This window comes from Triticum urartu, chromosome 5 (genome assembly GCF_003073215.2).
Source record: "Triticum urartu cultivar G1812 chromosome 5, Tu2.1, whole genome shotgun sequence".
NCBI classification, from domain to species: domain Eukaryota; kingdom Viridiplantae; phylum Streptophyta; class Magnoliopsida; order Poales; family Poaceae; genus Triticum; species Triticum urartu.
Window position 1 is genome coordinate 615,967,939 of NC_053026.1, and position 72,089 is coordinate 616,040,027.

Sequence of the window (72,089 nt, forward strand, 5' to 3'; positions counted from 1 at the left end):
GTTGCATGGCAATCCCTACTCACTCACATTGATATCTATTGATGGGCATCTCCATAGCCCGTTGATACGCCTAGTTGATGTGAGACTATCTTCTCCTTTTTGTCTTCTCCACCATCATATTCTATTCCACCTATAGTGCTATGTCCATGGCTCACGCTCATGTATTGCGTGAAAGTTGAAAAGGTTTGAGAACGTCAAAAGTATGAAACAATTGCTTTGCTTGTCATCGGGGTTGTGCATGATGTGAATATTTTGTGTGGTGAAGATGGAGCATAGCCAGACTATATGATTTTGTAGGGATAACTTTCTTTGGCCATGTTATTTTGAAAAGACATGATTGCTTTATTAGTAGGCTTGAAGTATTATTGTTTTTATGTCGAAAGATAGATTATTGCTTTGAATCACTCGTATCTTAATATTCATGCCATGATTAGACATGTGATCAAGATTATGCTAGGTAGCATTCCACATCAAAAATTATCTTTTTTATCATTTAGCTACTCGAGGACGAGCAGGAATTAAGCTTGGTGAGGGAGTCCTGGATTAGGGGGTGTTCGGGTAGCTGGACTATACCTTCGGCCGGACTCCTGGACTATGAAGATACAAGATTGAAGACTTCGTCCCGTGTCCGGATGGGACTTTCCTTGGCGTGGAAGACAAGCTTGGCGATGCGGATATTCAAGATCTCCTACCATTGTAACCGACTCTATGTAACCCTAACCCTATCCGGTGTCTATATAAACCGGAGGGTTGTAGTCCGTAGGCAATCAACTCCATATACAACAATCATACCATAGGCTAGCTTCTAGGGTTTAGCCTCCTTGATCTCGTGGTAGATCTAATCTTGTACTACCCATATCATCAATATTAATCAAGCAGGACGTAGGGTTTTACCTCCATCAAGAGGGCCCGAACCTGGGTAAAACATCGTGTTCCCTGCCTCCTGTTACCATCCGGCCTAGACGCACAGTTCGGGACCCACTACCCGAGATCCGCCGGTTTTGAAACCGACATTGGTGCTTTCATTGAGAGTTCCTCTGTGTCGTCGCCTTTAGGCCCGATGGCTCCTTTGATCATCAACAACGATACGGTCCAGGCTGAGACTTTTCTCCCCAGACAGATCTTCGTCTTCGGCGGCTTTGCTCTACGGGCCAATTCGCTCGGCCACTTGGAGCAGATCGAAAGCTACGCCCCTGGCCATCAAGTCAGGTTTGGAAGCTTAAACTACACGGCTGACATCCGCGGAGACTTGATCTTCGACGGGCTCGAGCCACGGCCAAGCGCGCCGCACTATCTCGAGGGGCATGATCTAGCTCTGCCCCCGGACAGTGTCCTGGAGGTCCGCACACGCATCGGCTCCGACCCCTAACTCGGAGCCTATTGCACCAATTGAGGATGAACGGTTGGACGTCACCTCGGGGGCTGTGATCCCGAAAGCGATCGAGCCGAACGCTAGCCCCGCACTCTGCACGACCCGTGACTCCGAGGATCCGGACTCCGAACCCCCCGCGCCCCTGCCAATCGAATCCGATTGGGCGCCGATAATGGAGTTCACCGCCGCAGACATCTTTCAGCACTCGCCTTGTGGCGATATCCTGAACTCTCTCAAGACTCTCTCCTTATTAGGAGAGCCTTGGCCGAACTACGGTCAGTGAGGATGGGATATGGATGATGAAGAAATTCAAAGCCCACCCACCACCCACTTGGTAGCCACTGTCGACAATTTAGACGATGTGCTCAACTTCGACTCCGGAGACATCGAGAGCATGGATGATGATGCAGGAGATACCAACGAACCAACGCCCATAGGGCATTGGACAACCACCTCATCTCACGATGTGTACATGGTGGATACCCCTAAAGGAAGCGACAATGAGGAAAAAGGGGATGGGATGGGAGATCGACCCCCCGAAAAGCAATCAAAGCGTCGGCATAAACGCCGACCCAAGCCCCGCCTCAACAAAAACCCAGCCATAGAGCAGGACGAGCTGGTAGACGACAAGCAGGCCTTAGAGCAACCGTCCGAACAAGGCAACACGGATAGAGAAACCGAACATCCCTCCTCCGGCGAAAACGGCATTCCGGACGACCTCACACCGAATAAACCTATGGAGCAGAAGAACCTCCACGAGAGGCTCGTTGCAACTGCACGCAGCCTAAAGAAGCAGAAGTGGAAGCTAAAAACAGCGGAAGATGCACTCCGGATTAGATGGAGCAAAATAATCAATACCACAGATAAGTACGGCGACAGTCGCCGCATAAAAGCTATCCGAAAAGAAAGCTACTGCCTGAATTCGACGAAGAGGCCCTAGAGCCCTCGCATTCAAAAAATGAAAAAGCCACACGGTCGGATAGACAACCCCATAAAGCGGCAAGCGGCGCCGCACCTAAATCGGCATGCGACCCACTTAAGGATTCGCATCATGGCCCAGTCAGGTCCATTTATGGGCCAAGAAAGCAAGCTCTCGTAAGCAACGCTATGAAGCCATCATCAGAATCCGGCACACCCAAATACAGGGGCGCCGCACACCCCCTATGTTTCACCGATGAGGTCCTGGACTATGAATTCCCAGAGGGATTCAAACTCGTAAACATAGAGGCATATGATGGAACAAAAGACCCTGGAGTCTGGATCGAGGATTATATCATCCACATACACATGGCTAGAGGAGACGATCTCCACGCTATAAAATATGTACCCGTTAAGCTTAAAGGGCCAGCCCGGCATTGGCTTAAAAGCCTTCCCGAAAACACAATTGGAAGCTGGGAAGAGCTCGAGGATGCTTTCCGAGCAAACTTTCAAGGGACCTATGTCCGCCCTCCGGATGCAGACGATCTTAGTCACATAACTCAACAACCCGGAGAATCAGCTCGGCAGTTCTGGAATAGATTCCTCACTAAAAAGAATCAGATAGTCGACTGTCCGGACGCCGAAGCGTTAGCAGCTTTCAGGCATAACATCCGAGACGAATGGCTCGCTAGACACCTCGGCCAAGAAAAGCCAAGAACAATGGCCGCACTAACAAGCCTCATGACCCGCTTTTGTGCAGGGGAGGACAGCTGGTTGGCAAGGTGCAGCCCCAGCGACCCAAGTACATCCGAAACTAGGGATGGAAACGGAAAACCGCGACGCAACAAGGACCATCGCTAGACTAAGGACAAAAGTCCGAAGAGCACGGTAGTCAATGCCGGATTCAAAGGCTCACGACAAAATCAGGAAAAATCGCCCCCCCAAGATAACAGGGATGATCCATCCAACCTAAGTAAAATCCTGGATAGGATATGTCAGATACACAGTACTCCCGGGAAGCCTGCTAACCATACCCACAGAGACTGTTGGGTTTTCAAACAATCCGGCAGACTCAATGCCGAACACAAGGGGCTCGACACACCAAGCGAAGACGAGGACGAACCCCAAAAGCAGAGCACCAGGAAACAAAAGAACTTCCCACAAGAAGTAAAAACAGTGAACTCACTTCACATAACAAAACGTGCGGCGCCCGTAAAGGTACGCACCACACAGCCCAAAGGGTCCTGCCACTGGTTGTCAAAACCGATCATCTTCGATCAGCTAGATTATTCTAGGAATATCAAGAATGTAGGCTGGACTGCCTTGATACTCGATCCAATAATTGGCGGACTCCAGTTTTCAAATGTCCTTATGGACGGCGGCAGTGGACTAAACCTGATATATCAGGATACAATCCAGCACATGGGGATAAACCCAGCAAGAATCCGCCGCAGCAAAACATCCTTTCAAGGGGTAATACCTGGTCCGGACACCCATTGTATGGGTTTTCTCCTGCTCGAAGTCATATTCGGCTCTGCCGATAACCTCTGCCGCGAAAATCTTACCTTCCATATCGTCCCGTTCTCAAGTCGCTTTCAAGCACTACTGGGACGCGAAGCTTTCGCTCGCTTTAACGCAATACCGCATTATGCATCTCTTACGCTTAAGATGCCCGGTCCACGAGGCATCATCTATTTGAAGGGGAAGCACTAAAGTGCGCCTCCCCAAGCGGAGGACTGTGCGGCCGCTTTGACAGCCCCACAGCAAAATGGCCTCACCGGCCAAAAGAAACTTCGAAATAGGTCATTCAAGACCACGAACGCGGATAGACGAGTTCGGTGCAAAATCATCATTGATGCAGGCCTAGAAGCCATATACCCCTGCACTAGGGGCTCCACGCATATACAATAAGAGACAATAAAGCTCAATCTTATATATCTTACTTTATACTTTGCTTATTTTAAACCTTTTTGGCACGACCCGTTTTCAACTCAGTTCCTCTCTTTTACAGATGAATGTCGTGCGGCGCCCGTCTAGGATACGGCACAACGGAGACACAGGCGCAGACGTGCAGTAGGGACCCGTCCTAAAGGATTCTTTTTAGATTAAGACCCTGCGTAAACCTTTTTTTACTGTCTCTTGTTGCTACACATCCCCTGGTTTTTTCTTTCTGATATAACCAAGGAGGAGGCTGGCGTCTTGGCATGTGGCCACGTCAGAATTTTTGCACGTACCTGGACACTAGGGGCTTTTTTAATAAAGAGTGTTGTTTCGCCCGCACTCATAAAGACCGAACACCTTAGGGAGTGTTCGGCGTCGCGAGTTTTGGCATTATATGCATCAGCTCCGAATCATGTCTTTGGTCAAATGCTGGGTTGCCCGGCTCCTGAGTTCGGCTACCTTACGTTCCGCTCTATCGGCTAAGGTAGCACCAGGAGAACTACTGCGATTGTGCCCCCGGTTCGGCCGGGCGAGCACCTCAGTAGAGAAAGCCGAAACCTGACTGTCATGATGTAGCGTGAGACTGGTCAGCCACTTGATGACCTATCGGAATCTATCGGATTCCTCCGCTTTAACAAAGGGCCGCTTCCCGGTCAGGCACATACGCGCCTCGAATTCGGACGAGCGCAGTTGCCACCAAGGAGCTACCTAAAGAGTCTCATTGTCAAACTCCTATGGCTAAGTGAAAGTGTTAAAGCATTATAGTCCGGTTGCCTGGCCCGCTGCGCTATCACCTCCTTTGTAGGACCAAGACGTTGGGTTAAGTGTGAAAATGCGTCTTCTGCGAGCACCCTCGCACTATGTGCGTGGGGGCTGAAGCCAACGACTGCCATCTTTCAGATTCTATATATATATATATATATATATATCTTAAAACGGCCGCACAGGAGGTGTTCCCAATACTTGGAGGCACAAGTATAAAAAAGGCCACTACAGTTTATCAAAATATTACTTTATAATTACATATGCTATCATAATATAGCATCTTTCGGGCACTGCGTCTCTATTACACGAGCGCCTTCAAGAACTTCCTGAAAATAGTGCTCGGAGGGTACTCGGCTTTTGTCTAAATCTCGGGACGCAACAACGGTGGTCTCCATCTCTGCCCAGTATGTCTTAACACGGGCAAGAGCCATCCTAGCACCCTCTATGCATGCTGACCTCTTCATTGCATTTATACGCGGCACCGCGTCAAGGAATTGCTGCACCAAGCTGAAATAACTCTTCGGCTCCGATCTTCCCGGCCACAGGTGACCCATGACGTACTTCATGGCGAGCCCAGACAACCTATTCAGTTCAGCCCATTGAGCCAAACGATCATCCACTGCCAGTGGACGCTCTGGATTGTGAAACTGCGACCAGAAAAGCTTTTCCACTTCGCGATCTTTCTGATCTTGAAAGTGTTCGGTCGCATCAGCAGCACTCGCTGCCAAGTCTAGATAGGTATCCTCCACACTCCACATCCGGTCCAACGGAGCAAACTTCGGATCACAAAATTTCCTTCGCAGCATAAAGGGCTTTCCAGCCGCAATCTGTTCGGCCTGACACAGCTCCTCCTTCGCAGCTCTCATCGCAGAGCGCGCGTCCTTGGCATTGGCAACGGCCTTCTCTAAGTCCATCTGTTTCACCTGGTCTTCTTTTTCAAGAAGTCTGCAACGGTCGGTAGCGCTTTTTAACTTTTCGGCCATCTCGGCCATCTCCTCCTTGCTTCGGCAATGAGCAGCCTGTTCGGCTCTCAGCTCTTCAAGGGCCTTCTCGGCAGCCGCATCGGTTTTTCTGGCTTGCTCCTTAGCTCGGGCAAGTTCTGCCCTAAGATTCTCCACGGCGGCCGTACCATCTGCGTCGAGCACACACATTGTAAGACACTGGCATGAATCTCCTCTTACCTGATGCCGCCCGAAGAATTACATACCTTGAGCCTCATCAAGCCGCTTGTTGACAAGCGCGATGTCGGCATCTGCCACGTCTAGTTGCCGCTTTAGTTCGGCCACATCATCAGTTCGGCTTGATTCCGGACACCTCGCCACCTACATTCAAAGGCGACATCTTAGACCTGGGATTATGATCCTTTTCGTGCCGTCATTTCTTGACAACGCACAGAGTCTCAGGGGCTACTATCTACACAGGGCGCACCTTACTTATGCGCAACTGACAAAAGTGTACATTATCTAACGTACCTCAAAACCCGTCAGTAAACTTTTGACGGCCTCATGCAATCCGCTTTCTGCGGATGAAATCCTTTCAATCACCGTGCCCATCAATGCACGGTGCTCCTCTGAGATAGAAGCTCGCCCCAGCAGAATCTTTAGCTCCTCCGGCCGAGCACCAGATGGTGCCGGACTTGTCCTATGGCCTCTTTCGAACGCCGAATGCGGAGAGCCTTGGGGGGCCACATAGCTATCTTCCGCCCCTGCCGGATTCAGAGACACCTCAGGGTCGCCCGCCTCGCTAGGCGGTACGGCAGGGGGAGGCGTCCCGCTCTCCATCATCTCCGGAAGAAGATCCCCCGAAGATGAGCTCTGCTGAGAAGGGCTGAGGTCCGAGCTACAAGGTAAAATTTCGGTTAATCTTCTCAGATATAAATCAAGGATTTCTCTCATCCCTCAAAAGGAAAACCTCTCTCTACTTACGCCTCGCTGGAGGGCTGATCCCTTTGAGGGCGTAGTTCGGCCGAGGAACTCCCCGGCGTCGGACCCTCTGACGAGGATTTTCTCCCCCGCTTCGGGGCCATGGTCTCCGGGTCGTCAGAGGCGGCCCTCTTCTTCCCCTTGGGAGAGGAATTGTCGGTTCCTCCCTTCGGAGCAGCCTCCTTCGAGGAGGCCATAGTTCCCTTGTCCTTCCCCTTACTTCCCTCCAAAGGCATTATCTTCAACATCCTGACAAGCACGGGATCCGGCCTGGTTTCGGGAAGGGGAGCCGGACACCTGATCAGCTTTGCCTTCGCTATCCACTCCTGTTTAAAAGGACAGCTCCTTTAGGGGCAAGTTTATGACGATTATATGGATAGTAGGTCCGGGCACAAGGTTACTTACTTTGGTATCCGGGCAATTGCAGCTTAGGCCTGCGTCCTCGGTCAAATCCGGACACATCATTTGTGATCCGAAGAACAGTTTATACATCTCCACGGGCGTTGCACCCATAAAATGATGGAGAGCTCGTGGTCCCTCTGGATTAAACTCCCACAAACGAAGGGAGCGACGTTTGCCGGGCAGTGTTCGGCGAATCAGCATGACCTGCGTCACCTTGACCAGGTTGAGGTCTCTTTCTAAGAGATCCCTGATGCAGCCCTGCAACAAGGGCACGTCTTTCGATAACCCCCAATCTAATCCTTTGTTGACCCATGACGCTAGCCGTGATGGGGGACCCGAGCGAAAGGCAGGAGGCGCCGCCCACTTGGCGCTCCTGGGAGCGGTGATATAAAACCATTCTCATTGCCACAAGCCGAGCTCCTCTTGAAAGGAGCCCTCGGGCCATGGAGCATCAGCATTCTTACTTATGACAACGCCTCCGCACTCTGCGTGCCGTCCCTCAATCATCTTCGGCTCCACTCCAAAAGTCTTGAGCCATAATCCGAAGTGAGGAGTAACACGGAGGAACGCTTCGCACACAACGATGAATGAGGAAATGTGGAGGATGGACTCCGGAGCTAAGTCATGAAATTCCAGCCCGTAATAAAACAACAGCCCCCTCACGAAGGGATCCATCGGGAAGCCTAACCCCCGAAGGAAGTGAGACATGAACACTACGCTCTCACCGGGCTGGGGACTGGGAATAGCCTGCCTTTGAGCAGGCAACCTATGCTAAATTTCGGCGGTCAAGAACTTAGCCTCTCTCAACTTTAGCACGTCCTCCTCCGTGACAGAGGAGGGCATCCATCAGCCTTGAATGTCGGAACCGGACATTGTCGAAGGTCTGAAGCGCCCGGAATCTGAAGCCTAGGGTGTTGGAACTCGAGGCGACGGGCGAACTTGTTTTGGGACTGGAGAAAAGGAGTAAGGCCCTGGTCCCTTTATAAAAGGTTGAATACCAGGAGCCCTCCCCGTAACCGTTTGGGACTCGCCTTTAATCGAGAAAACATGCCGACAGGCACGATTGGGTTACCCACGTCCGTATTGATGAGAATCCCGTAAAAGGGGGGCACACGATCTCTGATTTGACAAGACGTGCCAAGGAAACCGCCTCGCAAAACACGCTGAGATGGAAGAGTGAAAACGATTCGAGTGAAGGACTTGGCTATAGTGTGAAGACGCACTGCGGAATACGTCAGCAGATTTGATTTGTGTTAATATTATTCTCTCTATGGCAATATGGTGGAGCTTATTTTGCAGAGCCGGACACTACTCTTGGTGTTACAATCTTCTATGAAGGACTTGGAGGAGGAACCCGCCTTGCAATGCCGAAGACAATTTGCGCGCCGGACTCGTCGTCATTGAAGCCTGATTCAGGGGCTACTGAGGGAGTCCTGGATTAGGGGGTGTTGCGTAGCCGGACTATACCTTCAGCCGGACTCCTGGACTATGAAGATACAAGATTGAAGACTTCGTCCCTTGTGTCCGGATGGGACTTTCCTTGGCGTGGAAGGCAAGCTTGGCGATGCGGATATTCAAGATCTCCTACCATTGTAACCGACTCTATGTAACCCTAACCCTATCCGGTGTCTATATAAACCGGAGGGTTGTAGTCCGTAGGCAATCAACTCCATACTACAACAATCATACCATAGGCTAGCTTCTAGGGTTTAGCCTCCTTGATCTCGTGGTAGATCTACTCTTGTACTACCCATATCATCAATATTAATCAAGCAGGAGTAGGGTTTACCTCCATCGAGAGGGCCCGAACCTGGGTAAAAACATCGTGTCCCTTGTCTCCTGTTACCATCCGCCTAGACGCACAGTTCGGGACCCCCTACCCGAGATCCGCCGGTTTTGACACCGACGTTGGACACAAACACAAAGTGTTCCTCCGGCAAACGGGAGTTGCATAATCTCATAGTCATAGGAACATGTATAAGTCATGAAGAAAGCAATAGCAACATACTAAACGATCGGGTGCTAAGCTAATGGAATGGGTCATGTCAATCAGATCATTCATCTAATGATGTGATCCTGTTAATCAAATAACAACTCTTTGTCCATGGTTAGGAAACATAACCATCTTTGATTAACGAGCTAGTCAAGTAGAGGCATACTAGTGACACTCTATTTGTCTATGTATTCACACATATATTATGTTTCCGGTTAATACAATTCTAGCATGAATAATAAACATTTATCATGATATAAGGAAATAAATAATAACTTTATTATTGCCTCTAGGGCATATTTCCTTCAGTCTCCCACTTGCACTAGAGTCAATAATCTAGATTACACAGTAATGATTCTAACACCCATGGAGCCTTGGTGCTGATCATGTTTTGCTCGTGGAAGAGGCTTAGTCAACGAGTCTGCTACATTCAGATCCGTATGTATCTTGCAAATCTCTATGTCTCCCACCTGGACTAGATCCTGGATGGAATTGAAGCGTCTCTTGATGTGCTTGGTTCTCTTGTGAAATCTGGATTCCTTTGCCAAGGCAATTGCACCAGTATTGTCACAAAAGATTTTCATTGGACCCGATGCACTAGGTATGACACCTAGATCGGATATGAACTCCTTCATCCAGACTCCTTCATTTGCTGCTTCCGAAGCAGCTATGTATTCCACTTCACACGTAGATCCCGCCACGACGCTTTGTTTAGAACTGCACCAACTGATAGCTCCACCGTTTAATGTAAACACGTATCCGGTTTGCGATTTAGAATCGTCCGGATCAGTGTCAAAGCTCGCATCAACGTAACCATTTACGATGAGCTCTTTGTCACCTCCATAAATGAGAAACATATCCTTAGTCCTTTTCAGGTATTTCAGGATGTTCTTGACCGCTATCCAGTGATCCACTCCTGGATTACTTTGGTACCTCCCTGCTAGACTTATAGCAAGGCACACATCAAGTCTGGTACACAGCATTGCATACATGATAGAGCCTATGGCTGAAGCATAGGGAACATCTTTCATTTTCTCTCTATCTTCTGTAGTGGTCGGGCATTGAGTCTTACTCAACTTCACACCTTGTAACACAGGCAACAACCCTTTCTTTGCTTGATCCATTTTGAACTTCTTCAAAACTTTGTCAAGGTATGTGCTTTGTGAAAGTCCAATTAAGCGTCTTGATCTATCTCTATAGATCTTAATGCCTAATATGTAAGCAGCTTCACCGAGGTCTTTCATTGAAAAACTCTTATTCAAGTATCCCTTTATGCTATCTAGAAATTCTATATCATTTCCAATTAGTAATATGTCATCCACATATAATATCAGAAATGCTACAGAGCTCCCACTCACTTTCTTGTAAATACAGGCTTCTCCAAAAGTCTGTATAAAACCAAATGCTTTGATCACACTATCAAAGCGTTTATTCCAACTCCAAGAGGCTTGCACCAGTCCATAAATGGATCGCTGGAGCTTGCACACTTTGTTAGCTCCCTTTGGATCGACAAAACCTTCTGGTTGCATCATATACAACTCTTCTTCCAGAAATCCATCCAGGAATGCAGTTTTGGCATCCATCTGCCAAATTTCATAATCATAAAATGCGGCAATTGCTAACATGATTCGGACAGACTTAAGCATCGCTACGGGTGAGAAGGTCTCATCGTAGTCAATCCCTTGAACTTGCCGAAAACCTTTTGCGACAAGTCGAGCTTTGTAGACAGTAATATTACCGTCAGCGCCAGTCTTCTTCTTGAAGATCCATTTATTCTCAATTACTTGTCGATCATTGGGAAAGTCAACCAAAGTCCATACTTTGTTCTCATACATGGATCCCATCTCGGATTTCATGGCTTTAAGCCATTTTGCGGAATCTGGGCTCACCATCGCTTCTTCATAGTTCGTAGGTTCATCATGATCTAGTAGCATGACTTCCAGAACAGGATTACCGTACCACTCTGGCGCGGATCTCACTCTGGTTGATCTACGAGGTTCAGTAGTATCTTGTTCTGAAGTTTCATGATCATTATCATTAGCTTCCTCACTAATTGGTGTAGGTGTCACAGAAACAGGTTTCTGTGATGTACTACTTTCCAATAAGGGAGTAGGTACAGTTACCTCATCAAGTTCTACCTTCCTCCCACTCACTTCTTTCGAGAGAAACTCCTTCTCCAGAAAGTTTCCGAATTTAGCAACAAAAGTCTTGCCTTCGGATCTGTGATAGAAGGTGTATCCAATAGTTTCCTTTGGATATCCTATGAAGACACATTTCTCCGATTTGGGTTCGAGCTTATCAGGTTGAAGCTTTTTCACATAAGCATCGCAGCCCCAAACTTTCAGAAACGACAACTTTGGTTTCTTGCCAAACCACAGTTCATAAGGCATCGTCTCAACGGATTTTGATGGTGCTCTATTTAACGTGAATGCGGCCGTCTCTAGAGCGTATCCCCAAAACGATAGCGGTAAATTAGTAAGAGACATCATAGATCGCATCATATCTAGTAAAGTACGATTACGACGTTCGGACACACCATTACGCTGTGGTGTTTCGGGTGGCGTGAGTTGCGAAACTATTCCACATTGTTTCAAATGTAGACCAAACTTGTAACTCAAATATTCTCCTCCACGATCAGATCGTAGGAATTTTATTTTCTTGTTACGATGATTTTCAACTTCACTCTGAAATTCTTTGAACTTTTCAAACGTTTTAGACTTGTGTTTCATTAAGTAGATATACCCATATCTGCTTAAGTCATCTGTGAAGGTGAGAAAATAACGATATCCGCCACGAGCCTCAACATTCATTGGACCACATACATCTGTATGTATGATTTCCAACAAATCTGTTGCTCTCTCCATAGTACCGGAGAACGGTGTTTTTTGTCATCTTACCCATAAGGCACGGTTCGCAAGTACCAAGTGATTCATAATCAAGTGGTTCCAAAAGCCCATCAGTATGGAGTTTCTTCATGCGCTTTATACCGATATGACTCAAACGGCAGTGCCACAAATAAGTTGCACTATCATTATCAACTCTGCATCTTTTGGCTTCAACACTATGAATATGTGTGTCACTACTATCGAGATTTAATAAGAATAGACCACTCCTTAAGGGTGCATGACCATAAAAGATATTACTCATGTAAATAGAACAACCATTATTCTCTGATTTAAATGAATAACCGTCTCGCATCAAACAAGATCCAGATATAATGTTCATGCTTAACGCTGGCACCAAATAACAATTATTTAGGTCTAATACTAATCCTGAAGGTAGATGTAGAGGTAGCGTGCCGACTGCGATCACATCGACTTTGGAACCATTTCCCACGCGCATCGTCACCTCGTCCTTAGCCAATCTTCGCTTAATCCGTAGTCCCTGTTTTGAGTTGCAGATATTAGCAACAGAAAAAGTATCAAATACCCAGGTGCTACTGCGAGCATTAGTAAGGTACACATCAATAACATGTATATCACATATACCTTTGTTCACCTTGCCATCCTTCTTATCCGCCAAATACTTGGGGTAGTTCCGCTTCCAGTGACCAGTCTGCTTGCAGTAGAAGCACTCAGTTTCAGGCTTAGGTCCAGGTTTGGGTTTCTTCTCTTGAGTAGCAACTTGCTTGCTGTTCTTTTTGAAGTTTCCCTTCTTCTTCCCTTTGCCCTTTTTCTTGAAACTAGTGGTCTTGTTGACCATCAACACTTGATGCTCCTTCTTGATTTCTACCTTCGCAGCTTTCAGCATTGCGAAGAGCTCGGGAATAGTCTTATTCATCCCTTGCATATTATAGTTCATCACGAAGCTCTTATAGCTTGGTGGCAGTGATTGAAGAATTCTGTCAATGACGCAATCATCTGGAAGATTAACTCCCAATTGCATCAAGTGATTATTATATCCAGACATTTTGAGTATATGCTCACTGACAGAACTGTTCTCCTCCATCTTGCAGCTATAGAACTTATTGGAGACTTCATATCTCTCAATCCGGGCATTTGCTTGAAATATTAACTTCAACTCCTAGAACATCTCATATGCTCCATGACGTTCAAAACATCGTTGAAGTCCCGATTCTAAGCCGTAAAGCATGGCACACTGAACTATCGAGTAGTCATCAGCTTTGCTCTGCCAGACATTCATATCATCTGGTGTTGCTCCAGCAGTAGGCCTGGCACCCAGCGGTGTTTCCAGGACGTAATTCTTCTGTGCAGCAATGAGGATAATCCTCAAGTTACGGACCCAGTCCGTGTAATTGCTACCATCATCTTTCAACTTTGCTTTCTCAAGGAACGCATTAAAATTCAACAGAACAACAGCATAGGCCATCTATCTACAATCAAACATAAATAAGCAAGATACTATCAGGTACTAAGTTCATGATAAATTTAGGTTCAATTAATCATATTACTTAAAGAACTCCCACTTAGATAGACATCCCTCTAATCCTCTAAGTGATTACGTGATCCAAATCAACTAAACCATGTCCGATCATCACGTGAGATGGAGTAGTTTCATTGGTGAACATCACTATGTTGATCATATCTACTATATGATTCACGCTCGACCTTTCGGTCTCCGTGTTCCGAGGCCATATCTGCATATGCTTGGCTCGTCAAGTATAACCTGAGTATTCTGCGTGTGCAACTGTTTTGCACCCGTTGTATTTGAACGTAGAGCCTATCACACCCGATCATCACGTGGTGTCTCAGCACGAAGAACTTTCGCAACGGTGCATACTCAGGGAGAACACTTCTTGATAATTAGTGAGAGATCATCTTATAATGCTACCGTTAATCAAAGCAAGATAAGATGCATAAAAGATAAACATCACATGCAATCAATATAAGTGATATGATATGGACATCATCATCTTGTGCTTGTGATCTCCATCTTCGAAGCACCGTCGTGATCACCATCGTCAATGGCGCGACACCTTGATCTCCATCGTAGCATCGTTGTCGTCTCGCCAATCTTATGCTTCCACGACTATCGCTACCGCTTAGTGATAAAGTAAAGCATTACAACGCGATTGCATTGCATACAATAAAGCGACAACCATATGGCTCCTGCCAGTTGCCGATAACTCGGTTACAAAAACATGATCATCTCATACAATAAAATTTAGCATCATGTCTTGACCATATCACATCACAACATGCCCTGCAAAAACAAGTTAGACGTCCTCTCCTTTGTTGTTGCAAGTTTTACGTGGCTGCTACGGGCTTAAGCAAGAACCAATCTTACCGACGCATCAAAACCACAACGATAGTTTGTCAAGTTGGTGCTGTTTTAACCTTCACAAGGACCGGGCGTAGCCACACTCGGTTCAACTAAAGTTGGAGAAACTGTCACCCGCTAGCCACCTTTGTGCAAAGCACGTCGGGAGAACCGGTCTCGCGTAAGCGTACGCGTAATGTCGGTCCAGGCCGCTTCGTCCAACAATACCGCAGAACCAAAGTATGACATGCTGGTAAGCAGTATGACTTATATTGCCCACAACTCACTTGTGTTCTACTCGTGCATATAACATCAACACATAAAACCTAGGCTCGGATGCCACTGTTGGGGAACGTAGTAATTTCAAAAAATTTCCTATGCACACGCAAGATCATGATGATGCATAGCAACGAGAGGGGAGAGTGTGATCTACGTACCCTTGTAGACCGACAGAGGAAGCGTTAGCACAACACGGTTGATGTAGTCGTACGTCTTCACGGCCCGACCGATCAAGCACCGAAACTACGACACCTTCGAGTTCTAGCACACGTTCAGCTCGATGACGATCCCTGGACTCCGATCCAGCAAAGTGTCGGGGAAGAGTTCCGTCAGCACGACGGCGTGGTGACGATCTTGATGTACTACCGTTGCAGGGCTTTGCCTAAGCACCGCTACAATATTATCGAGGACTATGGTGGAAGGGGGCACCACACACGGCTAAGAATATGATCACGTCAATCAACTTGTGTGTCTAGGGGTGCCCCCTGCCCCCGTATATAAAGGATCAAGGGGGGGGGTGCGGCCGGCCAGGAGAAGGGCGCGCCAGGAGGAGTCCTACTCCCACCGGGAGTAGGATTCCCCCCTTTCCTAGTTGGAATAGGATTCGGGAGGGGGAAAGAGGAGAGAGAGAAGGAAGGGGGGGGGCGCCGCCCCGCTCTCCTTGTCCTATTCGGACTAGGGGGGGAGGGGCACGCGGCCCAGCCCTGGCCACCTCTCCTCTCTTCCACTAAAGCCCACTAAGGCCCATATACCTCCCGGGGGGGTCCGATAACCTCCCGGTACTCCGGTAAAATCCTGATTTCACCCGGAACACTTCCGATATCCAAATATAGGCTTCCAATATATCAATCTTTATGTCTCGACCATTTCGAGACTCCTCGTCGTGTCCGTGATCACATCCGGGACTCCGAATAAACTTCGGTACATCAAAATGCATAAACTCATAATATAACTGTCATCGAAACCTTAAGCGTGCGGACCCTACGGGTTCGAGAACAATGTAGACATGACCGAGACACGTCTCCGGTCAATAACCAATAGCGGAACCTGGATTCTCATATTGGCTCCTACATATTCTACGAAGATCTTTTATCGGTCAGACCGCATAACAACATACGTTGTTCCCTTTGTCATCGGTATGTTACTTGCCCGAGATTCGATCGTCGGTATCTCAATACCTAGTTCAATCTCGTTACCGGCAGGTCTCTTTACTCGTTCCGTAATACATCATCTCACAACTAACTCATTAGTTGCAATGCTTGCAAGGCTTATGTGATGTGCATTACCGAGAGGGCCCAGAGATACCTCCCCGACAATCGGAGTGACAAACCTAATCTCGAAATACGCCAACCCAACATGTACCTTTGGAGACACCTGTAGAGCACCTTTATAATCACCCAGTTACGTTGTGACGTTTGGTAGCACACAAAGTGTTCCTCCGGCAAACGGGAGTTGCATAATCTCATAGTCATAGGAACATGTATAAGTCATGAAGAAAGCAATAGCAACATACTAAACGATCGGGTGCTAAGCTAATGGAATGGGTCATGTCAATCAGATCATTCATCTAATGATGTGATCCTGTTAATCAAATAACAACTCTTTGTCCATGGTTAGGAAACATAACCATCTTTGATTAACGAGCTAGTCAAGTAGAGGCATACTAGTGACACTCTATTTGTCTATGTATTCACACATATATTATGTTTCCGGTTAATACAATTCTAGCATGAATAATAAACATTTATCATGATATAAGGAAATAAATAATAACTTTATTATTGCCTCTAGGGCATATTTCCTTCACATTGGTCCTGGTTCGTGCCAAGAACCGGGACAAATGGGCCCAGACGAATCGGGACCAATGCCCACGAGGCCGCGGCCGGCCCCTGGGCTCATGAACCGGGACGAATGCATCCATTGGTCCCGGTTCGTGGCAGAACCGGGACTAATGGGCTGGCCGGGCCCGAACGAAAGCCCCTTTTTCTACTAGTGCCTTGCCCACGTATATAAAGGAGGGGGGAGAGGCCGGCGGCCAGGAGGGGCACGCCATGGGGGGAGTCCTACTTGGAATCCTAGTCCAAGTAGGATTCGCCCCCCCTTTTCCTTTCTCCACCGAAGGGAATAGGAAGGAGAGGGAGAGGGAAAGGGAAGAGGGGTGCCACCCCCTCCTCCTTGTCCTATTCGGACTCCCTAGGAGGGAGGCGCGCGACCACCCCCCGTGGGCTTCCCTCTCACTCCCTTAGGCCCATGTTGGCCCAACACTTTCCCGGGGGGTTCCGGTAACCCCTCGGTACTCCGGTAAAATACCCGAATCACTCGAAACCATTTCGATGTCCAAAAACAACCTTCCAATATATGAATATTTACCTATAGGCCATTTCGAGACTCCTCGTCATGTCTGTGATCTCATCTAGGACTCCGAACAAACTTCGGTCACCAAAACACATAACTCATAATACAAATCGTCATCGAACGTTAAGCGTGCGGACTCTTCGGGTTCGAGAACTATGTAGACATGACCGGGACACATCTCCGGTCAATAACCAACAACAAAACCTGGATGGTCATATTGGTTCCTACATATTCTATGAAGATCTTTATCGGTCAAACCGCATAACAACATACGTCATTCCCTTTGTCATCGGTATGTTACTTGTCCGAGATTCGATCGTCGGTATCCTCATACCTAGTTCAATCTCGTTACCGGCAAGTCTCTTTACTCGTTCCGTAATGCATCATCCCAAAACTAACTCATTAGTCACATTGCTTGCAAGGCTTATAGTGATGTGCATTACCGAGAGGGCCAGAGATACCTCTCCGATACTCGGAGTGACAAATCCTAATCTCGATCTATGCCAACCCAACAAACACCTTTGGAGACACATGTAGAGCATCTTTATAATCACTCAGTTACGTTGTGACGTTTAATAGCACACAAGGTGTTTCCTCTGGTATTCGGGAGTTGCATAATCCCATAGTCAAAGGAATATGTATAAGTCATGAAGAAAGCAATAGCAATAAAACTTAATGATCATTATGCTAAGCTAATGGATTGGTCTTGTCCATCACATCATTCTCCTAATGATGTGATCACGTTCATCAAATGACAACACATGTCTATGGTTAGGAAACTTTAACCATCTTTGATTAACGAGCTAGTCAAGTAGAGGCATACTAGGAACACTTTATTTTGTCTATTTATTCACACATGTATCAAGTTTCCGGTTAATACAATTCTAGCATGAATAATAAACATTTATCATGATATAAGGAAATATAAAATAACAACTTTATTATTGCCTCTAGGGCATATTTCCTTCACATATGTTGTGGATTTATTAGTATAGTTTTTTTGTGAATGAAAATTTGTATTACTCAACCACCAAGATTACAATCAGTAGAGGCTAGTTCAACTACTACAGAGGGGCCAGAACCAATCCAAGTCATAGTTATACCCTCAGTTCGAGCAAATTTTGTTAGGCTATCACTAACCTTATTTTATAAGCGGCTAACATGAGTAATACAATTTTCATGAAGGGACAAGTGATATCCAATATCTTTAACTAAAGAAGCATAAATGGATCTATCTTGGTCTCATCCTTGGATCATCTTAACTATAACTGAAGAGTCCATCTCAATCATAATCCAAGAGATCCCTCCGCTAGATTGCCAAGGACAATCCTTCCATATAGGCACTCAACTCTGCCTCCAACGCTTCACGGCACGAGAATAAATTCCTGCAAGCAGAAAATATGATACTACCATTGGAGTCCCGAAGTACCATACATGCTCCTGCCCTGTTATCAGCAAAAGATCCATCTGCGTTCAGTTTGACCCATCCAGCCGACGGAGCAACCCGGTGGACTCACGCTCTGAAGCGGTTCCTTGTAAAGCATATGGTCGTAATAAATGACAGATTTTCCTTCCAAGGGGTCAATATTGGATTCACCTTGATTACTATTAAGGACTCTAGATAGCTGACGGGAAATTTCTTGGACACTTCAAGCGGAGGTGGCTTTTTTAGATGAACTCACATTCCAAATGAACCAACAATACCATAAAGTCATGAGCAGCCTGCTTCTTTCAATCTCATGTAGGGGATCCAACACTTGGAATAACCATTCCTTCCCAGCATTCATAACCTGATCGACAGTCGGAAGATGCCAAACATCTGTCATGTATTTCCAGTATTCACGAGCTCTTGGGCATCTACAAGATGGGTGGAAGTTATCCTCAGGTTCTAAACCACACACAGGGCACATACTAGTAGTCTCAAGTGTTCTCTTGTGTTTATTTTTCCAGGTTGGTAGGGAGTCCGAAACAACACGCCATGCAAAAGTTCGAATTGTAGGTGGCACTTCAGCAGACCAAATGTTCTTCCACAGCACCCTTCGGCCATCTGGAGCTAAACTTGAGGCCGTGTCAATGGCTCTATTTGCTTCTTCGAAAGCGAAATCATATGCACTTTTTACAAAAAAAGACCAAGTTTGCCCGCCCCCCAAGCCAAAGTATCCGCATCATGCCTTGGAGATGCTCTAATTTTCAGAATCTCACTCACATCGCAAGGCAGAAAATAGTTGGCCAGTAGATCCATGTTCCATGACCCATTGTCATTTAGGACCTCAGAAACAAAGCGAATACGATAATGTCGTTGAGGAGATATTGGTTTAAAAGAATGTGGTCTTGAACTCGGAATCTAGTTATCCCTCCATACCCTTATACTTGATCCAATACCAACCCTCCACACGAGGCCTTTCTTGAGCAACCGAAGACATAAGTGATTGCTTGACACGAAGATGAGGCATTGCCCGAAAAACTTTATCTTCAAGTTTGCCTTCGGGGTAATACCTGGATTTAAGCAACCGGACGCAAAGGCTATTCGACCTATCAATAAGTCTCCATGCTTGGTGCCCTAGGAGTGCTTGGTTGAAGAGCCTATAATCACGAAAACCAAGTCCGCCTTTGCATTTGGTTTGAAGCAAATATCCCATGCCTTCCAATGTACTTTCCCCCGCCCTCTTTTAGACCCCCAATAAAAGTTCCTAACCATTCTCGTTAGGTCATCACAAACAGAAAAAAGAAGCTTATAAACACCCATAATGTAAGTTGGGTACAACTTGGGCCACTGACTTAATTAAAACCTCTCTGCCAGGTTGTGCAAGCCACCCATCTCCTTATTGGATTAACCTCTTCGTGAGACTTGCTTGCAAATTTTGGAAGCACCCCTTAGTCATACACCCTTCTGGAGTATGGAGCCCAAGTATTTCTCTTCAAACGCTGGCATAGTGACATTTAACACAGCCCTAACATCCTCCTAGTTGGCGATCAGGCATTCTTGGCCAAACATAATTGAACATTTGTTAAAATTCAGACTTTGTCCCGTGGCACTTCCATATAAGTCGAACACCCCCTTTACCTTTACTGCTTGATCATGGGTAGCTTCAGAAAAATAACAATGTATCATCCGCAAATAGCAAATGTGAGATCCCAGGTGCTCTACGACAAATTTTGATGGGAATGATATTTCGAACATTAACCTCATGTTTCAAGATGGAAGATAGACCGGCAACAACAAATAAGAATAAGAACGGTGATAGTGGGTCACCTTGCCGTAGCCCTCGCGACGGGTGCAAACAAATCGAAGAGGGTTCCATTTAATTTAACTGAATACCTCATCGATGTGGCACACGCCATTATGCAGTCCACCCAACGATGAGAGAAACCCAACTTTTGCATCATTTGCTTCAAGTCTTCCCAATAAACTCTATCATATGCTTTTGACATATCTAACTTGTATGCACAAAAAACTCTTTGACGGATGCGGGGGGCTACGACCGTGGTCGCTGGGAGCGGGAGATAGATAGAATGAGGGCAGATTGTGAAAATACGCTGGGCCACTTGTTTTTCATTTCCTGAAGCTGACATTAGAAAAGGAAGCGCGAAAGGGAATTAACAGTGATATGTACTCCTACTAGTAGTTGTAGTTTTCTGGAGCAGATATCGTGGTCGATTCAGGCCGTTTGATGGAATGGCATGGCATGCATGCCAATTGTCAAGAGACGCATCAAGCTCGGCAGAGAAAGAGAAAGGAAGCTCTCGACAGAGACGTTAGCATACCATAATGTCTCTTCTTTTTAATCAAACCCTGAGCCGAGTTGAGCCGAGCTGCAAGTGTGGCAGTCAGTGGCGCCCATGATTTGTGAGGATGATTACCGTTCTCTCTGGCTCTGGGGTTTGTAACGGAATCATTGCCGACAGAAAGGCACGCGGCTTCCAACGAAAAGCGCGCCGCCTCTGGTCCACGCCACCACTCCGGCTGCCTCCCTCCCTGCCGGTTAAACTATCCGGCCACCGCGCGCGCCGTGCATAATAAACAGCCACTGGAGACTGGACCAACAAGGTTACCGATCGGTGTGGGCACTTATACATTACACACTCTTGATAATTGCTGGATCGGCGTACATGCCGGTACGTGCGTGGTACTGGCACGACGGGCGCACGCAACCACCACCTAATCATCGTCATACCGAGGCATGTGTACCAGCACGTACACGCGTGTCGTGGCGTACGCAATGCAATGTAATGTACCGTACCCACGCCTGCTGCTGCATGCTTAACGATGGACGGAGCAACGTCGCGGCCGCCGTGCTGCGCTCCGCTCCAACGAAACGAAGGAGCAAAAAAGAGTGGGGAACAGCGGTCCGGACAGCGACGGAGCCCGCGTGCCGCCGATCGCCAGCGAGCCGGAGGAGGAGATTCCCCCACACCCACCCACCTCCTATCTGCTGCTATGCCCTGCCGCCCATGCGCGGCCAGCGATCCACCCGGTTCCCCACCCAAACCTGCGCTTTGCCTTTGCAGTCGCGACGCGCCTGGATGAACAATCCTCGTCTGCCTTTCAAAAAAAAAAAAAACAATCCTCGTCTGGGCCACACGCGCACCACGCCTCGCCGCCCTTTTCCCAACCCGATCTCCCCCATCATCATCTCACCTCCCCTCACCCTAGGCTTGGAGGTTTGACCCCTCCCTCGCCCCGGAAAGAAAGCAGTTTTTCCGCCTAGATTTCAGCATTTTCCCAGGTAAACCCCCGCGTACCCCGTCCCGGCGCTGTGCTGCGCACCGGACCAACCCGACCGGACCGACGTCAAGCGTCAGGCCATCGCCCGGCCGGCGCGCAAGTACTGGGGAAGTGGCAGTTGGTTCGCCGTGGCACCCGCACATTAACGCGCGCCACCCACCGCCACCTACTCACCGGTTAACCCCCTCCCTTTCTTTCTTTGGACTATACTTAGACCTCATCACTCCCACTGTCCACCGGAGCCGATCCTCGCCCGGACCCCGGAGGAGGAGCTAATGCGCGCCGTGCCGCCGCCGTTGCTCTCGCGATGACCCCCGCCCGCCGATCCCTCGCGCCGCTGGCGCTGCTGGCTCTGGCAGTGCTGCTGCATTGGGCCGCGCCGCGGGCGCTGGTGGAGGCGGCGACGCCGGCGGAGCGGCGGATCCTGCTGGACTTCAAGTCCGCCATCACCGCGGACCCGGACGGCGCGCTCGCGTCCTGGAAGCCCTCGGGCGACCCGTGCGCGGACTTCGCGGGGGTCTCCTGCGACCCGGCCACGGGCGCCGTGCAGCGGCTGCGCCTCCACGGCGCCGGCCTGGCGGGCACCCTCGCGCCGTCGCTGGCGCGCCTCCCCGCGCTCGAGTCCGTCTCGCTCTTCGGGAACGCGCTCTCCGGCGGGATCCCGCCGGGCTACGCCTCCCTGGCGCCCACGCTCCACAAGCTCAACCTCAGCCGCAACGCGCTGTCGGGCGAGATCCCGCCCTTCCTCGGCGCCTTCCCCTGGCTCCGCCTGCTCGACCTCTCCTACAACGCCTTCTCCGGCGAGATCCCGCCGGGGCTCTTCGACCCCTGCCCCCGCCTCCGCTACGTCTCGCTCGCGCACAACGCGCTCCGGGGCGCCGTCCCGCCCGGCATCGCCAACTGCTCCCGCCTCGCCGGCTTCGACCTCTCCTACAACCGCCTCTCCGGCGAGCTCCCCGACCAGCTCTGCGCGCCGCCGGAGATGAACTACATCTCCGTCCGAAGCAACGAGCTCTCCGGCGGCATCGCCGGCAAGCTCGACGCCTGCCGCAGCATCGACCTGTTCGACGTCGGGAGCAACCGCTTCTCGGGCGCCGCGCCGTTCGGCCTCCTGGGCCTCGCCAACATCACCTACTTCAACGTCTCCTCCAACGCCTTCGACGGCGAAATCCCCAACATTGCCACCTGCGGCAGCAAGTTTTTATACTTCGACGCGTCGGGGAACCGGCTCGCCGGCCCGGTTCCGGAGAGCGTGGTGAATTGCCGCAACCTGAGGGTGCTGGATTTGGGGGCGAATGCTCTTGCCGGAGACATACCACCAGTGATCGGGACATTGCGGTCGCTTTCCGAGCTCAGGCTCGCCGGCAACACAGGCATTACCGGTTCAATTCCCGCCGAGCTTGGAGGAATTGAGATGCTTGTCACACTCGACCTTGCCGGCCTTATGCTCACCGGAGACATCCCGGTGTCCCTGAGCAAATGCCAGTTCCTGCTTGAGCTGTGAGTGTTCGTTCAGTACTCAATTTCATCCAATTCGTCCAATGCTTTGATGCATGATGACTAACTGAACTGAATCATTGCAGGAATTTGTCTGGCAACAAATTGCAGGGAGTGATCCCGGACACCCTCAACAACCTGACTTACCTCAGGATGCTCGATCTTCACAAGAACCAACTCGACGGGGGCATTCCGGTGTCGCTTGCTCAGCTCACCAACCTTGATCTGCTAGACCTCTCAGAGAATAGACTGACTGGGCCAATCCCCTCAGAACTTGGGAACCTCTCTAAGCTGACACATTTCAACGTGTCCTTCAACGGTCTCTCCGGCATCATACCTTCTGCTCCAGTCTTGCAGAATTTCGGCAGCACAGCCTTCATGGGAAACCCATTACTATGTGGATCACCATTGAACAATCTGTGTGGTGGACAGCGAGCAAGACGATTGTCAGTCGCTATCATAATCGTCATTGTCGCTGCAGCGCTCATACTTATTGGGGTCTGCATTGTCTGTGCTATGAACATTAGGGCCTATACAATGAGGAGTAAGGAGGAGCAGGAAGGGAAGGAGGACGAAGAGGTGCTGGTCTCCGAGAGCATATCCGTCGGATCTCCAGGCCAAACTGCCATCATTGGAAAGTTGGTGCTCTTCACCAAGAGCCTGCCTTCAAGGTATGAAGATTGGGAGGAAGGAACCAAGGCACTGGTTGACAAAGACTGCCTTGTTGGTGGAGGGTCAGTTGGCACGGTGTACAAGGCCACCTTTGAGAATGGGTTGTCCATTGCCGTGAAGAAACTGGAGGCACTCGGAAGTTTGACAAACCAGGATGAGTTTGAGCATGAGATGGGGCAGCTTGGTAACCTCAACCACCCCAATCTGGTCACATTCCAGGGTTACTACTGGTCGTCCTCGATGCAATTGATCCTGTCGGAGTTTGTGACCAAAGGGAGCTTGTATGACCACCTCCATGGGAACCGTCGTCGCGCGTTTTCCAGAAGTAGCAGCGGAGGTGAGCTCTCCTGGGATCGGAGGTTTAAGATTGCACTTGGAACGGCGCGTGCACTCGCATATCTTCACCATGACTGCCGACCACAAGTCTTGCATCTCAACATCAAGTCTTCAAACATAATGATAGATGAAGAATATGAAGCCAAGCTGTCTGACTATGGATTTAGAAAGCTGTTGCCTATTCTAGGTAGCTTTGAAGTGAGCAGATCTTATGCTGCCATCGGGTACATTGCCCCGGAGCTAGCATCCCCGAGCTTGAGATACAGTGATAAGAGCGATGTATTTAGCTTTGGGGTGGTGTTGCTTGAGATTGTGACAGGGCGGAAGCCAGTGGAGAGCCCTGGGGTTGCTATACATGTGATTTTGCGCGACTATGTCAGAGAGACACTGGAGGATGGTGCTAAATCGGACTGCTTCGATCGGAGCCTGAGGGGATTCATTGAAGCCGAGTTGGTCCAAGTGCTCAAACTAGGCCTGGTATGCACTTCCAACACACCATCAAGCCGACCAAGCATGGCGGAGGTGGTGCAGTTCTTGGAATCTGTTAGGACTAATTCTTGATGTTCTGCTATCTGGAACATAGTAGCAGAATAGGATGTTAAAACAGGAAAAGGGTTTTCTGATTTTTTTTAACAGATGAAGATCACATTTCTTCTTTAATTCTTTATTATTATTATTGTGGCCCCAGTCCTTTTGTAAATGTGTTTAGATTTGTCTGCTCATTATCTATACTTTTTTTTAGATCTGTTTGCTGAATAAATGGCTATTTTGGTCGAATCACTAATTCCTCAGGATCTCCTCTTACTAATTTTGTACCAAGTAGATATCCTCCTTTTATCTATGCATGCATGCAAAATGCCAATGCAAGAGCGACCGCTCTGATTGGGAAATGGGAACCTTTTATCTTCATGGTCAGACCTACTCCTTTTATTTGTGGGATCCAAAGAGGAGTTGTTATTGTCCAATGGTGTATCAACTTTTATCAAGCTTGTAGCTGCAGGTTCAGCAAAGGGAACAGTTGAACTAACATTTTTGAAGCAGGGGCAGCTCATCTAACCCACAATATCCTTCCCTACATATCCCAGCACTAAATACAAGATTTGCAGCAGTCCAGATTTCATCCCCAACCCACCAATACATTCCAAATGGCCGAGGAGTTCGAGCTGCCTGAATTCAACCCGAGGGAGCGCGCCAAGCAGCAGATTTCGGTGCCATTTCTGTGGGAGGTGAAGCCCGGCGCGCCGAAGAGGGACTGGGCGATCTCCACCAAGCCATCACCCACAGTCTTCTCATGTCCATCCCCGGCCAAGCTTGTTGTCAGCGTGCCATTCCAGTGGGAAGAGAAGCCTGGGAAGCCCCTACAAGACATGTCACGCTTCCATGCACCGTCCGATCGTCATGCCGGCTTTTCGGTATCTCCTTACTCACTGAACCCTTTTGTGGCCGAAGATGATGAGGAGTACACGCTGGGGTTCGACCTGGAAGCGTTCGGGTTTCCCGACGACAGCAAGGCGTCCACCGGCGCCGCGGATTATGCGGACGGGTCGAGCCGCCATGGCGCCTGGTACTCGTTCTCAGAGTCGGAGGACTACAGCAACTCGAGCGGGAACACCTCTGCCCGGGAGTCCCAGTTCCCCCGGGCGCCGTCGGAGCGGAGCTGGGAGGTGGCCAACGATGATGACCATGAGCTGACCACCAACCGGCAGAGCCCTCTGAGGAGCGCCTTCACGCTGGAGGAGCTCATGATGCTGAGCCGCAAGCTGGGCGGCGGGCAAGGGTTCCCGGCCGATGTCAGGAAGAAGAGCCTCTCCCCCTCGCTCTCCTCCGTGGTAATAATGCCGTACACACTTCACACTTTTACACTGAGCTTTGCTTGATTAGTAGTACATCTGCACCAGTTAATAGTTAATTGGACAGACTACACTGTGCCCCCAACTGCTCCTGTTAATGGGCAGTGATTTGTTTGTCTGTCCCTCATGTTGCTCTGCTGTTCTTTCCAGGAGCTCATCAAGAAGTTTTTAATTGTGTGTTCTTAGTGAGTGGGCGGCTCCGTGGCTGCTGCGGGCACATGGGCGAGCTGTACCGTGTGCGCATGTGCGTGTGGGTGTGAGGTCTGAGTGAGATCCCTGCATCTGATTGATCGGGGAAGAAGCTCTGCGAGGCTGGATTGCTTGCTTGCTGGGAAGTAGAAGCCTACTTACTAGCTGGCCTGCGTGCTGGTGCTGTACTGTTGTGTTGTGTCTCCGAAGGAAGGAATCTTGTACTCTTTTCCCGGTGTTTGTTTCAAGATAAACAAACGCTGGGTTTCTTTCTGTATCAGGTTGCTGTTGCTTCTTGTATATGTGGAGATTCTGCTTCTTGTTCATTTGTGCATCTGTTTGTTTGAGACGGAGCAACAAAGATTTTGTGGTGGATTATTTTGCAACTAGCTCGATCTGTTTTGTTAAGGAGAATGTATATATACATGCACATGCACATGGTGAGGAAAAGGAAGATAACCAAGTTCTCGTTCATATTCAGGAATCTTGTCTGTGTGCAGCCCAATGCTAACTTGTAGTGGGAATTTTTAGTAGGATATATGAGGGAAATGATGATAAAAAAAGGTAATCCAGACACAAGGCTGTTGGAATTTGGAAGAAATATAAAGATGGAGATAATAAAAACATGACAAAAATATCGCTAGAAGGAGGGCTCGAACCTCCGACCTTGTGGTTAACAGCCACACGCTCTAGCCAACTGAGCTATTCCAGCTTTAGTAACTATAGCACCAGAGACGTATTAATAGTATATTGATCTATGGCTACCTTGCCAGGACACTATTTGACACGGGCGCATGTGCATGACCGCACCCGCTGACACAAAATTGCACTGGCCATTGCCACGGGCACGAAGCATTTTAAATTCTCCCTCAAATCTTCATAACTCCCTAAAAATCATTATTTTAATTTATCTAAATAGTCCTTTCCCTAAAAAATTTAACTCCTCAAAACATCGAGGGTAAGGCATCTCCAGGTCTTGATAATTCGATAACGCCAACTCATTAGCATTGTACAAACCATAACTACATTGCATACATACTATAATACGTACCAAATCGACGTCAAACTAGCCCTTGGATCGATCTACATACTAGTACATGCTAAATACTACGTAGCTCTATTTACCGTGGAGGCGGTTAAGGCCCTGTTCGGTAATCACCTGCTTCTGGAATCTACGGAACGGGAAAACTGCAACTCCGATGTTTTAAACTGCAGCTCCACCAACTCCTCTCCCAGAGTTATGGAACAAAGTGATACCGAACAACGCCTAAGATACTCATCAAACTTTAAACTGAAGCCGCTGTCCTAGTCGAAGGATGAGTTGAAAGCGGATGGGACATCGATCACCCCACGGGAGGCGGCGATCTCGTTGTCTTGACGGTGGCTAGACCAGATGGCTTCTTCTCCTTCTCCTTGTCCTCTGAATCATCTAGCAGCTCGTTGAGCTCACTGTAGTATGCGTTGTTCTCAGCGTCATGGCGAGCGAGCTTGGCGCGGTTGTCTTAGACCGCACACTCATCTTGGATGGATCCAAATAACGCCGTGTCGATAGTGATGTACTCGTGGTCGATGCACTCGGCCTCCCGGTGCTCTTCCGTCACCTTGTCCTCCAGCTCTTCCGCTCGAGGGACTATACCGCCATTTTCCAGGGAGCGAGCTTCAATGGAGGCGGCGTTGCCCAGGTCCCAAAGAGGCGGACAACGACGACATCATAGTCACACGCCGTCTCCTCTGTCGTGTTGAAAGTCCTAAGCCATTGGCGGCCGAAGTCCTTGCAACCAATCAAAATGTTATTTTCAAAAGCATCTTGGTGCTTTTTTTCACGTTCTCCATGAATGTCATCCAATGATGAAACTTTGCAACCAATCAAAACGTTTGCCAATGTTTTTTTTTATCTTTTTCAATTCTACTCTTCACCCGAGCTCACATGAACTCGGGATCAGAACAACAATTTCGGTCCAGCAAGTGAAGGATACTTTAGAGGTACAAAAGCTATATTTTTAGGGGCTATACGTTTTATGAGAGCAAGATAGTGCTTAACTCCCTAAAACATACTTTATCTCCTTAAATGTAGCTGTTAAGGGATATGCTAGAGATGCCCTAACTCCTCAAAAGAGTTACTTCCTACTCAAATTTTAGCAGGATAGGCACCCCTCACAAACCGACAAACCTACCCATGCAGCGCCTCATTTTTGGGGGGCTAAAAACTCAGCCGCCTCTCACCTCCTCCCTAACAGCACCTTAGATCTTCCCGTCCTCCTTAACGACCCCCTGTGCACCCTGATCTCCCCATACCTTCTTTCGTCCTGATACGTCTCCAACGTATCTATAATTTTTGATTGCTCCATGCTATATTATCTACTGTTTTGAACATTATTAGGCTTTATTTTCCACTTTTATATTATTTTTTGAACTAACCCATTAACCGGAGGCCCAGCCCAGAATTGCTGTTTTTTTTTGACTATTTTAGGGTTTCGAAGAAAAGGAATATCAAACGGAGTCCAAACGGAATGAAACCTTCGGAAACGTGATTTTCTCATCAGATAAGATCCAGGAGACTTGGACCCTCCGTCAAGAAAGCCACGAGGCGGTCACGAGGGTGGAGGGCGCGCCCCCCTAGGGCGCGCCCCTGCCTTGTGGGCCCCTCGAAGCTCCACCGACGCACTTCTTCCTCCTATATATATCGACGTACCCCCAAACGATCGGGGACGAAGCCAAAAACCTAATTCCACCGCCACAACTTTCTGTATCCATGAGATCCCATCTTGGGGCCTGTTCCGGAGCTTCGCCGGAGGGGGCATCGATCACGGAGGGCTTCTACATCATCATCCAAGCCTCTCCGATGAAGTGTGAGTAGTTTACTTCAGACCTACGGGTCCATAGTTAGTAACTAGATGGCTTCTTCTCTCTTTTTGGATCTTAATACAATGTTCTCCCCTCTCTCGTGGAGATCTATTCGATGTAATCTTCTTTTTGCGGTGTGTTTGTTGAGACCGATGAATTGTGGGTTTATGATCAAGTCTATCTATGAATAATATTTGAATCTTCTCTGAATTCTTTTATGTATAATTGGTTATGACGGTGTCCTGGACTAGGGGGTACTCACCACGTCGTCTCCCGATCTATTAGATTGGGCCGAGGACCCCCATGGCCGTATACTCATGGGCCAGTTCGGACAACTGCCGCATACATGGAAGATTCCACAAGACTTGGTGATCAAGACAAGGACTCCTCCCCACCGGCGTATTCGGCTAGGACTCTTGTTATCCTAGGCCTGTGGTGCATTATATAAACCGAGGCCAGGCTAGTCGATAAACAATATATATACAATCATACCATAGGCTAGCTTCTAGGGTTTAGCTTCTCTGATCTCGTGGTAGATCTACTCTTGTACATATCATTAATATTAATCAAGCAGGACGTAGGGTTTTACCTCCATCAAGAGGGCCCGAACCTGGGTAAAACATTGTGTCTCCTGCCTCCTGTTACCATCCGGCCTAGACACATAGTTCGGGACCCCCTACCCGAGATCCGCCGGTTTTGACACCGACATTGGTGCTTTAATTGAGATTTCCGCTGTGTGATCGACAAAGGGATCAATGGCTTGCCCACTGGTCAGCTGCGACGCCGACATCTTCGTCGCCGGCTCAACTGGTCACCTTGGCTCGACCGAGGACCGTGCTCCATCTCCGATCGTCATATTCGGACGGGAGCCTTCTTCAACATCAACTCCGATCTCTATCATGATCATAGAGGAGTCATCCATGGAGCTTGAGGGCTCAACGTCAACATTGCCCTCGGGCGGCCGTGCTGTTTTTATGGACAGCGAACTTGTATTCGCCGTCACCACCTCCTCGAGCGTCGGTTTGACGATTGCTTCGGTTGAATAGTGCGGAATTACGTCTACAACAGCCATGCAAAATTTCGTCGAGTTCCGATGGAGGAATCTCCGACAATCTACGATATACCGGAGCCCTGTCAAATCTGGACGGGAATCTGGACGAGTTTAGGGCGTGGTCTCTAGAGCCCAGCTCAGAGGTACTTTGGAAGATCCAACCGTTCATCTACTGTGGAATTCCCATATCTACCACCCCTCCAAATTTCAGCTCGATCCGACGGTTCAAACTCCGGGAACCTTCTGATGAGTGGACCAATTTTCGGATCCGTTTTCTGCGCGAATACGGATCCGACCCGAATTCATGTTTTTTTATGAACGTGATATTGGACAACCTTTTTAGAGGAATTCTCTTCTAGGGTATTGTGCGTTGTTTTTAAACACGTGTCTGTAAAATTTTAAGCCTCCCATGAGGTCATCTTCATCATCATGCTGGTGTTAAACCAGTCCGGCAATATTGCTCCAAGACTGCCGACCTGCGCTAGACACGGAGTCACTTTGTTGAGCCGAGCTCAACTTCTTCGGATCATCATCTCGGCAAGCCGAACAAGAGTCCAGCATCACGAAGGATAAATCATCACCAACATCGCCGCCCCACAGATTACACGGAGCGGGCATACCGGCATCGCCGCACGGTCACTTCATCAAGCCGGCATCGACCACGTCACGACCTGCATCGGCAGAGCCGCACTATTGCTTCTTCAAGCTGGTGTCCATCATGCCGACCTACTTCGACTCATCGGCTGACATCGAGGCTTCGACATCTCAGCTGGACCGGGGGCTTCGCCATCTCTTCATCAACCTACTCCGGAGACTTCGGCGTCACTAGCCTACTAGCTCTGTCACGTTAGCTGGACCGAGGGCTTTGCCTCGGCAAGCCAACCTTTGCCAGCATCGCCATGCCGTCGCTTTATCGCCCATCAGGCAATGGGTGTGCGGATCGAGTCCCAATTTTGGGAATCACCTTTCTTCGGATTGCTACAACGGGAAAGTATCTAGTGCTCCCAGGCTTGGGGTGCTCCCGGTGCTCCAAATGTCCGAAAAACATTTTTAAAATGTTCAAAAAATTCTGAAAAAATGCGGTAGATCGACGGAACATCGATGTCTCTTGTCACAAAATTTCAAATCAAAATTCGAAACATTGCTCGAGATACAAAAATGACTAATTTTTGTACATAACATAAGTTGGGCTTTAGTTTTGGCCCATTATCACATTGATGTCAAATTTGTCATTTTTGTATCTCGAGCAATGTTTCGAATTTTGATTTGAAATTTTGTAACAAGATACATCGATGTTCCGTCGATGCGCTGCATTTTTTTCAGAATTTTTTGAGCATTTTAAAAAATGATTTTCGCATCGGAGCACCGGGAGCACCCTAGGCTTGGGAGCACTAGATACTTTCCAACAAATAAACCAGGTGCTATTAATCCTACTATTTTTTGCTTGTTTGGGCTCATTTTTCCCAATAAATTATTACTCTGGTTTGTCCATCATATATACGCAGGTCTATCAAATGGTGGCCTCATTAACGAGGCCACATGGTGGTTCAGTCACTTTCCGTATATAGTCCGGCGAATGCCGCATTCGGAACTCGGACCGACCTGTGAATTCAGGCTTTGCCACGCCTTTACCGCATCACGCCGACGCCCAGCATCGACATTGACTTTGGTGCCAGGCCATATTTCTTTTATTACTCACTTTGCATAAATTATTTATTATGCAACAATTTTTTTAATTACTATTATTACTATTATCTCCGGTTTGCACTATTTTTTGTGCACAAGAAAATGATCCGGGGACTTCGGCGTCACTCTGCCGGTCTGCATTGACCGTGCTATGTCACCACTTCGGCGTGTCGAGCTCTCCGCTCCGCCACCTCGGGACCGGCTTGGGGGATGGAACCTTGTCCCACATCAATCTCGGACCGCGTCATCAATGCCGAACACATTAACCAGCTAAGTCACTTTCATGCTCAAAATTTTAATTTTTAAGTTGTGTTCGGTTCGACCAAACATTATACTTTTTTCGAAAAAAGTTGCTTGTAAAAAATCTCCTTGTCAAAACTTTGTTTGTGGCATGGAAATTCAAATACCCCGTTTACTTGGGGGCTTCCTTCATGAAGCTTTTTCCTCTTGCATATGATTATACTTGTACGGCTTCGTTCCTTGTTCGTGTATTACGCCACAATATGCACCATATTGACTTAAGCGATTTGCAAGCTGGGTTGCCTGGCTCCTGTGCTTACCCCTATGTTCCCGATTGTTCGGCTAGGGAGTAAAGGGAGCACCTCTGCGATTGTCACGACCGGGTCCTCCGAGCTCTGACCTCAGACTGGGTGAAGCCAAAAGCTAGCGCTCTTATTGTTTTCAATCATGGTCGGCACACAACGGAACTCATGAGTACAAAAAATCTATTGCACAAGTCTCATAGCAATAATGAGCACCGAAGAAAGGTATCGGTGGGGGTACTATTTTCTTCGAAGATGCTTCTTACACTTCGTCTGTAATATAGCATAACTTCCCTGAGCGCGCTTTGTCTATTACAGCCTTATGGCCCGGTTACCTGGTTATTGGAAACACTATCGATATTCTCGACAGGTGGAGTACATAACACTTTTCGGTCCTTGACCGAAGAGGGAGAAGCCGACGGTCGGTTAAGATGCGTTTAAAGTTCGGTTGAACAGAGATATGATATAAGTACTTCGGTACATACAATCATTATACATAAAATTCTTTTACCCAAGTCACTTGGGGGCTCTTAAAATTTATATGAGCTATTTTATAGTAAATGTGTTTTCTTCTTGGTCGTTGCAAAGTCTTTTTCTATCGCTCCTTTTTCGACGTGAGTGTGTGGTCAATAGCCAGATAACCCATTTTCTCTCTAGTGACCGCTCGAGTTTAGTCGCTAAACTGGTCTAACGAGAAGCACTCCGCCTTCGGGATAGGAGGCTGCAGCCGTAGGCTGACCCTCTTGAAGTCTTGAGATCGGATGTGTAATATTAATGCACGACAGAAGCAATATGCATCGGTTTCGAATTGTGTCTTCGGTCAATAGTTGGGTTGCCCGGCTCCTGCACTTGCTTCCTACGTTCCGCTTTGTTCGGCTAGGTGTGCAAAGGGAGAACCACTGCAATTGTGCTTCCAGCTCACATGGTTAAGCACCTCAGTGGAGAAAGCCAAAAACTGACTGTCACAATAAGCGTAAACTGGTCAGTGATCCGATGACTGTGTTAAATGATGGGCCATTCATAACAATGGCCGAAGTGTTTACGGCTTGATCTTGACTGTAGCCGAACACTACCGGGGGCTATTAATTGGCCTCCCAAACTAAATCCTCGATATTTTGCTCTTACATTAGAGCTGAGGTTTCGTGATCATGCTTAGCATGACAACCCAAAGAAAGGAACCGATAGCAGGACTATTTTCTTTGGAAGACATTTCTTATGTTAAACAGTAATATAAAATATCTCTCTGCGTACCTTTGTTTATAAAACCATATGGCCAGATTGCCTTGTTTGTCGTAAATCTTTGCCCTCATAAAGGCTTTATAAAGTAGGACAAACACTCCTCGGCTACTAGCTGAGGAGGTGGAAGCCGATGGTCGGTCAACAAAGTTTTGTACAATGCGGGTCCGAGAATTAATGACGTAAAGTACTTAGATACATAGAGTCATTACACATAATTTGTGATTTTACTATGGATATCGATTCTTAATTCGGCCACCCGTGCCCGCATTAAGGCTCGGGGGCTATTGGGCTTCGTGCTTATTATTTACAAATATTAAAGGGGCACATCGATCCCCTGATCTGGTGTTGCCATCCGACCAGTGTCTCGGGGGCTACTGCATTGCCTGTCCAATGCAGAAAATTTTATGTGCAATATAGTTTCTGAGGAGATTTTGATCCTCAGGTTGGTCGGCCGCACCCAACCTGAGTCTCGAGGATTGAGCACGCCGCTTTTAGTGTCCAGAAGTATTCTGCCGAGCTAGGACTTGATCCTCAGGACGATTTTGCAAATCAACCTGAGTCTCAACGGGTATTAGGATCAGCGGTCTTAAGTCATCCTTCAGGTGCATCTCAGGTTTTAGACCGATACACACCTTGAGGGCTACTGGCTATATATCTCGACAGAGAATAAATTGCACCAATAAAAAATATTGACAAAAAATCGGCCCACAGTCGGGGTGGTGCACCACCTCGGAAGCAGTCCGGCATAAAGTTCGGGCGCTAGTGGCTGGCTCCATAGAGGGCATTTCCGGCATTAAGCTCGGCTAAACTCCTTCAACTTTTTTGTACCAAGATGATCTATGACATCTTGGATATAGTCCGGCGTTGGAGGTCGGATACATTTTGGCGTTGGAGCTTGGACACAGTCCGGCGTTGGAGCTCGGATACATTTCGGCGTTGGAGCTCGGAAGTAGTCTGGCATTGGTGCTCGGCTGCAAAAGATACCTCGAATGCAGTCCAACGTTGGAGCTCAGACGCAAGAGGACACTGCCTCCCGGGAACAACTTCAAAACCCGAGATGTGGCATAAAAATAACAAGGCATTGATAAAGGCCGGAAACTTAAAGGGGCTCCTCGGATACCCGACGTATAAACTTGTCGAATGCATTTCGGCGATCCTCAAGATCGAAGATGAGAAGATTTGTTGAACCAGTTCTCAAGACCGACAACCGAAGATGAAGAATAGTTCGGAAGAATCGAGGAGCATCCCTAACTTGAAGACCGGTTCAGGGGGCTACTGACGGTGTCCTGAACTAGGGGGTACTCACCACGTCGTCCCCCGATCTATTAGATTGGGCCGAGGACCCCCATGGCCGTATACTCATGGGCCAGTTCAGACAACTGCCGCATACATGGAAGATTCCACAAGACTTGGTGATCAAGACAAGGACTCCTCCCCACCAGCGTATTCGACTAGGAATCTTGTTATCCTAGGCCTCTGGTGCATTATATAAACCGAGGCCAGGCTAGTCGATAAACAATATACATACAATCATACCATAGGCTAGCTTATAGGGTTTAGCCTCTCTGATCTCGTGGTAGATCTACTCTTGTACTACCCATATCATCAATATTAATCAAGCAGGACGTAGGGTTTTACCTCCATCAAGAGGGCCCGAACCTGGGTAAAACATTGTGTGCCCTGCCTCCTGTTACCATCCGGCCTAGACGCATAGTTCGGGACCCCCTACCCGAGATCTGCCGGTTTTGACATCGACAGGTTATCTTTGCAAGTCTCTTTGAATTATCAGTTTGGTTTGGCCTACTAGATTGGTACTTCTTGCCATGGGAGAAGTGCTTAGCTTTGGGTTCAATCTTGCGGTGTCCTTTCCCAGTGACAGAAGGGGTAGCAAGGCACGTATTGTATCGTTGCCATCGAGGATAACAAGATGGTTTTTTTATCATATTGCATGAAACTATCCCTCTACATCATGTCATCTTGCTTAAGGCGTTACTCTGTTTTTAACTTAATACTCTAGATGCATGCTGGATAGCGGTCGATGAGTGGAGTAATAGTAGTAGATGCAGGTAGGAGTCGGTCTACTTGTCTCGGACGTGATGCCTATATACATGATCATACCTAGATATTCTCATAACTATGCTCAATTCTGTCAATTGCTCAATAGTAATTTGTTCACCCACCATAGAATACTTATACTCTTGAGAGAAGCCACTAGTGAAACCGATGCCCCCCGGGTCTCTTTCTCATCATATCAATCTCCATCACTTTATTATTGCTTTGTTATTACTTTGCCTTTTACTTTTCACTTTGCATCTCTATACCAAAAATACCAAAAATATTATTTATCATCTCTATCAGATCTCACTTTCATAAGTGACCGTGAAGGGATTGACAACCCCTAAGCGCGTTGGTTGCATTGAGCTATTGTTTTTGTGTAGGTACAAGGGACTTGAGCGTAGCCTCCTACTGGTTTAATACCTTGGTTCTCAAAAACTGAGGGAAATACTTACGCTGCTTTGCTGCATCATCCTCTCCTCTTCGGGGAAATCCAACGCAGTGCTCAAGAGGTAGCAAGAAGAATTTCTGGCGCCGTTGCCGGGAAGTCTGCGCAAAAGTCAACATACCAAGTACCCATCACAATCCCTATCTCCCGCATTACATTATTTGCCATTTGCCTCTCGTTTCCTCTCCCCCAATTCACCCTTACCGTTTTATTCGCCCTCTCTCTCTATCCTCCCTCTCTTTCTCTATTTGTCTTTTTGCCCGTTTGCCTTTTTGTTTGCTTGTGTGTTAGTTTGCTTGTTTGTCACGATGGCTTAAGATAATACTAAATTGTGTGACTTCACCAATACCAACAACAATGATTTCCTTAGCACTCCGATTGCTCCTCTTACCGATGCTGAATCTTGTGAAATTAATACTGCTTTGCTGAATCTTGTCATGAAAGATCCGTTCTCCGACCTTCCTAGTGAAGATGCCGCTACCCATCTTAATAGCTTCGTTGATTTGTGTGACATGCAAAAGAAGAAAGATGTCGATAATGATATTGTTAAATTGAAGCTATTTCCTTTTTTGCTTAGAGATCATGCTAAAGCTTGGTTTTTATCTTTGCCTAAACATAGTATTGATTCATGGAACAAGTGCAAAGATGCTTTTATCTCTAAGTATTTTCCTCCCACTAAGATCATCTCTCTTAGAAACGATATTATGAATTTTAAGTAACTTGATCATGAACATATTGCACAAGCTTGGGAGAGAATGAAATTAATGATACGTAATTGCCCTACTCATGGTTTAAATTTGTGGATGATTATACAAATTTTTTATGCCGGATTGAATTTTGCTTCTAGAAATCTTTTAGATTCGGTTGCGGGAGGCACTTTTATGGAAATCACTTTACGAGAAGCTACTAAACTCCTAGATAATATTATGGTTAATTATTCTCAATGGCATACTGAAAGATCTACTAATAAAAAGGTGCATGCGATAGAAGAAATTAATGTTTTGAGTGGAAAGATGGATGAACTTATGAAATTATTTACTAATAAGAGTGTTTCTTCTGATCCTAATGATGTGCCTTTGTCTACTTTGATTGAGAATAATAATGAATCTATGGATGTGAATTTTGTTGGTAGGAACAATTTTGGTAATAGCGCGTATAGAGGAAATTTGAACCCTAGGCCTTATCCTAGTAATCCCTCTAATAATTATGGTAATTCCTACAACAATTCTTATGGAAATTATAATAAGATACCCTCTGATTTTGAATCTAATATTAAAGAATTTATTTCTTCGCAAAATAATTTTAATGCTATGGTTGAAGAAAAATTGCTTAAGATTGATGATTTGGCTAGGAACGTTGATAGAATTGCTCTTGATGTTGATTCTTTGAAACTTAGATCTATTCCACCTAAGCATGATATCAATGAGTCTCTCAAAGCCATGAGAATTTCCATTGATGAGTGCAAAGAAAGAACCGCTAGGATGCGTGCTAAGAAAGATGCCTTTATAAAAGCGTGTTCTTCTAGTTCCTATGAAAATAATGATGAAGGTCTAAAAGTTATTGATGTGTCCCCTATTAAATCTTTGTTTTTCAATATGAATCTTGATAATGATGGGACTGAATATGATCCACCTTTACCTAGAAGGCATTCTAAGAATGCCGAATCTTTTGATCTTGATGCTAAATTTGATAAAAGTGGGATTAAAGAAATTAAAACCCTAGATGTTGCTAAACCCACTATTATGGATTTCAAGGAATGTAACTATGAAAATTGCTCTTTGATTGATTGTATTTCCTTGTTGCAATCCGTGCTAAATTCTCCTCACGCTTGTAGTCAAAATAAAGCATTTACTAAACATATCGTTGATGCCTTGATGCAATCTTATGAAGAAAAACTTGAATTAGAAGTTTCTATCCCTAGAAAACTTTATGATGAGTGGGAACCAACTATTAAAATTAAAATTAAAGATCATGAGTTTTATGCTTTGTGTGATTTGGGTGCTAGTGTCTCTACTATTCCCAAAACTTTGTGTGATTTGCTAGATTTCCGTAATTTTGATGATTGCTCTCTAAACTTGCATCTTGCGGATTCCACTATTAAGAAACCTATGGGAAGAATTAATGATGTTCTTATTGTTGCAAATAGGAATTATGTGCCCGTAGATTTTATCATTCTTGATATAGATTGCAATCCTTCTTGCCCTATTATTCTCGGTAGACCTTTCCTTAGAATGGTTGGTGCAATTATTGATATGAAGGAAGGGAATATTAGATTCCAATTTCCATTAAAAAAGGGCATGGAACACTTCCCTAGAAAGAAAATAAAATTACCATATGAATCTATCATGAGAGCCACTTATGGATTGCCTACCAAAGATGGCAATACCTAGATCTATTCTTGCTTGTAATGCCTAGCTAGGGGCGTTAAACAATAGCGCTTGTTGGGAGGCAACCCAATTTTATTTTTATTCCTTGCTTTTTTGCTCCTGTTTAGTAATAAATAAATTATTTAGCCTCTGTTTTGGTTGTGTTTTTTGTGTTTAATTAGTGTTTGTTCCAAGTAGAACCATTGGGAAGACTTAGGGAAAGTCTTGTTGAACTTGCTGTAAAAAATAGAAACTTTAGCACTCACGAGAACTGCTGTCATTTTTATTTGGAGAGTGATATTTAGTTAATTCTTTTTGCAGATGATTAATAGATAAATTCCTCGCGTCCAGCAATTTATTTTAGAATTTTTGGGGTTCCAGATCTTGTGCTTGTCAGTGTTCTGGGAACGGGGGTACCCAGACTTGCATGCCTGCGGCCTGCGGTGTGGCTCAGGTGGGGGCCCAGCGCGGCCCACCTTCATCAGCTCAAGCTCAAGACCGTCGTGAGGGGCCAAGCCTCATGGGGCGGACAATAGGAAGCTTCCTCAGAGGCAGCCTCATCAGGCAGGCTCACGAGGAGGCGGAGAGATCAAGGCAGGGGTACCTCGCGAGGAGCCCATGACGCAAGCCATGATGATCGAGACCAGGCGGGCGCCAGGCGGACGCCGGCCTGCGCAGTGTCCTTTTTTCCCCTTTGGTGCAAAGGGGGCAAGCACAGTCCAAGGCATCGGGCAAAGGTTACCATTCCGGTACAACAAGACCAAGACCAGCAGAGCGGCAGGACGAAGGTCACCGTGGAGCCCAAGACGACGTCATCACCAGTGCTTTTGGCAGCCGAAGACCACCTTTGGTCAGGATAACTTGTACTATATGTTCCCCTTCAAAATGGCCAATTGTTGGCACCCTTCCTGCTCATTATTTGGGGAGAGGCCCAGGGCCTCTATAAATAGGGCTAGCCACCACAAAAGGAAAGAGACACCCAGGGGGGATGAAAGAGAGATGGCTAGAGATCTGATAGAACCCTAGCAGAGAGAGAGAGAGGCGACTGAACTCACCCAAGCAGTTCATCGCACCAGCTCAAGAACACCTCTTGCGAGGCTGTTCTTCCCTTGTACTGTTCATCATCAGCCCCCGAGGCAATCCACCACACCACACACTGGAGTAGGGTATTACACCACAACGGTGGCCCGAACCAGTATAAACCTTGTGTCCCTTGTGTTGTTCGTTGTTTCTAGCTTAGATCACGCGAGGAGATTAGACGTAGATCGGTAGGGGAGAGATCTCCGCGCGCACCCTAGTGTTCAAACCTCAAGGGTCTGTCGAAACCCAAAATCCGACATTTGGCGCGCCAGGTAGGTGTGCACCGGAATCCTTCTTCCTCCGCATCACGTTCCGTCGCCTCGCCGTTCAGATGTCAAGCGACCCGGTAGCCAACGCCGACCGCTGGGCAGCGTGGCCCGCCCACGCCGTGGCACCAGCCCAGGGCGACCTCAACCTTGCGCCTCAGGCAGCCCGCGCTCCGCAGGGCGCTACGGGGCGCGGGCGACGCGGCCAGACGCCGCCTGCCCTCACACCACGGCAGGTGTGGGCTGCAGCAAGGGCCTCAGACCACGCCGCGGCCACAGCGCCATACACCCGACGGGTGCAAGCGAGTTCCAGGGCCGCGCTCACGGTGGCCCGAGAGCTGCTACGGTGCCGACTGCTGGAGGGCGGCCGCGACGTGTTGTTGGAGCGAGTAGCTGAGCTCCTGGACGCCGCCGCATCAGGAACACCTCCTTTCCGCGTCCAGCTGCCACCCCAGACCCAAGGCGGGCCGCATGGCGGCATCGTGCGCGCGCACGCGACTTCCAGTGGACTCCAGGGCCCGTCCAGCGCCAACACCTCCACCGGCACCGGGCGACAAGTCACGCCAGCCCCCTCTCAGGCCAGCGAAGGGGTGCATGCCGCGACCTTCGGCCTCGGCGGACTGCCGCGCCATCACCCCCAAGGCAGCACTCCAAGCCAGGCTGCGTGGCATGCAGGGCGCTATGGCGAGGCGCATGGGGCAGCGACCCCGGAAGCTTATGTGCCCCACATGGTGGATCAGGGGTGCGCACTGGAGGAAGATCATGGCTCATTCCTCGGGCCAGGCTGGGGCGAGGAGATGCCAGAAGTTGAGCTTTTTCAGGAACGCCAGGAGAGCCTCGACAACCGCACCGGCGGCGGCAACTATCGGGTACCACTCATCCCTCAGGAGCAAGTTTATGCTAACCATGGGTCGCAGGAGATACAGGTCGCCGCAGCAGGTGGCTGCCCCAATTCTGCAGCCTCATACCCCTCGGGAGGAGGGAGCAGGGGGCTGCAGGAGAGGGGACTAGATTCAGGTTCGTCCCCGCGGCGGTCGGAGCAAGGCATTCTCAGGAGGTAGGCCCCCTGCTGGGGAGGTGCCCCAGGGCCTGCCCCCGGTAGGGGACCCGTGGTCGTCGGGGGAACCGCTGGCGACCGCTCTGCCTCTTTGGCGTCGTCCTGGTTTCCGGTCGCCCTCGATGGCGGCAGAGTGAGGCGCAATGCGGGGTCCTCGTCTGGCGATATGAAGCAAGGCCGGTACCTATGAAGAAGGCCCAGTGCCTGTGAAGCTCGCCGCTCGTGACACTCTCACGTAATAATGAGTGGGGTTGTACACGCCCCGGAGTCTTCGGAGAGCCGCCCTCGGGCCTCGCGGGCTCCCGCCCACGCCCAGTGGCAGCACTTAGCTCCGCGCTGGTGAGAAGACGTCGAAGACTAGACTAGGTGCCGGGCACGGCCTTTTGCTTTTGCCTTTCCCTGTTGACAAAGTTCTTCGATTTGGACTTAAGTTGGATTTGAGCTCGATGCTTGCGTGTGTTTGGGGGAAGGGGTGTTTAGTCTCGTTCGAGAAGTCTCTTGTGTTCTGGTTTCGGCTTTGCGTCCCAAGTTAGCATCGGCTGCCCCCCTCGCGAGCCCCTCGCGAGCCGGGCCGGGCCAGGCACGTTTACAACCAGGACCGCTGTTACCGCACCCTTTCCGGAGGTTTTCATCGTGGAATCTACAAGTTAATTAGAAGACACCCAAGGTGCGGCGGCCCCCGCAGGCCCGCTCGGGACTCGTCGGGGTCGGAAGGTACACAAGTCAGCTGACCCATCACCGTGCCAGCGGCTAATTTCACACGCAACGTTATACTTACCAGGGTAATAATTGCAAACCTTTACATGAGGGGATTCCCCTCCCAAAATGCTCTTACATTCTTTGGGGCCAAGCCCGAACCTTCTTCGTGCAGGATAAACAACAGTGACATGCGGTCAGTCGGACATATCACTCACCGCGTCTTCTTGGGCATCCTCGGAGGCATCGCTGGCGTCATTGACATTGCCGCCGCCGCCAGCATCTCCGCCAGCGTCAGGCTTGTCCACAACACCACCTTCATTGGCGGCCATGACCATGCCTTCATCATCAGACACAAAAGGCCCTAACGAGGGCGTCCACATTATCCTCCACACCCGCAACACCAATGAATGTCAAGAGCTCAGGGCCGTGAGAGATGGACGTGTCGGCCGACGCCCCGAGCGCAACGACAGGGGCTATGGCCGAGGAGGAGGAAGAGGTGGCGGACGATGGGAAGACCGTGGCCCTCGCCAAGGGTGGTGAGACCGACCTCGCGAGGATCGCTGGCAGGACCAGCCTCGCGAGGGAGGCTGGAGAGATCAGCCTTGTGAGGATCGCCCGCACGGCAACACAGGTCTTCCTCCTCTGCCGCCACCGCCAAGGAGGAACGAAGACCAACATCAAGACGAGGGAGCTGGGGGCTTCTAGGAGCCGCGCGCAATCGCTTGCATCTTGGGTGGCGCGCAGGCCCCAGCCTCACAACGCATCTTCAAGCAGTTTGCTCGCGAGGTGAATGCAGTCCTCCCCAAGCTTGAGGCCACGCGCCCTCTCAGGTGGTCTGCGTGCGCCATCACGTTTAGCTCAGCGAATCAGCTCAAGTGCGCGGCAACGGCCAGAGTCCTCCTGATGCTTTGCTCCCCAGATATCAGCAACGTGCAGGTCACCAGGACCCTCATTGACGGCGGAGCAGGACTCAACGTCCTGTCCGTCGAGACGTTCGACAATCTCCAAGTGCCGTACGATCAGCTTCAGCCAACCAAGCCCTTCTCAGGAGTCACTAATGGTTCCACTGTTCTGATAGGGCAGGTTCGCCTTCCAGTCACCTTTGGGCAGCGCAACAACTACCGCACCGAGCTCATCGACTTCGACGTCGCCCACATCCGTCTGCCATACAACGCCATTCTTAGGTACCCAACCCTGGCCAAGTTCATGGCAGTGACTCACCATGGGTACAATGTCCTCAAGATGCCAGGAAGCGGCAAAGTCATCACCGTACCCTGTGAAGAAAGGGACGCAGTGTGTTCACTTGAGCGCGTGTTCCAAGCCGCAGCAATCGAAGACCCGGACCACAGAAACGGAAGACTTCCCGAGGCGACCCTTAAGAAGAAGAAGGTTTTGCCTGGCCCAAGCCATAAGGAGGCAGGCGCCTCCGGAGGTGTTGCGTCAGGATCTGCGCCCAATCAGGGAGCGTCACCCTCTCTCGCATAGGAAGGCGCGCCCGGCGCCCTCCTCAGGCAGGGCTCGGAGGCTTTTTCTTGGAGAGCCACCGACCTTGCCGAGGTCGCGAGGGAGGCGCTCGGGCACCACTTGGAGGGGTGTTTCCAGACACGTTTCCCTCAGGAAGGTACAAGGCAAGGAAAACCAAACCCTCAGGAGTTCATCGCAAGAAACACCCAGGAGCTACAGGAATCGAGATTCGTGCGTGGCGGCCTCCACCTGCCCACCGTAACCCCACATCCAGGCGAGGATGGTGGGCTGCGCGTCTGCATTGATGTGCCAGGGCTCAACCGAGCCGCGTCTCTGGAGCGCCTCTTGAAAGTGCGTTATATCGACTAGAGGGGGGGAGGGGGTGAATAGGCAATTTTTATGAAAGTCTTCAAAACATGGAAGTTATGAAGACAAACGATAGAAATAAACCTATTACCCTGCAGCGGAAGGTAGACTACACTAGGCAAGCCATAGTCAAGTATTCAATAGAGTGAAAGCACAATGACTAATAGCAGCAATGTAGTAAGGATCAGGTAGGAAGATATTGTGAAGCCACACAGAACATGCAGTCACTCAGTGAAGACAAAAGATAGTGCGAACATACAATGACTTCACAAGGAGTAACAGTAAGTAAAGGGAAGGGAAGATGAAACCAGTGACTCGCTGAAGACAATGATTTGTTGGACCAGTTCCAGTTGCTGTGACAACTGTACGTCTGGTTAGGGCGGCTAGGTATTTAAACCTTAGGACACACAGTCCCGGACACCCAGTCCTGAACACGTAGCTCAGGACACCAAGTCCTCACCGTATTCCCCTTGAGCTAAGGTCACACAGACCTCGCCCAATCACTCTAGTAAGTCTTCAAGGTAGACTCCCAAACCTTCACAGACTTCGTTCACCGGCAATCCACAATGTCTCTTGGATGCTCAGAACGCGACGCCTAACCGGCTAGAGGATGCACAGTCCTCAAGTGTAATAAGTCTTCAGATCACACAGACAAGAAGACTTAAGTGATGCCTAATTCTCTTTGGCTCTGGGTGGTTAGGGCTTTATCCTCGCAAGGAATTCTCTCTCAAAGGCTTCGAGGTGGGTTGCTCTCAAACGACAAAAGCCGTACTCTGAATCTGAGCAGCCAACCGTTTATGGTTGCAGGGGGTGGGTTATTTATAGCCACTTGGCAACCCGACCTGATTTTTCCAAAATGACCCTGGGTCACTAAGGAACTGACACGTGTTCCAACGGTCAGATTTCAAACTCACACGACAACTTTACTTGGGCTACAAGCAAAGCTGACTTGTCCGACTCTGGACAAGATTCGCTCTCAAAGTCTTCACTCGAAGACATAGGTTTTGTTTAAGCACCACTTCAGTCATTCTGACTGGTTCTCTTGGACCCCACTTAACAGTACGGTGGTTCCTATGACTCAACACAGAAGAAAAAAGAACTACGAAAGATCTAAGTCTTCGAGCTCCATAGGCTTCATGCGGTGTCTTCTCTTGTCATAGTCTTCAATGTGAATATCTTCTTATACCACCTTTGGCTTCAATGTCTTCATACATTTTTAGGGGTCATCTCTGGTAGGAAAACCGAATCAATGAGGGACTTCTACCTATGTTATCCTGCAATTCTCACAAACACATTAGTCCCTCAACTAGGTTTGTCGTCAATACTCCAAAACCAACTAGGGGTGGCACTAGATGCACTTACAATCTCCCCCTTTTTGGTGATTGATGACAAACTAGTTGAAGTTTTCAACGGGGAATATAATCTGTGAAATTTTAAAGGATAAGGAATTGTCTTCATAAGTTGCAAGGGCTCCCCCTGAAGATGTGCATATAAGTAATTTGCTTTTGGAATGCAAATGCACATGGCAGGTTGTACTTGTGGAGATCCACTTCAACTTATGATGACAATCCACTATGCATGTGAAATTATATGAAGATAATGACATGCATAATGGAAAATGGACGTCTACAGAATGATCTAAGTGCGGAATTTATCGTCGCACATGCGGAATTTATCATCGCAACACAAGGTGGCAAATAAGTAGCAGACGACCATCGAGTTTAAGTGTTACAACTCAAAGAACCAAATGTAGCAAAACGAGAGTTGTAAGCACGAAGCAAAATATAAAGCACCCGCCCATATGGACCCGCTTGAAGACTATCAAACTCATATGCTTCTCCCCCTTTTGTCAGTAAGGACCAAAAAGGTTTGAAGACATAGAGCATCTACTCGTTCCCATGAGGAGTAGGTGAAGCAGCTGGGTCGTTGGTGGTGTTTGGCAGTGTAGAAGAGCTTGGAGCAGAGTCGAAGCGTGCTGAAGGAGGTGGCGGTGAAGTAGCATCGTCTTCATCCTCGATCACTTTGGCATTCACAGTTGCAGCAGAGGAAGAGAACTCAGAGTCTTCAAGGGATGGAGTTCGTCGCAGCACTTCCCTTCGAGGAGGTGTGGAGTCAAACTTGAATCGCTCAGTGAAGCCATCCTCTTGAAGATCATCTTCAGAACACATCAGCGTCAGCCCTTTCCATGTGCGGCGAGAGGTTTCATGGGCAACAAAAGCATTCTTGGTGGCAAGATTGCGAATGCGATTAACATCCACCAAGAGGCTTTGCATTTGATGCTTCAGCCAGTCATGATGCCTATCCTGTTTCTGATGAAGAGCCACAAGAAGCTCTCGGTCGTTGAGAACACGAGTGCGCTTCTTGGGTCGTGGAGCAGTTGTACTGTCAATGGCTTCAGTGAGAGCAGGATGCGGTGCACGTGTAGTGCCAGCCAAAGGATACACACGAGTTACGGCTTCAACGCCTTCAACGTTCTGAGAAAAACTTTGATGCTCTGCATTCTGAAGACTGAGAGGTTCCTTGGCAGGCTCAGGATAGATGGCTTCAATAGACATATCCACATCAGGCAAAAAGATCCGATGATTGCGGGCCAAGGGCTGATATGAGATAGCGGAGTGAAGTTTGATCAGCCACATCACCCAAGGGGCGTAGAACTTCAAACCAAATAGATCAGAGCCAGATGCAACAAGTTGGCAAATGAAGAAATCCTGTGTATTGAAGCATTTTCCATGAAGAATGTAGAAGACCAAAGTCTTCATTGCACCTTCCAACTTGGCATGGGGAGAATGTCCTTTGATTGGCCAGAGAGTTCGCCTTATGATGTGATAAATGGTTCTTGACAGATACTCAAGGTCTTCAACGAAGAACTCCGTGGGATAAGCAGCATCTTGGGGCAATGGCTTCATCATGCTGAGCATTTGACTCATATTAGGTTCAGTCTTCTGAAAGATGCTCTCAATAGCTTCACTATGAAGCTGACAGCCATGCTCGTAGAGATCACCAGGAGTGGGCAAACCAGTGAGCTCAATGATGTCGAAGGCTTTGGCTTCGTGATGAACGTTTCCTGTCATCCACTCCAGGACCCAAGTCTTCGGATCTCTGCTATACCCGCGGATGTGAAGTGTGGCATAGAATTGGAGCAGCAACTCTTCATTCCAATGCTCTTGGTTAGTGACGAACGGCAGCAGTCCAACCTCTTTGAAGCAATCCAGAGCTTCTTCTAGACAGGGCAGACCAGCTATTGCTTCAATGTCAAGGCGCTTGTGTGGGAAGATGCGACCTTGGTTGTAAAGAACGCATGAGTAATAGCTTCGCTGCGGATAACTCCAGAACCGACCAGATGATATTCTTTACCTGGAGTAGGGGTTCCTGGAGCTGTTAAAGAATGTGTTGTCTACTCTAAAGCCATTGATATTGAGGGAGCCAGGTGCTCATGCAGGACCTGGGAACCTTGGCAATCTTGGGATTGGCTTCTGTACCTGAGGCCTGTGCTCAACATGATAGTTGAACTAGGGACCGGCAGCAGACTCAGGAACAGAAGCGGCGGGATCAGTGGCTTCACTGACTTTTGGTGCTTTTGTTGGTGAGGGCTCCACATTAGCTTCAGCCATGACAGCGTCAGTGGCTTCAGTGGTGTTGGTGGTGGCAGCCTCAAGATGTTCAACCTCCACTTGACGAGCAGGAGGGTCGGTCACAATCACGTTCTCCTCGAGAACCGCTTCTTGGTGGGACAGGGGAGTGGCAACTTGTGGGACTTCTTCTTCCGCGGCTGATGCAGCCGGATTGTCTTCAGCAGAGACTTGAGGCCTTGGACCTTTGCGAAGCCTGCGCAATGCAGGTGACGCCTGTGGAGTTGCTGTTGGCTGGGCCTCAAAGTCTTCATTCTCTTGTGGGCGATCCGCCCATGAAGCATCCTGTGCAATTAGCGTCAGTGGACGACCAATGCTGATGAGTTCGCTGTGCGTTAGCACAGGCGATGATACCTGTTGGTGTTCTAGCTGAGGAAGGGCTGCATCATCTTCAACATGGTCATGGTGACCAATGTCTTCAGCAGCGATGTGATCAGCTGTTGGAAAGTCTTCAGCTTCATGAGCCTCTGTGAAAGCAGGCTCATGGACAGTCAGTTGACGTTCTTGTGGATCAGCGTCGGGGTGAACCATGGAAATGGGTTCAACAATCAAGGGCTCTATGGGAGCAGCCCGTTCCTGCTTGGTCTTTCTTTTCTTCTTGGCGGGGGCAGTAGCAGAGGCTTCAGGATGTTTTCTCTTCCTTGCTTCAGCCTCAGCAGTCCTGGTCTTCTTCAATTCTGAAGCGGTTGACCTGGCCTTTGGCTTCGGGCCAGTCATGCTAGTTGGGAAGACAAGGGGATCTGCCTCCTGCCGTGGTGCTTCAGGTTCAGCCATAGCGGGCTTCTTCTGCTTCTTGGCAGCCATCCTGGGGTCGATGCCAGGACGCCCAAGGGCCTTGCGCTTCTCAGCCTCATTGTAGGCTTGCACACACCTATCAGCCAGGACCTTCATGCGCTCTGCACGTTTCTTTAGAAAGGCTTCCTTGAGCTCGTGCAGCATAATCTTGAAATTCTTCACGTCTTGCACGCTGAGCTTGGCCATATGCTTCTTGAACTGAGATTTCTCAAAGTCAATCTTCTGCTTCAGTTCAACAATGCGCTGGGCGATAGCTAACTCTGAAGCAATGGCGCCATGGAAGGCGACACTGAGGCCAATGGGTAGTTGGAGATCGTCGAAGCTGATGTTTGGCGTGTCAAACCATTCATCAATGAAGTTGTGAATGATTGTTACATCAAAGAGAGGCAGATCATTGAAGATTTCTGCTTCTTCTTTGCTCTTGATGAGTTGCTCAAGAGCGTCATCTGCAAGATCTTCATCACTTGACAGATCAATGGCATCATTGCGCAGAATGGCAGCAGCTGTTAGCTCTTGGCCGGTGTGTGGCAGAGGCATCTTGACCTTCTGGGGCTTGGAGATGCATGATAAATCTTCAGACTGCACACTATCTTCAGGAGGTGCAGTTGCCAGTGGCTTCGCCCGTGAGATTTTTGGTGAAGGGGCAGGCTTTGAAGCTTTAGGCTTCTTCAACTTCTTTGGCTTCGGCGCTGCAGGCTCTTCATCTGATTTAGCGTCAGCTGCAGGCTCATTCACTGCAGTCCCTTGAACCAAGATATGGGTGATGAGACCTTCAAGGTTGTAGAAAGGACCGATGACATTGGGTTCTGCATCACGTGTGCCGTTAGCCCTTGGAGCAGAAGGACCAGGGTTGAAGTCTAGTCCCAATGTTTTCTTGTTTTGCTTCACTGAGTTCTGGGCAAACTGAAAGTTGCGCTTGATGAAGCTATGTACCTAGGATAGGGGCATGGACCTGTCCTAAGTACCCTACCCAAGGACATCCCTAGAAGAAGTCACCTTTCAATCGACTTGGAGGTATCCCACTCGACAGATTCAAGACACTCGACCACGAAGCAATCACTCGACCAAATTCCAACCACTCGACTGCCAGGAGATCTAAAGTCACCCTGCATGCAAACGGTCGGTCATTAAGTAGCTTTTATGGTCATCATAGACTTTATTAGGGGCGTTACCAGTAACCCCCAATCTTAATGTACTTTAAACCTTGCATTACTGAGGGCTGGAGGGGCCTGGCGAACTCTATATAAGCCACCCCCTCCTCAGTATCAAGGGGGGGACCCCTGTTATTCATACACACATAATTCAGTCGACCGCCTCCGGGCACCGAGACATAGGGCTGTTACTTCCTCCGAGAAGGGCCTGAACTCATAATCCTCGTGTGCTTACAACTCCTCCATAGCTAAGATCTAGCCTCTCCATACGTACCCCCCTACATCACTGTCAGAGTTAGAACCACGACAGTTGGCGCCCACCGTGGGGCGAGGAGTCTTAGCGCCTAGTTTGAGAAGTTGCGATTTTTTCCGATCTCCTTGATCATGGTTTCGGGCGGAGCTTTGGTGGAGGGCCGCGAGATCCGTCTCGGCGTGCTCACGTTCATCGCCGACGACTCCGCTTGGCTTCAGGAGGCTCCACTCGACGTCGACGCGCTCCCCGTCCGCGGGGCGACGCACTTTCGCGCATGCGTCCGTGGTGTCCTCCTGCGGTAGCCGTCGACCCAGTATCGGTCGGCTCCCGTGGCATCTCCCCGCCCTGTTGCTCGCCGGCGCAAGCGCTCTGGTCGGTCGAGGCTTCAGAGGTGGGTGAGGCATGCGGTGGCCCGCCAGTCGGCCACCCCACAAGTCGCGGCAATCGAGCCCGACGAATCCCTCTACAGCCTGTTCGACCTGTCGACTGGCTCCACAGAGACCGCATTCGAATGCGACAGCAGTGACCCAGCTGCAGAGGTTCTGGTGATCTATGGGCCACACAGTCCTCCCAGTTTCCCCCGCGCCGACGGAGGCACGGATGGGGGCGACCCGTTGCGTCCTCACGAGGAGTATCTCCCCGAGCCTCTCACGTCGTTGCAGCGGGAGGAGCTTCGCCGCCGGAACATGGATGCACTCCACACTCCTATCATTGGAGAAACCCCCGAGGCCCGAGCCTTGGAGGACGCGTGCTTGGCTAACTTGGCCGAGCGCACTCGACTGGAGAATCTCCAGCGAATACTCGACGAGCGAGCGCGTCAACGGGCTCCAGAATCCAGTCGACGTCAACTCTTTCCGCCCCCGTAGGTATATCGTACTCCGATTCAGAATTTGGCGGCTGCGGCCCGTATAGCAGAGTCGATTCAGCCCTCCCAGTCAGAGGCTGGCAGAGGCTTGTTGCAAATCAGAGCGTTGCTCCGGGCAGCGGGAGACTGGAATTCCGCTGTTTCTCAGTCGCGGAACAGGATCCACAGTCGATCCGTTGCAGCGGATACAGTCCAGTCGGCTCACAGCCCAAGATCGCCTCCGAGGCGTGAGGGACGTGGAGACCGGCGTGATCAGTACAGAAGGAATGAGCAGTATGATCACCGATTCAATCGTGATGATCGACGTCGAGTGCCAACCCCTCCCCCGAGGAGTGGATCATATGTGCCTCGACAGCAGGTTGACAGACGCCCTCATAGTGTTGGGCGGAGAATTCCAGTCGACCCCAGGGAACCAGGCTTTGATGCAAGATCCATTCTCGTTCAAGGTTTGGTCGACAGGAATAGAGCTCAGCTAGAAGGCCACGACAGAGATGCGCCTACCAATAGCAGAGTACATGTTTCAGGGCCGGAGTGTTTCAGTCGAGCCATCAGAGCCGCTGTAATTCCTCCCAACTTCAGGTTGGCGACTGGAGTTAGTAAGTTCATAGGTGAGTCCAAGCCCGATACTTGGCTCGAAGATTACCGAGTGGCTGTCCAGATTGGCGGTGGGAACGATGAGGTAGCCATGAAGCACCTGCCTCTCATGTTAGAAGGCTCGGCCAGAGCGTGGTTGAATCAGTTAGCACCCAGCAGCATTTACACTTGGGAGGATCTCTCCCGAGTGTTTGTCACCACATTTGAAGGAACATGCAAGCGACCTGCAGGCCTTACGGAATTGCGGTCTTGCATGCAGAAACCGAATGAAACTCTGAGGGATTACATCCAGAGGTGGATCACATTGCATCACACAGTTGAAAATGTACCAGATCATCAAGTAGTTTGTGCCTTTAAAGAAGGCGTTAAGTACAGAGAATTGAATCTGAAGTTCGGTCGAACCGGAGAGATGTCTCTGAATCGGATGATGGAGATTGCCACCAAATACGCTAATGGTGAAGATGAGGATCGACTCCGGAGTGGCAAGCATAAAGCAGTCGCCCAGGAAATCGGAGGAAATTCCAGTCGGAAACAGAAGCGGAAAGCCGAGCCAGCCGCTCCTGGGGAGGCCCTGGCCGTAACCCAGGGAAAATTTAAGGGAAAACCCAAAGGACCTTGGAACCCCAAGAAAGTTAAAGACCAAGATGGAAATGATGTTTTGGATCTACTGTGTCACATCCACACCAAGAAAGATGAGGAGGGTAAACTCATTTACCCAAAGCATACCACTCGACAGTGTCGGCTTCTGATCCAGCAGTTTCAGGGCAAGCAGTCCAAAGTTGAGGACAAGGAAGATAGTGACGATGGGTACCCCCAGGTCAATTCCACCCTGATGATTTTTGCTGATGTTGAGAGCAAAAGTCGACTGAAGGTTATTAACCGTGAGGTAAATATGGTTGCTCCGGCAACACCCAATTATCTGAAGTGGTCCCAGACTGCCATCACATTCGACCAGTCTGATCACCCTACGCACATTGCCACCCCTGGGAGGCAAGCTCTGGTGGTCGACCCAGTTGTCGAAGGCACTCGACTGACCAAAGTCCTGATGGATGGAGGCAGCGGTTTGAACATACTGTATGCAGAAACATTGAAAGGGATGGGCATTCTGATGTCCAGGCTCAGCACCAGTAACATGAGTTTCCATGGAGTCATTCCTGGGAAGAAAGCCGAGTCACTCGGCCAAATTGCTCTTGATGTGGTTTTTGGTGATTCCAAGAATTACCGCAAGGAAAAGTTGACATTCGAAGTTGTGGATTTCCAAAGTGCTTATCACGCTATTTTGGGCAGGCCAGCTTATGCACGCTTCATGGCTCGACCATGTTATGTGTATCTCAAATTGAAGATGCCTGGTCCCAAAGGTGTGATCACTGTTACAGGCAACCGGAAGAAAGCAGAAGAGTGTTTTTAGAAAGGCTCAAAGATTGCTGACACTCAGATGGCGGTGGTCGAGCTGCAAGAGTACCAGAAGACTGCAGATCCGAGTGAGTTGCTACGAGCTAAGAAGCCTGCTTCAGAATCAGCTTTTCAGTCGTCCAGTGAAACGAAGGCAGTTCACATTCACCCGACCGATCCAAACGCTGCTCCGACTCACATCTCAACGATGGTCGACTCCAAATAGGAAGAAGCGCTCATCCAGTTCCTCTGTGAGAACTGGGACATCTTCGCATGGAAGCCTGCTGACATGCCTGGAGTTCCCAGGGGGCTGGCTGAGCACTGTCTACGAGTCGACCCAAAATTTAAACCTGTGAAAGAACATCTTCGACGGTCCGCCGTCCAGAAGAGGAATGCCATTGGCGAGGAGGTGGCTCGGCTCTTAGCAGCGGAGTTCATCCGAGAAATTTACCACTCCGAGTGGCTCGCCAATGTTGTCATGGTCCCCAAGAAGGACAAGTCACTTCGCATGTGCATTGATTTCAAGCATATCAATCGGGCCTGCCCAAAAGATCATTTTCCTCTCCCACGCATCGACCAGATAGTTGACTCGACTGCGGGGTGTGAGCATTTGTCTTTCCTAGACGCCTATTCCGGGTACCATCAGATCCGTCTGTACGGGCCCGACGAGATCAAAACAGCTTTCATCACTCCATTCGGGTGCTTCTGTTATGTCACCATGCCGTTCGGCCTCAAGAATGCCGGAGCCACGTGCATGAGGATGATTTAGAAGTGTTTGCTCACTCAAATCAGTCGGAATGTGGAGGCATACATGGATGATATTGTGGTCAAGTCACGGAAGGGTTCCGACCTGCTGACTGACCTTGCTGAAACCTTTGCCAACCTCAGGAGGTATGATATCAAGCTCAATCCATCAAAGTGCACGTTCGGAGTTCCAGGTGGGAAGTTACTTGGTTTTCTCGTTTCCGAATGGGGAATCGACGCCAATCCTGAAAAAATTGGTACTATACTCCGGATGAAACGTCTTGTGCGTGTGCATGATGTCCAGAAGCTTACAGGATGCTTAGCCGCTTTAAGTCGATTCATCTCTCGCCTCGGTGAAAAGGCATTGCCTCTTTACCGACTGATGAAGAAGTCCGACAAGTTCGAGTGGACTCCAGAAGCTGATGCAGCGTTTACAGAGCTCAAAGCTCTGCTCTCCACCCAGCCGGTGCTTGCTGCCCCAATCAGCAAGGAGCCTTTGCTGATTTACATTGCAGCCACAGGACAAGTTGTCAGTACAGTACTTACGGTCGAGCGGGAAGAAGAAGGAAAGGCCTTCAAAGTTCAGCGCCCAGTATATTATGTTTCTGAAGTTTTGACTCCTTCAAAGCAAAGATATCCTCATTACCAGAAGCTTGTATATGGGATTTATATGACCACGAAGAAGGTTGCACATTACTTCTCTGATCATTCCATTACAGTCGTCAGCGACGCTCCACTATCAGAGATTTTGCACAACAGAGATGCAACTGGTCGAGTGGCCAAATGGGCGATTGAACTTCTTCCCCTAGATATCAAGTTTGAGGCAAAGAAAGCTATCAAGTCCCAAGCAATTGCAGATTTCGTCGCCGAGTGGATCGAACAGCAACTTCCGACTCAAGTTCACTCGGAGCACTGGACCATGTTCTTCGATGGATCTAAGATGCTGAATGGTTCCGGTGCTGGGGTAGTATTGGTTTCCCCCTGAGGAGATAAGCTCAGATATGTTCTCCAGATTCACTTCAATTCCTCCAATAACGAAGCAGAATATGAAGCACTTTTGTATGGGTTGCGCATGGCCATTTCACTCGGCGTCTGTCGCCTCATGGTCTATGGCGACTCAGATTTGGTGGTTAATCAGGTGATGAAAGAATGGGACGTCAGAAGTCCAGCTATGACTGGTTATTGCAATGCAGTGAGAAAGTTAGAGAAGAAATTCGAGGGGTTAGAGCTTCATCACATCCCCCGACTGAAAAATCAAGCGGCTGATGATTTGGCAAAGATAGGCTCCAAGAGAGAAGCCATCCCCAGCAATGTGTTTTTGGAACACATCCACTCGCCATCAGTCCAAGAAGATCCTTTTACAGATGAAGCCCCGCAGCCAAAGAGTGCCACAGATCCGACTGAAGTTGAAATTCCGGCAGTGGTCGACCTAATCATGGAAGTTTTGGCAATCACCCCTGACTGGACGATACCGTACATCGCGTATATCCTGAGAAAGGAACTCCCGGAGGACGAAGAAGAGGCTCAACAGATCTTCCGTCGATCCAAGGCCTTTACAGTCATAAAGGGACAGTTGTATAGAGAAAGCGCGACTGGAGTCGGTCAGAAGTGTATAACACCAGAAGAAGGTCAGATAATCCTTGATGATATCCACTCGGGGACCTATGGTCATCATGCGTCCTCTCGGACCATTGTGGCTAAAGCATATCGAGCGGGATTTTACTGACCAAGAGCGAATGAAATGGCAAAAGAGATAGTCGACAAGTGTGAAGGGTGCCAGTTCTACTCCAACATGTCGCACAAGCCTGCATCAGCCCTGAAGACCATTCCACTCGTCTGGCCCTTCGCTGTTTGGGGACTGGACATGGTTGGCCCATTGAGAACAGGCAGGAGCGGTTTCACACATGTGCTTGTGGCAGTCGACAAGTTTACCAAATGGATTGAAGCTAAGCCTATCAAGAATCTTGATGCTTGCACTGCTATCAGTTTCGTCAGAGAGTTAACATTCAGATATGGAGTCCCGCATAGCATCATCACCGACAATGGGTCAAACTTTGATTCAAACAAGTTCAGAGCTTTTTGCGCCTCTCAAGGCACACGAGTCGACTACGCATCGGTCGCCCACCCCAAGTCGAATGGACAAGCAGAAAGGGCAAATGGTCTGATTCTCAAAGGACTAAAGCCTCGGCTGATGCGTGATCTCAAGCACACAGCAGGCGCTTGGGTCGATGAGCTTCCGTCAGTTCTGTGGGGATTGAGGACCACCCCGAATCGGTCGACTGGAAGAACTCCGTTCTTTCTGGTTTACGGAGCGGAAGCAGTCCTGCCGAGTGATCTACTTCACAATGCACCCCGAGTCGAGCTTTATACCGAAGATGAAGCAGAACAAGCCCGGCAAGACGCAGTCGACCTCCTGGAAGAAGAAAGAGAAATGGCTATGATCTGATCGACCATTTATCAGCAAGACTTGCGTCGATTCCATGCCAGAAATGTGAAGAGTCGAGCCTTCCAAGAAGGAGATTTGGTCCTCCGAGTGGATCAACAGAAACCACACAAGCTCGCTCCTACTTGGGAAGGTCCCTTCATCGTCACCAGAGTCCTCCACAATGGAGCGTATCACCTTTACAATGTTGATCACCAGATCGATGAGCCACGAGCTTGGAATGCAGAACTGCTCCGCCCCTTTCACACTTGAATTCTCACTCGGATGAGATGTAATAAGAAAAACTTCTGTAGTCTATTTATCAAAGACAAGAGTGTTACAAATTTGCCTATAATTATTGTTGCTTTTGTTCGCGTGTGAAATTCCCCAGTGGGTGGCTTAGCTGCGAATCCGTTTCACCTAAGTTTGTAAAAAAAATCCTACCGAGTGGTGAGCCAGACTCCCACTCGGAGGCTTAGCTGCAGCTCAGTGCTCGCCTAAGTGTTTAAAAATCCTACCGAGTGGTGAGCCAGACTCCCACTCGGAGGCTTAGCTGCAGCCCAGTGCTCGCCTAAGTGTTTAAAAATCCTACCGAGTGGTGAGCCAGACTCCCACTCGGAGGCTTAGCTGCAGCCCAGTGCTCGCCTAAGTGTTTAAAAATCCTACCGAGTGGAGAGCAAACCTCCCACTCGGAGGCTTAGCTGCAGCCCAGTGCTCGCCTAAGTATTTAAAAATCCTACCGAGTGGTGAGCAGACCTCCCACTCGGGGGGCTTAGCTGCAGTCCAGTACTCGCCTAAGTTTGAAAAAATCCTACCGAGTGGTGAGCCAGACTCCCACTCGGGGGCTTAGCTGCAGTCCAGTGCTCGCCTAAGTTTGAAAAAATCCTACCGAGTGGTGAGCCAGACTCCCACTCGGAGGCTTAGCTGCAACCCAGTGCTCGCCTAAGTTTGAAAAAATCCTACCGAGTGGAGAGCAAACCTCCCACTCGGGGGCTTAGCTGCAGTCCAGTGCTCGCCTAAGTATTTAAAAATCTTACCGAGTGGTGAGCAGACCTCCCACTCGGGGGGCTTAGCTGCAGTCCAGTACTCGCCTAAGTTTGAAAAAATCCTACCGAGTGGAGAGCAGACCTCCCACTCGGGGGCTTAGCTGCAGTCCAGTACTCGCCTAAGTTTGAAAAAATCCTACCGAGAGGAGAGCAGACCTCCCACTCAGGGGCTTAGCTGCAGTCCAGTACTCGCCTAAGTTTGAAAAAATCCTACCGAGTGGAGAGCAGACCTCCCACTCGGGGGCTTAGCTGCAGTCCAGTATTCGCCTAAGTTTTTAAAATCCTACCAAGTGGAGAGCAGACCTTCCACTTGGAGGCTTAGCTGCATCCCAGTGCTCGCCTAAGTACGGAACACATCCCAATCCTCAAGGACGACGAGGTGCAAATCGACTGCTACCTTCTCCTTCGGAGTTGCACCACAAATACAAAGTTATTTCGAGTGAAGAACAAGTTCCACTCGACAGATAATTCATGAAGATATTCAACGATAAATCAAGTTCAGATAAGATACAAAGGTTCTAGACCGCAGATCAAAGTACTCGAGCCTCCAGCTCGACAGAGTTTAACGGTTACAAAATCCACTCGGCATTCCGAGGCAAATTTAAAGTGAAGCATAAAAGTTTTTATTCCTCATGCGGAGGACTGGAAGGGGCGACGAACTCGTCCAAGTCGATCCCATCTGCAATGCGAGTGGCAGCAGCAATGAAAGTCTCCATGAAGTCTTGAAAGTTGTGCTTCCTGGTATTGGCAACTTGGATGGCGGCCAACTTTTCTTCTCGCGCTTCCTTGCAGTGGACGCGGACCAGAGACAGAGCGACGTCAGCGCCACATCTAGCAGAAGATTTCTTCCATTCCGCCACTCGACCTGGGACTTCATTCAGTCGAGTCATTCGAGTCATCAGGGACTCGAGGTCATTCTGAAGCGTCGTCCTAGGCCAGAGCGACGTGTCGATCCATGACATCGCAACCTTCAACCGAGCAAGATAGTCAACAACGCCGGCAACACGAGATTCCAGTCGGAGCACGTTCATAGCAGCCTCATCCTTCACTGGAGAATTGATGGGGTCCAAGTCTGTCTCCACTCGACTGGTCTCCTCTTCGAAGTTCTGGCAGAATTCTATAAACACAATTCAAGGATAAGTCAGTGGCTCTACGCAAATTTGGTAACTGCAAGTCAGTCGGGCCAGAGTAATTACCCTCGAGCATGACGAACAACTTCTTGGCGAGTCCACCGAGATAAGCCTCCAGATCGTTCCTCTTCCCCGCCAGTTCACTTGCCTTGTCATTCAGAGCTATATTGCCATTCTTCAGACGGTTGACCTCTCGATTAGCCGCGTCGAGAGCAGTTTTCAGCCTGGAGTTTTCCTTTTCAAGAGTACCGACTGAAGCCAGTTTTTCTTCAGCAAGCTTCGTTTTGTTCAGGGCCTCCTTCTGTGCTTTGGCAAGGTCTTGATCCTTCTTCTTCAGAGCCTCCTCCATTTTGTCTACGAAACAGCAAGTGAGATCAACATCGAGGACGGCCAGAAAGAAAGGACAGTCGACAAAAGCTCACCAGCCATACCTTTTGCTTCGTCCCTCGCCTTCTGCAAGTTCTCCTGAGCAAGCTTCAAGTCAAGGTTCAGTTGGATCTGTTTGTTCTCCAACTCAGTGTAGCGAGCCACAAGTTCGCAGGATTTCTGCAAAAAATCAGTCGACAGACATCCAAGATAAGTTGCTTCCGAGTAACCAAGAGACAATGATGGCGTTTCTAAGACTACAGCCGAATCAAAAACATTCGACAGTAGTCTCGGGGACTACACCCAGTGGGTGCACTCAGCGTGCCCCCACTGTTTCGACCAAAAAAAAATCGACTGCCCGCAGCCGACCGTGTACAGTTCCATTCGACATGGCCTGACCAGACCGAGTGAATAAGTTCAGCTAAAGCAACACAATATAAAGACTACAGTCGACTGCCAGCAGTCCACCCAGTCTCGGGGACTACACCCAGTGGGTGCACTTAGCATGCCCCCACTCGTCAAAAAGATTAATAGACACACCCAGTGGGCGTACAGATATAAAGATCTTCGGAAAAGAGATTCTTCAGATAGCATATCCTAACAGAACAAGCGGTGAATCGACTGACCTGGACGTTGCTCTGAAGAGCTGAGCTCGCGTCATAAGCTGCTTGGCTGGCTTCCCGAACCACCTTCACTTGCTCCATCATGATCCCCGCCTGGCGTATAGCCTCTTTAGCGGCACCCACTTGGTCCCCAGGGACGTGGTGTGTGGCAAAAAGCGAAGGCGGATTTGCAGTCGATGTCGAAGGCCGGACACTCGTCAAAGGTTCAGCGAAGGTCACAGAAACCCGAGTGGTATCACCACCCTCCCGGACTGCGGCCTCAGGCGCCGGAGTAGTTTGTGGGGTCTTGCCAGCCGGCGCCCTTCTGTTCCTTCGCGCCCTCAGCGGCACTTCGTCATCATCATCAGGGAGGTCAATGACATGAGGAGGAGCTACAAGAAAAATCCAATCAACCGGAATTATAAGAAATCGTCAGTCGACTAAAAGCAGAGCATCAGTAATCGTACCGGGGTTGGAGGTAACAGCATCTTCCATCTCTTGATCATCGTCCTTGGCGGAGATCTCTGAGGTGGCAGCACTGCAAATTTCAAAAGTCAGTAAGCTTATTCGATGAGTCGACCAAGAGTCCGTCACGTTCGACAAAGGAAAACAAATTCTACTATTACCCAGAAATGGTGGGGGCAGTCATGTTCATCTTGGGCAGAGCCTTGGGCGGCTTGGACGGCATCGCGCGTGGGTGCTTGGGAGCTTTTTCTGTCGGCACTGGAGATGAGATTCGAGGGCGCTTCGACGACTGCCCAACAGGGACAGTCGCCTTACCACGTTCCCGCGCAGGGTCGTGTGTAAGCTTGGATCGCCGTTCCGAGTGGGGAGGTTCGACTTCTTCCTCCTCCTCTTCACTGGAGTCATCATCGCCATCCTCCTCTCCTTCGCCGTCAGATTCCCACTCTTCTCCCTCGTCTCCACTTTCGCCTCCGCTCGCCTCTCCTTCCTCGGCCTGCTCCTGTGCTCCATTAGGTGTCGAGTACATCTCAGTAGTGGCCTAGAGGACAACAAACGAGACAAAAGTCAACCGACTGATCCAAAAAGAACAAATAAAGAAAGCAAGATCACAGTCGGAAACGCAAGGTCAGACCTTGTCCACTTCGTATGTTTGGTCGAGTGGAGGAATCCTCCTGGCTCCTCGGGGGTTGTCCTTGTTCCCTGTGATACTCGACAGCCACCCTTCCAACATCTCGTCAGTGACCTCCTCTGGGTGAATCCGAGTGGTGTCTTCGAGACCCGAGTACAGCCACATCGGGTGGTCACGAGCCTGAAGCGGTTGGATGCGCCTCCGAAGGAAGACTTCCAACAAGTCCATGCTAGTCATACCCTCGCGGACAAGCTGAACCACTCGACCGACCAGCACCTTGACTTGCGCCTTTTCCTCCGGCGTCACTTTCAGAGAGGCAGGTTTTTGTGCTCGATTCAGAGAAAAAGGGGGAAGCCCAGTCGACTGTCCTGGGGTCACCTGGTCTTTACAGTAAAACCAAGTCGACTGCCACCCACGGACTGACTCGGGAAAAGTGATAGACGGAAAGGAAATTTTTCCCCTCATCTGGATTGCCAGGCCCCCGCACAGCTGGATCACCTGCGTTCGTTTGTCACTCGACTTGGCCTTCTTGACCGACTGAGAGCGGCAAGTGAAGATGTGCTTGAAAAGTCCCCAATGGGGGCGGCAACCCAAGAAGTTTTCACACAAGGAAACGAAAGCAGCAAGATACACAATAGAATTGGGAGTAAAGTGATGGAGCTGCGCTCCGAAGAAGTTCAAGAAGCTCCGGAAAAAAGGATGAGGAGGCAGAGAGAATCCACGATTGATATGGGTGGCGAGGAGGATGCACTCACCATCAAGAGGCTGGGGTTCGACTTCTTTCCCCGAGAGGCGCGCAGATTCGTGGGGAATGAATCCCCCCTTGACCAGATCATCGAGATCATCCTGCCGAATCACCGACGGCATCCAGTCGCCCTGGATCCAATCCTTGGGCAGAGCAGTCCTCGAGGAAGATCCGCCCCGAGCGGACTTCTTCCCCTTCCCCTGCACCGCCGCCTTCTTCGCGCGCTCCAGAGCCGACATCTTCTCCTTCACCATCGTCGCCGGCGAAGCTCGAACAGACCTACGGCACCAAGGTGGGAGCGGAGGTGGCGGAGGATCTTGTGAAGTGAAAGTGCGTTATATCGACTAGAGAGGGGGGGGTGAATAGGCGATTTTTATGAAAGTCTTCAGAACATGGGAGTTTTGAAGACAAACGATAAAATTAGACCTATTACCATGCAGCGGAAGGTAAGCCACACTAGGCAAACCATAGTCAAGTATTCAATGAAGTGAAAGCACAAAGACTAATAGCAGCTAGGTAGTAAGGATCGGGTAGGAAGATATTGTGAAGCCAAACAGAACACACAGTCACTCAGTGAAGACAAATGATAGAGCAAACATACAATGACTTCACAAGGAGTAACAGTAAGTAAAGTGAAGTGAAGATGAAACCAGTGACTCGTTGAAGACAATGATTTGTTGGACCAGTTCCAGTTGCTGTGACAACTGTACGTCTGGTTGGAGCGGCTAGGTATTTAAACCTTAGGACACACAGTCCCGAACACCTAGTCCTGAACACGCAGCTCAGGACACCCAGTCCTCACCGTATTCTCCTTGAGCTAAGGTCACATAGACCTCGCCCAATCACTCAGGTAACTCTTCAAGGTAGACTCCCAAACCTTCACAGACTTCGTTCACCGGCAATCCACAATGTCTCTTGGATGCTCAGAACGCGACGCCTAACCGGCTGGAGGATGCACAGTCCTCAAGTGTAATAAGTCTTCAGATCATACAGACAAGAAGACTTAACTGATGCCCAATTCTCTCTGGCTCTGGGTGGTTAGGGATTTATCCTCGCAAGGAATTCTCTCTCAAAGGCTTCAAGGTGGGTTGCTCTCAAACGACAAAAGCCGTACTCTCAATCTGAGCAGCCAACCATTTATGGTTGTAGGGGGTGGGCTATTTATAGCCACTTGGCAACCCGACCTGATTTGTCCGAAATGACCCTGGGTCACTAAGGAACTGACACGTGTCCCAATGGTCAGATTTCAAACTCACATGGCAACTTTACTTGGGCTACAAGCAAAGCTGACTTGTCCGACTCTGGACAAGATTCGCTCTCATTGTCTTCACTCGAAGACATATGTTTTTTGGTTTAGGCATCACTTCAGTCATTCTGACTGGTTCTCTTAGACCCCACTTAACAGTACGGTGGTTCCTATGACTCAACACAAAAGAAAAAGAACTACGAAAGATCTAAGTCTTCGAGTTCCATAGGCTTCATATCGTGTCTTCTCTTGTCATAGTCTTCAATGTGAATATCTTCATATACCACCTTTGACTTCAATGTCTTCATACATTTTTAGGGGTCATCTCTGGTAGTAAAACCGAATCAATGGGGACTTCTACCTGTGTTATCCTGCAATTCTTACAAACACATTAGTCCCTCAACTAGGTTTGTCGTCAATACTCCAAAACCAACTAGGGGTGGCACTAGATGCACTTACAAATCTCCCCCTTTTTGGTGATTGATGACGGGAAATATAATCAGTGAAATTGTAAAGAATAAGGAATTGTCTTCATGAGTTGCAAGGGCTCCCCCTGAAGATGTGCATATAAGTTAATTTGCTTTTGGAATGCAAATGCACATGGCAGGTGGTACTTGTGGAGATCCACTTCAACTTATGATGACAAGCCACTATGCATGTGAAAGTATATGAAGATAATGCCATGCATAATGGAAAATGGACGACTGCAGAATGATCTAAGTGCAGAATTTATCGTCGCACATGCGGAATTTATCTTCGCAAAACAAGGTGGCAAGTAAGTAGCAGACGACCATCTAGTTTAAGTGTTACAACTCATAAGAACCAAATGTAGCAAAAAAACGAGAGTTGTAAGCACTAAGCAAAATATAAGGCACCCGCCCATATGAACCCGCTTGAAGAATATCAATCTCATATGCTTCTCCCCCTTTTGTCAGTAATGACCAAAAAGGTTTGAAGACATAGAGCCTCTACTCGTTCCCAAGAGGAGTAGGTGAAGTAGCAGGGTTGTTGGTGTTGTTTGGCGGTGCAGAAGAGCTTGGAGGTGCTGAAGGATATGGCGGTGAAGTAGCATCGTCTTCTTCCTCAATAATTCTGGCAGTGACTGTGGCAGCAGAGGAAGAGAACTCAGAATCTTCAAGGGATGGAGTTCCTAGCAGCACAACCCTTCGAGGAGGTGTGGAGTCAAACTTGAATCTCTCAGTGAAGCCATCCTCTTGAAGATCAGCTTCAGAAAGCATCATTGTTAGCCCTTTCCATGTGCGGCGATAGGTTTCATGGGCAACGAAAGCATTCTTGGTGGCAAGATTTCGAGTGCGATTCACATCCACCAAGAGGCTTTTCATCTGACGCTTCAGCCAGTCATGATGCCTGTCTTGTTTCTGATGTAGGGCCACAAGAAGCTCTCGGTCGTTGAGAACACGAGTGCGCTTCTTGGGTCTTGGAGCAGTGGCACTGTCAGTGGCTTCAGTTGAGGCAGGGTGTGGTGCACGTGTAGTGCCAGCCAAAGGATACACCCGAGAAACTGCTTCAACGCCTTCAACGTTCTGTGTAAAACTCCGATGTTCTACATTCTGAAGACTTTGAGGTTGCTTGGCAGGCTCAGAATATATGGCTTCAGTAGACATGTCCACGTCAGGCAAGAAGATCCTATGGTTGCGGGCTGAGGGCTGATAAGAGATGGCGGAGTGTAGCTTGATCAGCCGCATGACCCAAGGGGCGTAGAACTTCAAACCAAACAGATCAATGCCTGATGCAGCAAGTTGGCGTATGAAGAAGTCCTGTGCATTGAAGCATTTGCCATGAAGTATATAGAAGACCAAAGTCTTCATTGCATCCTGAAGCTTGGCATTTGGAGAGTGCCCTTTGATAGGCCAGAGAGTTCGCCTGATGATGTGATAGATTGTTCTGGGCAGGTACTCAAGGTCTTCAACAAAGAACTCTGTGGGATACGCAGCATCTTGAGGCAATGGCTTCATCATGCTAAGCATTTGACTCATATTGGGTTCTGGTCGCTGAAAGATGCTCTCAATAGCTTCAGTATGCAGCTGACAGCCTTGCTCGAAGAGATCGCCAGGAGTGGGCAAGCCAGTGAGCTCAATGATGTCAAATGCATTGGCTTCGTGATGAACGTTGCCAGTCATCCACTCCAGGACCCAAGTCTTCGGATCTCTGCTGTACCCTTTGATGTGAAGTGTGGCATAGAATTGTAGCAACAGCTCTTCATTCCAATGCTCTTCATCAGTAACAAACTGCAGCAGACCTACTTGCTTGAAGCAATCCAACGCTTCTTCTACACAGGGCAGACCAGCTATAGCTTCAACGTCAAGGCGCTTGTGTGGGAAGATGCGACCTTGGTTGTAAAGAATGCAAGAGTAATAGCTTCGCTGAGGATAGCTCCAGAACCGATCAGATGATATCCTTTCCCTTGAGTAGGGGTTCCTGGAGCTATCGAAGAACGTGTTGTCTGCCCTGAAGCCATTGATGTTGAAGGAGCCAGGTGCTGATGCAGGACCTGGAAACCTTGACAGTCTTGGGATTGGCTTCTGGACCTGAGGCCTGTGCTCAACATGATAGTTGAATTGGGGACCGGCAGCAGACTCAGGAACAGAAGTGGCTGGATCAGTGGCTTCGCTGTCTTCTGAAGCTTTTGCTAGGGAGGGCTCCACATTAGCTTCATTGGTGGTTGTGGCAGCCTCAAGATTTGCATCCTCCGCTTGACTAGCTGGAGGGTTGGTCACAGGCACGTTCTCCTAGAGAACTGCTTCTTGGTGGAGCAGGGGAGTGGGATCTTGTGGTACTTCTGCTTCTGCGGCTGATGCAGCCGGAATGTCTTCAGCAGAGACTTGAGGCCTTGGACCTTTGCGAAGCCTACGGAACGCAGTCGACGCCTGTGGGATTGGAGTGGGCTGGGCCTCATAGTCTTCTTCCTCTTGTGGGCGATCTGCCCATGAGGCATCCTGTGCAATTGGCGTCAGTGGACAACCAATGCTGATGAGTTCGCTGTTTTCTAACTGAGGAAGGACTGCATCATCTGCTACATTGTCATGATGACCAATGTCTTCAGCAGCGATGGGATCAGCTGCTGGAATGTCTTCAGCTTTAGGAGCCTCTGTGGAAGCAGGCTCATGAACTGTCAGTTGACGTTCTGCGTCAGGATGAACCATAGAAATTGGTTCAACTATCAAGGGCTCTGTGGGAGCAGCCCGAGCTTTCTTGGTCTTTCTCTTTTTCTTGGTGGGGGCAGAAGGAGAGGCTTTAGAGTGTTTTCTCTTCCTGGCTTCAGCCTCAGCAGTTCTTGTCTTCTTGAGCTCCGAAGCTGTTGACCGGCTCTTTGGCTTCGAGCCAGTCATTCTTGTTGGGAAGACAATCGGAACTGCTTCTTGCCTTGGTGCATCAGATTCAGCCGTAGCAGGCTTCTTCTTCTTCTTTGCGGCCATCCTGGGGTCGATGCCAGGACGCCCAAGTGCCTTGCGCTTCTCAGCCTCGTTATAGGCTTGCACACATGTTTCAGCCAGAGACTTCATGCGCTCACGCGAACCCTAAGCTTCTGCACGCTTCTTCACAAAGGCTTCCTTGAGCTCGTGCATCATTGTCTTGAAGTTCTTCACTTCTTGCACGCTGAGCTTGGCCATATGCTTCTTGAACTGAGCCTTTTCATAGTCAATCTTCTGCTTCAGCTCAACAATGCGCTGGGCAATAGCAAGTTCTGAAGCAATGGCGCCTTGGAAGGCGACACTGAGGCCAATAGGTAGCTGCAGATCTTCAAAGCTGATGTTTGGCGTGTCAAACCACTCATCAATGAAGTTGTGGATGATGGTGACATCAAAGAGAGGCAGATCATTGAAGATTTCTGCTTCTTCTTTGCTCTTGATGAGTTGCTCAAGAGCGTCATCTGCTAGATCTTCATCACTTGACAGATCAATGTCGTTGTTGCGCAGAATGGCAGCAGCTGTGAGCTCTTTGCCAGTGTGAGACAGAGGCATCTTGGCCTTCTGGTGCCTTGAGACGCGTGATAAGTCTTCAGACTGCACACTGTCTTCAGGAGGTGCAGTCGCCAATGGCTTTGCCTTTGAGATTTTTGGTGAAGGGGCCGGCTTTGAAGCTTTTGGCTTCTTCAACTGCTTTGGCTTCGGCACTGCAGGCGCGTCATCAGACTCAGTGTCAGCCGCAGGCTCATTCGCTGCAGTCCCTTGAACCAAGATGTAGGTGATGAGGCCTTCAAGGTTGGCATATGGACCGATGACATTTGGTTCTGCTTCTCGTGTGCCATCTGCCCTTGGTGCTGAGGGACCAGGGTTGAAGTCTAACCCAAATTTCTTCTTGTTCTGCTTCGCTGAGTTTTGGACAAACTGGAAGTTGCGCTTGAACAGATTGTCGTCACGACACCAGAGTAGTGACGACGGATGTGCATCATCAGGCTGTGGCCCACGGACCATGCATGGATAGAAGCTTTGGGCAATGGCTTCTTCTCTGGACCTGGGTAGAAGGTTCTTGTATAAGATGTCTCCCCACGGTCTTCTGATGGCACTTTTCTCAGCATACTCTTGAGTTGTGAAGCGGTATTTGAACCATTGTTCTGCCCAATAGCGTCGAATCCATTGGATTCGGGTCTTGCGCTGACCATAATCCTCTTCAGGATCTGTCTTATACATTTCTGCGAGTTCATCAGGCAGATCTCTGGATGTTCCGCCACGACGTTGTCTGCCCCCCTTCCTTGCTGCTTTCTCTGAAGCCATAAACTTTAACTTGAAAGGCTTCAAGACGTTCAAAGGCTTCAAAGGCTTTCTCTTGCTGGACCAACAGGAACTGGCTTCGGGAGAATTGATGTGATGCTGTAAGAATTCTGCAAATGAATGCAGACTATGAGAACCAAAGGATTCTCCCACGGACATGTACCTGTGACAGCATTAAGGTGCGAGGGAAGGGGAAGAGGTCATATGCATTCTCAGAAGATTTAGAAGATAAATCAGTTTAGAAGACATTGACCCCATCGTGCGAAGACATTCACTCATAGATAAGAAGTTGGTTCCAGATTTGTACGAATCCATAGATCAGTACAAGTGAGGAATCTAACTACTTTGTGAAGCACAAGTGAATATACCAGGCATGTTATGAGATGCAGTATGAGAGAGATCTAGCTTGTGTGAACAGAAACTACTTGTGGTAGAAAGTGACAGATCAATAGGATCAACGGTGCTGTAAAAAGGGAGTTTTATTTACCACACTGAGAACTGCTAGACGGAGTGATAGATGAGGCCGAGCAGTTCACTCTTCCGTGCCCTAACTTGGCGACGGAGGAGACCTACGGCGACGGCGGAGAGGACGATGTCCGCGGTCGGCGTGAAGACGGCGTCGGAGAGGTTGCGGCAGCGAAGCGCTTCGTCGCCGGCGTCGTCTAGAGCTAGCGGTGGCGCTAGGGTTCGTGCGAGGGTGGAAGAAGAGATAATTACCACTTTGAGTGTGTATTTATAGGCACAGGGACGGCACTGTGCTATTACACAGGTGCCCCTGGCGATTCGCATCTGAGGAACACGTGGCCAGTATGCGGAATTTTGGGGTTTGTTCCACGTCCCACGCATGCCTGGATTGTCGGGTGGTCGTTCCTACTTCTCCGGATTTCATGTGGAGGAATGAGCATTGAAAACGGACTTAATGGTTGCTCTGTATCTTCTGCTGACAAGGACGCAGAGAAGACATTCGACAGTTTCAATAGAATGCATATGTCTTGGAGAGATAGAGTTTGAGATAGAAAGCATAGAGAAGTTGGGGTCCGATCACATTCACTTAGTTCAAAAGATTCAACACGAAGACATAGCTATAAGTGAATGCTGTAGAGGACAGAACACTAGCATATATATATATATATATATATATATCTAGAATCAACATAGTGAAGATAATCATGAAAATATGTTGAGTTCAAAGCCAAACCAAATGTGAAGACATTGCAAGGTAACGCCATGAGTGAAACACTTCAAAATAGAACGTTTGGTGGTGGCGTTACCCACCGTATAGGAAGTATTAGACCCAGACACGGCGCACAATTATCGTGGCGCTCCGAAGTCAAATTCCACATTAATGTATTCACACTTAGAATGTATGTCTTCATTGATTGAAGATATACTTCACTTCGTGTGTTGCACATCTAAGTCATCAATATGCATAAGGGTTAGGATGTGTGCCTGATCACAGGACATTTGAGGATTCCAGGATATTTAGCTCACACCGTAACTTGCAGAACCTCTTCTCATCCAAGGGCTTGGTAAAGATATCTGCCAATTGCTCTTCAGTGTTGACGTGTATGATATCAATGTCTTCCTTTACAACATGATCTCTAAGAAAGTGATGACGAATTTCAATGTGCTTTGTCTTCGAGTGCTGAACTGGGTTGTTAGCAATCTTGATGGCGCTTTCGTTGTCGCAGTAAAGTGGCACTTGCTTCAGATGAATGCCATAGTCCTTGAGTGTTTGCTTCATCCACAGAAGCTGAGCGCAGCAAGATCCAGTAGCAATGTATTCAGATTCAGCAGTGGAGAGAGATACACAGTTCTGCTTCTTTCAAGACCAACATACAAGTGATCATCCCAGAAAGTGACATGTGCCTGATGTAGACACGCGATCAACTTTGTCACCAGCATAATCAGCATCCGAGAATCCAACCAGATCAAACTCTGAGCCCTTTGGATACCATAATCCTAGAGTTGGGGTGTGAGCCAAATATCGAAGAATTCGCTTCACAGCTAAGTGATGCGACTCCTTTGGTGCCGCTTGAAATCGAGCACACATGCAAACACTAAGCATAATATCTGGCCTAGATGCACATAGATAAAGTAAAGAACCAATCATGGAGCGATATACCTTTTGATCGAACTCTTTACCATTGTCGTCAGGACCCAGATGATGTTTGGCTGGCATTGGTGTTGTGAAGCCTTTGCAGTCTTGCATACCGAACTTCTTCAGGCAGTCTTTGAGATACTTCTCTTGAGATATGAAGATGCCATTGCGTTGTTGTCATATTTGAAGACCAAGGAAGAACTTCAGCTCCCCCATCATGGACATCTGATATTGCTCTTGCATCATATATCCAAACTCTTCACTGTACTTCTGATTGGTGCAGCCGAAGATAATGTCATCCACATATATTTGGCACACAAACAGTTCACCATCATATGTCTTCGTGAAAAGAGTGAGATCTAGGGAACTAGGTATGAAGCCTTTGCTCTTCAGGAAGTATTTGAGTGTGTCATACCAGGCCCGAGGGGCTTGTTTGAGGCCATATAGTTCCTTGTTGAGCTTGTATACCATGTCAGGATGTTTTGGATTTTCAAAGCCAGGTGGTTGTGCAACATACACTTCCTCTTCAATCTTGCCATTGATAAAGGCACTCTTCACATCCATTTGATATAGAAGTATGTTATGATGATTTGCATAGGCTAGCAGTATGCGTATGGCTTCAAGTCTAGCCACAGGAGCAAATGTTTCATCGAAGTCAATGCCTTCCACTTGAGTATATCCTTGAGCAACGAGACGAGCTTTGTTTCTGACAACTTGACCATGCTCATCTTGCTTGTTGCGGTATACCCATTTGGTGCCTATTATATTGTGCTTCTGTGGATCAGGACGCTTAACCAGTTCCCATACATTTTTCAGCTCAAACTGTTGAAGCTCTTCTTGCATTGCTTGAATCCATTCAGGTTCCATGAAGGCTTCTTCAACTTTCTTGGGTTCTGATATTGAGACGAATGCGAAGTGCCCACAGAAATTTGCTAGCTGAGTTGCCCTTGAACGAGTGAGTGGACCAGGTGCATTGATGCTATCAATTATTCTTTCAATCTGTACTTCATTGGCAACGCGAGGATGTACATGGCGAAGACTTTGCTCTTGCTGTTCATTGTCGTTGTTCGAAGGAATGTCTTCAGGCTGAGCATTGTCTTCATGTTGATCAGGTGCTGAAATGATAAGTTCTTCTTCAGGATGAGCTTCAGAAGGTATAATTTCTCCAGTTCCCATTAGCTTGATTGATTCACTGGATGGAACTTCATCTAGCACATTTGGCAGCTGCTCTCTTTGTGAACCGTTGGTCTCATCGAACCGCACATCCACTGTTTCAACCACTTTGTAATGAAAGAGATTGAAGACTCTGTAGGAGTGCGAATCATTTCCCTATCCAAGCATAAAACCCTCATGTGCTTTTGGTGCAAATTTAGAGGTGTGATGTGGGTCCTTGATCCAGCACCTTGCGCCAAATACTCTGAAGTAATTGACATTTGGCTTCTTGCGAGTAAGGAGCTCATAAGATGTCTTGTTCAGCAGCTTGTGAAGATAAACACGATTGATTGTATGGCATGCAGTATTAATGGCTTCGGGCCAGAATTTTCTTGGGGTCTTGTATTCATCTAGCATCGTTCTGGCCATCTCAATTAGTGTTCTGTTCTTGCGTTCGACGACGCCATTCTGCTGTGGCGTGTACAGGGCCGAGAATTCATGTGTGATGCCCAAGGTATCAAGATATGTATCAAGGCCAGTGTTCTTGAATTCAGTGCCATTGTCACTTCTGATGTGCTTCATCTTGGTGCCAAAATTGTTCATAGCTCGATTGGTGAAGCGTCTGAAGACATCCTGCACTTCAGTCTTGTAAAGGATTATGTGCACCCAAGTATATCTAGAATAATCATCAACAATAACGAAGCCATAGAGGCAAGCAGTAGTAGTTAGAGTTGAGAAATGAGTGGGACCGAAAAGATCCATGTGAAGCAGTTCGAAGGGTTGAGTAGTAGTCATGATTGTCTTCGAGGATGTTTGGCCCTCGTCATCTTCCCTGCTTCACAGGCACCGCATAGATGGTCTTTCTTGAATTTGACGCCCTCGATGCCTATGACATGCTTCTTCTTCGCAAGGGTGTGGAGGTTCCTCATGCCAGCATGTCCAAGCCTCCGATGCCATAGCCAGCATTCTGAAGCCTTTGCTAGAAGACATACTGCAAGCTGTGGCCCTGCTGAGAAATCTACCACGTACAAATCATCTTTTCGATACCCTTCAAACACTAGAGACTTGTTAGATTCCATTAGTACAAGGCAACGATATTTTCCAAACATTACGATCATGTTCAAATCGCAAAGCATTAAGACAGACATTAAGTTGAAGCCAAGGGATTCAACAAGCATGACTTTATCCATGTGTTGATCCCTTGAGATTGCAACTCTACCTAGACCCAATACCTTACTTTTTACCAGTGTCAGCAAATGTGATGTGGCTCTTGTCGGATGGACGTAAGGTTGAGTCCATAAGAAGCTTCTTTTGCCAGTCAGGTGATTTGTACACCCACTGTCAATAATCCATTCTGAAGACGCTGGTGTCGTACCCTACAGTGCAGTTAGGGGGATAGGCTTCACCAAGAGCATTGTGAAGCAAAAACATTTGACGAACCAGTGGGTTATGAAAGCTTAGATCCAGTTAGGACTAATAGGGAGAGTAGCAGCGATTCAGGAACGAAGTACATAGTAAGACCATTCGGGCATTTGATCTTGCGCCCTACAAGATGTTTAAGGTCCCCAGCAATAGCGTCAAGATTTTGGTTTTCTGCTGGAGACCTTTCCCTGCAAAAGAGAGTTAAGCTTTCTTAACCACCCACATCTTCAAGGGTGGCTTAGAAGCAATAAGTCTAAGTGCAGCATCTGAGAATTTTGGCTTTGAAGCCCTTAGCAAACAGTCTTGCAGCGGACAATAGTACTCATAAGAATAAGCAGAATATTTCTTGGTCATTATGAACATGACGGTTTGATGAACCGCTCTCATATTCATATGCCTGAGTATGGTTTCCCTGCAAAACATTTGCGTTAGTGCGACTCAGGTGAGTCCTCTGTTTGTATGAAGCCTTTGGACCGTATGAAGCCTTTGGTCTGAGGTTTGTCTTCTTCAAGGTGTCATGATGACATTCACAGGAAGACTCTCCAGACACCTTTTCGGAACCCAGATCTTCTTCATAGGCGGTCCATTCCTGCAGTTAGTACCAATGTACCTGGCAAACACTTCACCATTCTGATTCTTAAACAGTATATAGTTTGCATCAAAGGATTCATCAATGATAATGGGGTTAGCACAAGTGAAGCCAGATAGATTGGATGGATCTGCTGAAGGTTCCTTTGCAGCAACCCACATGGTTTTGGGGTACTGCTCAGGTTTCCAGTAAGAGCCATCTGCATTCATTTTCCTTACGAACCCTACACCCTCTTTCCTAGGGTTTCGGTTCAGAATCTGCTTTTTCAGGACATCACATAGCGTCTGATGCCCTTTAAGACTTTTGTACATCCCTGTTTCAAGCAATGTCTTCAAGCTAGCATTCTCATCAACAATAGCGGTGGTATCCTCAGCAGAGGAGTTAGTTACCGCATCAACAGTTGAAGATATTGCAACAGC

General features: G+C 48.6%; 2 protein-coding genes and 1 non-coding gene across 3 annotated transcripts; 2 read left to right on the forward strand and 1 right to left on the reverse strand.

Moving 5' to 3' along the window:
- Nucleotides 1-21,838: 21,838 nt before the first annotated feature.
- Nucleotides 21,839-25,182, forward strand: LOC125511282 (probable LRR receptor-like serine/threonine-protein kinase At1g12460). Its single transcript, XM_048676611.1, has 2 exons — nt 21,839-23,393; nt 23,477-25,182. The coding sequence occupies exons 1-2, from the start codon at nt 22,201-22,203 to the stop codon at nt 24,957-24,959; spliced, it is 2,676 nt and encodes an 891-aa protein (XP_048532568.1). The 5' UTR covers nt 21,839-22,200; the 3' UTR covers nt 24,960-25,182.
- Nucleotides 25,183-25,316: 134 nt separating this feature from the next.
- Nucleotides 25,317-26,825, forward strand: LOC125511283. The gene is made up of 2 exons (XM_048676612.1): nt 25,317-26,227; nt 26,399-26,825. Exons 1-2 carry the CDS (start codon nt 25,544-25,546, stop codon nt 26,432-26,434), a joined length of 720 nt encoding a protein of 239 aa, XP_048532569.1. The 5' UTR covers nt 25,317-25,543; the 3' UTR covers nt 26,435-26,825.
- Nucleotides 26,826-27,075: 250 nt separating this feature from the next.
- On the reverse strand, nt 27,076-27,149 carry TRNAN-GUU. Its single transcript has one exon. It is a non-coding gene; the product is annotated as a tRNA-Asn (tRNA).
- Nucleotides 27,150-72,089: the final 44,940 nt, after the last annotated feature.

Coding starts and splice junctions, on each gene's coding strand:
- LOC125511282 (XM_048676611.1), top strand. CDS start 22,201: ATGACCCCCGCCCGCCGATCCCTCGCGCCGCTGGCGCTGCTGGCTCTG. Junction 23,394..23,476: donor TGCCAGTTCCTGCTTGAGCT/GTGAGTGTTCGT, acceptor GAATCATTGCAG/GAATTTGTCTGGCAACAAAT.
- LOC125511283 (XM_048676612.1), top strand. CDS start 25,544: ATGGCCGAGGAGTTCGAGCTGCCTGAATTCAACCCGAGGGAGCGCGCC. Junction 26,228..26,398: donor CCCCCTCGCTCTCCTCCGTG/GTAATAATGCCG, acceptor TGTTCTTTCCAG/GAGCTCATCAAGAAGTTTTT.